General features: G+C 44.7%; 4 protein-coding genes across 14 annotated transcripts in view; 3 read left to right on the top strand and 1 right to left on the bottom strand.

The window, feature by feature from the left end:
* shprh (SNF2 histone linker PHD RING helicase) overlaps positions 1-16,562 on the bottom strand; it is a 22,295-nt gene extending 5,733 nt beyond the window's left edge. Inside the window, exons 1-23 of one of the 2 annotated variants that reach the window (XM_060051203.1) lie at positions 16,331-16,562; positions 15,267-15,872; positions 14,763-14,892; positions 14,276-14,509; positions 14,023-14,101; positions 13,492-13,642; positions 13,046-13,148; positions 12,446-12,705; positions 9,328-9,960; positions 8,220-8,471; positions 7,767-7,845; positions 6,784-6,947; positions 6,314-6,570; positions 5,300-5,421; positions 4,481-4,569; positions 4,052-4,144; positions 3,836-3,943; positions 3,381-3,523; positions 2,874-3,047; positions 2,715-2,777; positions 2,387-2,612; positions 1,849-1,986; positions 59-160 (exon numbers count right to left, since the gene is read on the bottom strand). In XM_060051203.1, coding sequence (XP_059907186.1) covers positions 59-160; positions 1,849-1,986; positions 2,387-2,612; positions 2,715-2,777; positions 2,874-3,047; positions 3,381-3,523; positions 3,836-3,943; positions 4,052-4,144; positions 4,481-4,569; positions 5,300-5,421; positions 6,314-6,570; positions 6,784-6,947; positions 7,767-7,845; positions 8,220-8,471; positions 9,328-9,960; positions 12,446-12,705; positions 13,046-13,148; positions 13,492-13,642; positions 14,023-14,101; positions 14,276-14,509; positions 14,763-14,892; positions 15,267-15,863 — 4,197 coding nt within the window. In that variant the 5' untranslated portion in view covers positions 15,864-15,872; positions 16,331-16,562. The remainder of the gene's footprint in view (positions 1-58; positions 161-1,848; positions 1,987-2,386; positions 2,613-2,714; positions 2,778-2,873; positions 3,048-3,380; positions 3,524-3,835; positions 3,944-4,051; positions 4,145-4,480; positions 4,570-5,299; positions 5,422-6,313; positions 6,571-6,783; positions 6,948-7,766; positions 7,846-8,219; positions 8,472-9,327; positions 9,961-12,445; positions 12,706-13,045; positions 13,149-13,491; positions 13,643-14,022; positions 14,102-14,275; positions 14,510-14,762; positions 14,893-15,266; positions 15,873-16,330) is intronic. The other variant, XM_060051202.1, reaches the window with a different exon arrangement.
* Positions 16,563-17,261: 699 nt separating this feature from the next.
* On the top strand, positions 17,262-21,192 carry LOC132457186 (peroxynitrite isomerase THAP4-like). 2 transcript variants are annotated; one of them, XM_060051268.1, is made up of 3 exons: positions 17,262-17,378; positions 17,874-18,027; positions 18,413-20,436. In XM_060051268.1, exons 1-3 carry the CDS (start codon positions 17,345-17,347, stop codon positions 18,540-18,542), a joined length of 318 nt encoding a protein of 105 aa, XP_059907251.1. In that variant the 5' UTR covers positions 17,262-17,344; the 3' UTR covers positions 18,543-20,436. The 2 variants fall into 2 exon arrangements, with proteins under 2 accessions (XP_059907251.1, XP_059907252.1); XM_060051269.1 differs by lacking the exons at positions 17,874-18,027; positions 18,413-20,436 and adding exons at positions 20,443-20,546; positions 20,833-21,192 and having other exon boundaries at positions 17,268-17,378.
* A 10,255-nt stretch (positions 21,193-31,447) lies between these two features.
* Positions 31,448-67,096, top strand: dtnbb (dystrobrevin, beta b). 6 transcript variants are annotated; one of them, XM_060051230.1, is made up of 21 exons: positions 31,448-31,777; positions 33,244-33,324; positions 33,634-33,675; positions 34,661-34,728; positions 35,627-35,707; positions 36,155-36,368; positions 39,996-40,081; positions 41,114-41,268; positions 42,504-42,609; positions 42,858-43,024; positions 43,725-43,852; positions 50,199-50,273; positions 54,107-54,197; positions 54,856-54,944; positions 56,112-56,225; positions 57,563-57,659; positions 59,647-59,667; positions 61,583-61,736; positions 61,894-61,983; positions 62,510-62,563; positions 63,107-67,096. In XM_060051230.1, exons 4-21 carry the CDS (start codon positions 34,662-34,664, stop codon positions 63,130-63,132), a joined length of 1,815 nt encoding a protein of 604 aa, XP_059907213.1. In that variant the 5' UTR covers positions 31,448-31,777; positions 33,244-33,324; positions 33,634-33,675; position 34,661; the 3' UTR covers positions 63,133-67,096. The 6 variants fall into 6 exon arrangements, with proteins under 6 accessions (XP_059907213.1, XP_059907217.1, XP_059907214.1 ...); XM_060051234.1 differs by lacking the exon at positions 34,661-34,728 and adding an exon at positions 34,550-34,623; XM_060051231.1 differs by lacking the exon at positions 33,244-33,324 and having other exon boundaries at positions 42,507-42,609.
* Positions 67,097-68,625: 1,529 nt separating this feature from the next.
* dnmt3ab (DNA (cytosine-5-)-methyltransferase 3 alpha b) overlaps positions 68,626-70,265 on the top strand; it is a 41,249-nt gene continuing 39,609 nt past the window's right edge. For 2 of the 4 annotated variants that reach the window (XM_060051220.1, XM_060051224.1), the window contains exons 1-2: positions 68,626-68,769; positions 70,096-70,265. The exon at positions 70,096-70,265 is cut by the window's right edge and continues 33 nt beyond it. In XM_060051220.1, the coding sequence (XP_059907203.1) occupies positions 70,224-70,265 (42 nt within the window). In that variant the 5' untranslated portion in view covers positions 68,626-68,769; positions 70,096-70,223. The remainder of the gene's footprint in view (positions 68,770-70,095) is intronic. The other 2 variants (XM_060051222.1, XM_060051221.1) reach the window with 2 other exon arrangements.

The following is a 70,265-nucleotide window of genomic DNA, read 5'->3' as shown; positions in this document are numbered from 1 at the left end:
CGCTGACACCAGGCATGGAAGAAGTGTGGGCCTGTGTTCAGTGAGGGACGGAGCCCACCTTCTCCAGGTTGTTGAGGTAGAGGAGCTGGCCCAGCTTCTTGTGGAGCTGGGACTGGGCCAGTGCACGGTCGTTCACCAGCTTCGCACGGTTCGTCTCCACCTGAAACCAAAGGTGAAACCTCGTATTAACACCATCGGGATTCACCAAATACATTTCATCTTATATCGCCTCCAAACAAAAAAAGCAAATCTCAGGAAATGTGGCATTGATGATTGATTGATTCCCTCAGACACCAGTTATTTATAGTTATAGTTATTTCACAATCTCCACATAGTCAACGTCCCCACACCGTAACGAATGAACGCTTTCGGTTTTGCCTGATCCACACAACACAGAGAACCTCCATTAGCCGTGCAAAACACACTCTGCGCTGCGGATGCATAAATTACACCCGAGAGAATGAAACTGTGCATAAATAATTCACAACCTCCCTGCAAAGGAAGGGCAAGGTGACGACTCAGACATCAGCTGTATGGAGTGAAAGCTTCAGCAACATAAAGGACTGGGCAAATCCTTTTGTTCCTATTGGTGGAGAAGCATGCTGTTGTATACCATGTTGTATGTGTTATTCTAGAATGTAAGCCTAAAGACTACGACAGTGTGGAGAGTCAGAGTCAAAGGACCTAAAGGTCCTGAGACACTGGATCACTGTTCCAGACGGGCTCTCTATAAGAGTAATAAATCATAATCATAAGCCTGTCGGTGGGGCAAAAAGTCATAAAAAAATTAGAGAATGTATTGTTCTCTCTCTCCATATTCATCTCTCACCCTGTCTCTTTCTCAGTCATTCTCTCCGTCTCTCTCTCAGTGCCTCTCGGTCTCTGCTTCCCTCTTTCAGTGTCTCTTTCTCTCTCTCCCCCTCTCTTTCGCAGTGTCTCTCCCAGCCTCTCTCTCTCTTTCTCTCCCCCCCCTCTCTTTCGCAGTGTCTCTCTCTCAGCCTCTCTTTCACAGTGTCTCTCCCCCAGCCTCTCTCCCTCTCCCCCCTCTCTTTCACAGTGTCTCTCTCCCAGCCTCTCTCTCTCCCCCCCTCTCTTTCGCAGTGTCTCTCTCCCAGCCTCTCTCTCTCTCTCTCTCTCTCCCCCTCTCTTTCGCAGTGTCTCTCTCTCAGCCTCTCTTTCAGTGTCTCTCTCCCAGCCTCTCTCTCTCTCTCTCCCCCCTCTCTTTCACAGTGTCTCTCTCCCAGCCTCTCTCTCTCTCCCCCCCTCTCTTTCGCAGTGTCTCTCTCCCAGCCTCTCTCTCTCTCCCCCCCCCTCTTTCGCAGTGTCTCTCTCTCAGCCTCTCTCTCCCCCCTCTCTTTCGCAGTGTCTCTCTCCCAGCCTCTCTCTCTCTCTCCCCCCTCTCTTTCGCAGTGTCTCTCTCAGCCTCTTTCACAGTGTCTCTCTCTCAGCCTCTCTCTCACCCTCTCTCTCACAGTGTCTCTCTCCCAGCCTCTCTCTCTCTCCCCCTCTCTATCGCAGTGTCTCTCTCTCTCTCTCTCTCTCCCCCTCTCTTTCAGTGTCTCTCTCCCAGCCTCTCTCTCCCCCCCTCTCTTTCGCAGTGTCTCTCTCCCAGCCTCTCTCTCTCTCTCTCCCCCCCCCTCTCTTTCGCAGTCTCTCTCTCTCTCTCTCTCTCTCTCTCCCCCTCTCTTTCACAGTGTCTCTCTCTCAGCCTCTCTCTCCCCCCCTCTCTTTTGCAGTGTCTCTCTCCCAGCCTCTCTCTCTCTCTCCCCCTCTCTTTCACAGTGTCTCTCTCTCAGCCTCTCTCTCCCCCCCTCTCTTTTGCAGTGTCTCTCTCTCAGCCTCTCTCACCTCATGTGGTTCTATGATGTGGAGGACCTTGGGTTTGGGCTCTTCGGGGAGCCGTACACGGAGCCGCTCCGTGGCCATGCCCAGCTCGTCGATAGCCGACACGTTGTTCCGCAGAACCATCCAGTACTCATGCAGAACCTGGAGACGGACCGTGGATTACACTACAGTATCAGAAATAGATCCACCATAGATTCAGAAAGATTACACTATGGATACAAAAAGATGACACTATCGATTTAGAAATAGATCCAATAGATTCAGAAGAAACCCACTATCGATTAAAAAATAATACACTATCGATTCAGAAATAGATCCAATATAGAGATCCACTATCAATTCAGAAAAATGTCACTATAGATGCAGAAAAAGATCTAGTATAGATTCAGAAAGATTACACTATATATTCGGAAATAGAGTCCAGAACTGATTCAAAAATAGATTAGACAAAATACTCGTTAAGAGGGATGTTTTTTTAAAGCCAAATTTCCAATGCCGAAAATAGACCTTCTGAATTTCATCAAGAAGGAGGAATGCACACCTTGTACTCCTTCTTCCAGTTCTCAAACAGCTCCATGAAGGTGTTCCCCTCCTCCACCAGCAGGGGGTCCATGCGCCGGGCCTTGGCGAAGGTGAGCACCGCCTTCAGGGTGCGCTCCGTCTCGCTGGCGGCCCACAGGCCCCGGCTGGTGGTGGGGAGCCGGTCGTCCACCAGACCCTCCTCATCCTCGATCATCTCCTCGAAGAAGGCCTTCTGACCTTTGACCCTGTTGGAGGGGAGCGGTGACGACGTCGGTCGGTGAGTGGATTGGGATTGGAGCCGTGTTTTTTTATTCAGAGTTTTGAATTTTGGAGAATAATCTTCTTACGTGTGAGAGAACAGCTTGGATTCATAGTTTGTGAATAGCTCGTCTGCTTTGCAGAAGACACAACTGCAGTGAGGAATAGAATGAATACAAAATCATACACCCTGGATATTTGCGCTCATCAAATTAAATCTATGCTACTGTATCACTCCACGCTCGTACTTGTTGAGTGGCAGGCGTACGGGCCTCAGGTGACAAATGGTGGCCTCTTCTATGACCTCCTTGGAGGCGGGACCTTCCAGCTTCTTCACAGCCTCCTGCACCGTCTTCTGTGACCTCATCAGCTCGTCTGTCTGCGTGCACAGAATCAGCTGCAGGCCACGCCCATCCCGGAACCTCAACACATAGGATAAAGGGTTTATGACCCGCAGTTCAGGCATGTACCCATACAGTGTGTAAAGTGGAGATTAATGCACACTCCTTCACTCACTAACTCACTCCCTCGGTCTCTATTTTGTTTTTGATACCTCTGTCTATATCCGTCTGTCTTACTCTATCTGTCTCTCTCTGTACCCATTTCTCTCAACCTGTCTCTCTCTATATACCCAAATATATATCTCTCCACCCAGTTCTCAGTCTTGCTCTGTTCTTTCTCTCTCCCTCATATCTGCTATGATCCCAACTGTATAAAAATACCAAAACAACAGGGTACAAAATGTCCGCCCTCACTTGTCGGCCATGGTGAACTTGTTGGGCTGCTGCTTGTAGCTGCTGGAGAGCTCGTTGTGGACCCGAGACACCAGGTCCTCGTCTATGGAGTTCTGGATCGCATTCTGGAGGACGTCCATCCACCACGGGGAGCGCAGGTTCACCTTCAAAATAAAAGACACATCATTTGACATTGAAACAAACAACCAACCAAAATGAACTAAAATAAGCTCCTATTTTTTCTTTCTTCATAATGGATGGATAGCATTTTAACCAAAACATACTTAATTGATTCACGTAAAGGTTTACATTATTAACATAAAATCACACACATTCCATAATGTTATTAAAATAACAAGCTTTTAAAAAAGACGAAGATAATACTTCTCCAAAAGACTCATACACACAAAATCTCACATTAATAACACTCCAATTTAGCCCAAACTTTGGCATGTTGCAATGTAAAGCGGTCCCACCTTGCGTTTGAGCTCGCTGACTTTGTGCAGCACGGGCCGGAGGGCCTGCTGCGCGTCCGAAACCTCAGCGTTGTATTTGGTCATGTAGTGCTGCCGGAGATGCTCTGCCTGTACACATTTAGATTTCCAACAATCCATAATAAATTACAATGTTACTGTGTGTTATTGATGTCAGGAATAGGGATATGAGTAAGGGAGTCCTATGAATAAAATGACCTCTTCACTCAGGCGGTCGTCTCTGAGAGTAGGAGGTATCCCAGCATGCTTTGCACTCAGCAGTTCCATCAGATTGTGGGTGGCGTGGAGCCTCTGAGCGGTGAGAGAAGTGAGCAGACACAGGTCATTTATTTCTTACAATCACATCGTCCAGTGTTCATCCTCTTTTTGCTGTGTCGAGGAGTGTCATAGGTGTTTAATTCGAATGCAGAGAAAGACTAAAGGATATTGGAAAAACAGAAGGTACATACTTTTTGTGACTCACAACGGAACGGTAGCAGAACACAAAAAAAGTTTTTTTTCTCTTTTCTTAACTTAAAGATCCTTTAATTTGATAAAAAACAAAACAACCTCCATCTAATCCAAACCTCTTAGTCCTTAATTGGCATAACCTTTGATATGTAAAACCAGGCGGCCCGGAGAGGGTACCTGCAAGGAGTCTGTTTTCAGCCGGTCTTTGTGTTCCTCTGACGAACGCAACACTTCTCTGTACATCTCCACCGCCTCCACAAACTCATCTGCACAAAAACACACAGAGTCTCATTAGGGCCTTCGTCCCCCATGAGCAACACTTATATAAGAGGACAAGATTTAAGACCAAACACCTCGTGGTCCTCAAGAACACGGCTATAGGGGCCACTTGAAACACCCCAGTTCAAGCGTGGTGGGGGAGCTGAAAGGAGAGTGTGTGTGTTTGTGTGTGAGAGGGGCTGGGGATGGGGTATGAGATCATGGAGGCTGCTTTGTGTGCATCTGTGTGTGTGCCTGTGTCTGTGTGAGAATGGAGTTTCCGTGGGAAAGCGTGATTCAGGAGGACTGTCCTGAGCGGGCTTTGGGGTCGGTGGTGTGTACCACTGACAATGTGTGTGTACACTTCTGATTATGATGATGTGTGTATACCTCTGATGATGTGTGTATACCTCTGATAATGTGTGTATACCTCTGATAATGTGTGTATACCTCTGATAATGTGTGTATACCTCTGATAATGTGTGTATACCTCTGATAATGTGTGTGTGTGTACCTCTTATGAGGTGTGTGTGTGTGTGTGTGTGTGTGTGTACCTCTTATGAGGTGTGTGTGTGTGTGTACCTCTTATGAGGTGTGTGTGTGTGTGTGTGTGTGTGTGTGTGTGTACCTCTTATGAGGTGTGTGTGTGTGTGTGTGTGTGTGTGTGTGTGTGTGTGTGTGTGTGTGTGTGTGTGTGTGTGTGTGTGTGTGTGTGTGTGTGTGTGTGTGTGTGTGTACCTCGGATGATATGAATGCCCGCCAGCCCGTTGAAAGCACACACCAACTGTCGGTGAGCCTCCTCACACTCCACTCGACACTTCTTCTGCAGGGACTTTAGAAGCTCCTCCATCGTCATGGTGCTGGACAAACACACGCACACACACACTGTATTGCAATCAAGATGATTAAATAAACGCCATGTCCCCTGGCTGAGTACCCAGGAAAAGCCAGCTAGCGTCCTGATACTCTGAGGCAGCACATTAGCCAACGCAGCTGCCGCACAACAACACAACAGTTATCTTTTCTTCGAGAAGCTTCCCGGTCAGCATTTATTACCATGACAATAAAATAGAATGGTCCTTTTGGTACTATCAATGTTTATCCTCATAAACAACATCCAGCTACATCTGCATTTTAAATATCTCCTCAAGGATCCTTTTAAACTGTATGGTACGGTCAATGCATTTATTCATAAATCTGCTTTTAATATTTATTAATATTTCCAGTAAACATTCACTTATATCGATAAGTACTTCGATACTTCGATACAAGTAAATCTGGGAATAAACCCAGCATGTGAAGTAAATATCAATAATTTCAGTGTTCACATCCTCATCATTCATCATCTTTCTTCCTTCTAATTTTAAAGATAAAACAGTTGTTTCAGAAACCCTTGTTTCAGGATGAATCGATAAAATGCAATACAGCACAAATATATTTATATATTTCTTAAGTAACTTTAATTGTGTAAAGCAATGTGGATAGCTTTCCATCTGCAATTTTTAAATACCCCGTGCAGCGTGTGAACAAAGGGTCCAGCGATGCATCCTTGAAACTTCTCGGAATTCTCAAACACAAAGACGTGAAAAGGGCGCGAATTTCAGAGTGTTCTCAACATTGGAACAGTGCTTGGTGGCGTTCGATGCCGTGGCGTCTTCAAAAGGGCGGCTGTTGAGCACTCTTCCTTCACATCGGGAAACAGCCTGAATATGCCCAGCTAGCGTTTTAGAGCAAAGATGGCCGCTACAGTACCTCTTCTGCAGGGGAAGGAACTCCCCACGGACGGCCTGCGGGTGGCAGCAGGCCTGCCGGAGCCTCAGCAGCGGGTAGAGGATGGTGGTGACTGTGCGGCGGTCCAGGCTGCCCAGCTTCAGGCTCCAGTCAGAGATCTTGCGGAGCTGCGCCAGGGCGTCCTGGGAGCAGACGTCGTGCTGCCGGTGGTAGAAGTGGCCCTCCACGGGGGAGAAGCGCAGCCAGTGCACCTCCTCCGTCTGAGGGGGGATCTGGATCTGGTGGGTGGGTCACATGGTCAACAGAGCTGAAGACCACCATCGTTTACCAGATACTGGCCCCTTCGTAAATCTTTAACTTCACAATTAATAATACACTTAAAAAACTGAAAGAACAATCTGCCTTGTAGCAGAGTTAGTAGATTAGTTCCAATATGTAGACCACTCTCTTGTATACCTAGAACTAGTACAATTTGTTGACAACTCACATACCTGGTCAATAACGTCCTTTTTAGCCGATCGCCATAACAGTTGAGCGATCACGCTGTACAGGGGCTCCGTGTTGCCGCGGAGATAGGGGCGGTACAACAGATGGTCCCACCAGTGTTTCACCCAGTAGGGGTCGACGCCGAGGAAAAGCACGAGACCGTAGAGATCTTTATGACGACAAAAAGTTTAAACAACAACAACAAAAAGTTTACAGGGTATCCAAACTTAAATATCTAACCACAGCAACAGCCCAACCTATGGTTGAATGCGGGTTACTGCAACTGCGCAAATAAGGTCCACAATTAGTAACATCCCCAATGCTGTTGTTGGTTTGACGAGTGACATTCTCACCGATGACTAATACTAGACCATTATTCAAGTCCTCAAAGCTATTGAGTGCCGTGTTCTTTTTTGAAAAAGTCTGCCGAGTCAGGATCGCTTTAACTCACTTTATTTGGTAAAGGTTTGGACTAGTCTCTATGAAGCAAAAGGAGGGGAATTGTATTACGCACGTGTGATACACTTAGTAGGGCATCAGATAGATGCGTCACCTGGAGCATTCTGCCCCCTGGGCTATGTGTTGTTACTTTAATACTGGGCAGGCGTGGACTCAGTTATGTGCTCTGATTGGCTAAGCATGGTGCTGAACTCCCGCCCCCTGGATACCCGTATGTGTCTTTATGCTGTCCCTTGCGGCCATGTGTTGGCACGGCAACTTGATTTGTGGCTATGTGCGGGAATTACACTTGTTTTTGTGGCCTTGAGCACCTGGGTCTCTCGAACATCTTGACCGCTCGTAACTCTAGAATTGACACATGATGATGGCCTCCTGTATGAGCTGGACGCCTCCCTAGGCTCAGGATCCCTCCTTAGCGTGAGAAAGAAGCCTCTTTAATTGGCAAGGGCATATGTGGCCTGTTTGTATGAATGTGTGAATTATGTTACATGAGAGACGTTATATTTTCATGGCGGTAACTGTTACTTACCCTCTAAGCCTCTCTGGACTGGAGTTCCACTGACACACCAGCGGTTGACCGATGCAAGACGCAACGCCATTTCTGCTGCCTAGCGACACACAAGACGTGGCGGTGAGCACATCAGCATTGGAAGGTGGCTATGAGGTAAAGGCTATAGCCAAAGCAATGGAAGAACAATCGGAGAAGAAACTATCACAGCAACCGCTTTAAATTTGCATTAGCATAACGGCTGTGAATCTGATGCCAGTAAAAAAGAAAAGGAGAGTTTATGGCAGTTAAAAAATCTAAAAGACTCACTTAAAGAAATATTAAAGCCAGGAAAACTTTTACAACATTGGTAGTTATATTCCCTAATAGTGAAATAGTAATAATATTAATTTCTCAACATCAGAAGGACAATACAACTCAAACAAACACACAAACTGAAACAGTGAAATAACTCCTCCCCCGACCCCCCCTCACTTTGGCGGTGGTACATTCCACTGTCTGGGCCTCGTCCAGGCAGATGCGCCACCACTCCACGGCCACCAGGGGGCTGGGCACGGCCATGTAGCGCTTCTGGTTGCGGAAGCGCCGACCGTCCTTGCTGTTGCTGTGTGGGATGTCCACGTAGTTGAGCTCCGAGCGCAGCACGTCGTAGGTGGTGATGACCACGTCCTGCTCCGCTAGCATGCGGGGTTGGATGAAGCCGTGCCGCTTCACGCCCTGGTACACCTGGGGCCACAAGAGAAGGTCAGAAATAACAACAAAGGTTCAAAAAGTTGGCTGACCAATGGAAATAACAAAACTACAAAAGCAAAGACTTGGACACAGGATCAATAATTATAAATGTATTATTTATACACTTATGTTTGTCTGACCTGTAATGCTCTTAAGATATAAAGACAACATATAAAACTAGAAACTGCATCTCCTGAAGTAAATGAGAGTGCAAGTGCAAAATTGTTTGGTTTTGGAAATATTTTTTAGTAAAGCCAGATAGTTTACATAAAGAAATGTTAAATGGTTTAAATCTAGTGAAGGGATATGAACCGATTCTAAATTGAGTCAACAATGTAAAATTGCACACCATTCAAATAATGTAAAATGGTTGGAAACAAATAAAGTGAAGAGTTAAACAAATAGCTAAAGTGATAAAGTTTTAATACATTTGAGATAAACTACTGAGCTGTTAAAGCTGATAAAGTTTGAAATTGTTCAAGCAAGTCAGTGTGTGGTGGTGTGGTGTGGTGGACTTGCTAAATGTTTGAACGAAGGGTACCGGCTAGTAACCTTATATCAGAGAATGTGTCAGAGAATCACCCCTTTGACTTCCATTGTAAAAAATAATATTTAAAAAGTAGATAATCTTAAAAAAATCTAATTTTGTAAGAAGGACAATAGTTGAGAGCCGCACGCAGCACTCACCCAATAAAAAACAGAGATCCGGATATTCAAAAAGCCTGACCATGCTTTAACCTCTAGAGGACAGCCAACTCAATTTAGAAGACTGGCATGTGCATGCACACTTTAAAATAAATCAGAAACCAAAACACAGATCTACATAACAAGCCTCAACTGTTCCTCTCACCAGCACGCGCAGCGAGGAGGAGCTGATGTGGCGCTTGATTTCCTCCACCCACTGGTGGCAGATTGAGCTGGGGGAGATGATGAGGGTTGCGCCGGTGGGGACGGGCGTCATGGCGACCAGGCAGTGGGGGCAGTAGAAGGGCGTGGTCTCCCGGCTCTCCTCCTTGTAGTTGACGCACTGGGCGTGCTGCCACAGCTGGCAGTTCATACACTGCACCCGGGCCTTGTAGTCCACGAGCCCCAGCTCACCGCAGATGCACTCGAAGCGGTATGCTGGCGTGTTGAACGGCGTGAGGGATGCCCGGGTCGCAGGCGTCTCCACCTGTGGGACGGGGTGTGTGCGTTCCTCCTGCAGATGGGCGGTTTCTCCCCGGGTCGCCACTTTGCGTCCGTCGCGGTGAGGTGACGTTACCCGTGTTTGATTCACCGCCATCTGAGAGGATAGCAATGCCTGGGAGCTGTCCACGAGTGGGCCGTCGTCTGATTGTTCGGCGCGCTCCAGCCGCGGCGTGGCGTCCTCGGACCACTGGGGTTCCAGGTCTTCTCCCGGGGACGCCGGCGAGACGTAGTCCACCTTCTCCTCCGCTCGCCGCTGGGAGGTCCTCCTGGGCGGGGCTTCTTTGTTTTTGGAAGGCTGACCAAAGAAATACCATGAGAGAAGAGAAAGAAGGACACAGGTGAGCCAGGGTAGGGTAGTAGCTAGGGTGTTCAAGTCCCAGCCGAAAGGTACTGGGTTCAATCCCCAACATACACAGACCAAACCTGTAGGTATACTGGAGCGAGAAGACGCCCTATCCAATAACTGCTCCTTAAAGGGACTCTTACCTTTGTTGCATTTTTACACTTTTTTTGGATAAGGTTAAATTGGTATTAATAAGGTAATAACACTCTAATATGCAAGACAGACCCACCAGGAGTAAAAACAAACAATTATTTTACTCTCATAATATTTAGTGAAAACTTCAACCAATAAAATTCTTCGGACCGAATGACCTTATTGACCGACAGACCTGTCTGTTTGCTGCATGGATATATATAAGGTTTTCCGTCTGCTTCTTGTGGCGCATTCGGGCCCGCGTCATCAAGGCGCGTCCTCAACTAGAGGGTTTGTTTTGATTCCACGGCAGACAGTAGCGAGTAGCGACTGACGATGGCAGACCAAAGTGGTCCACGGCGTACTGAAACTGCACCATTCAGTCCGATTAGGGGACTCATCTCGGACTCGGACTCACAGAGTTACCCTCCCCTGGAGCCTCAGGAAGACCTCCAGACTGTTGGCCACCAACTGCACCATTCAGTCCGACAAGGGGACCCGATTCGGCCTCAGAAGCCAAGTGGTCCCGCTCCCCTGGATGATTCTCAGGACCTCCAGACCGTTGGCAACCAACCGCACCACTCAGTCCGATTAGGGGACCCGTTTCGGACTCAGACGCGAAGTTGTCCCGCTACTCTGGAGCTCCAGGAAGACCTCCAGACCGTTGGCAACCAACCGCCACACTCAGTCCGATTACGGGACCCATTTCGGACTCGGACGCGACGTTGTCCCGCTACTCTGGAGCTCCAGGAAGACCTCCAGACCGTTGGCAACCAACCGCCACACTCAGTCCGATTACGGGACCCATTTCGGACTCAGACGCGACGTTGTCCCGCTACTCTGGAGCTCCAGGAAGACCTCCAGACCGTTGGCAACCAACCGCCACACTCAGTCCGATTACGGGACCCATTTCGGGCTCAGACGCGACGTTGTCCCGCTAATCTGGAGCTCCAGGATGGTAGATATTATATGACCCCTGGGAGTCTAAACATAACCCATGGGAGTCTAAACATAATCCATGGGAGTCTAGAACTTTTGTACTGTAGCGACCCTGGGACAGTTAAATACTTTGTGTGTTATGTTTTACATTATATTTCGTTGTCCGTTATGCCAGTTGTTCTATGTGCATGTAATGTTCTTCTTGTCAATCAGCGTGGGGGCGAATCATTAGGTCAGCTGGGGGAGGGCCTTGGAAGAACAGGAGGGTGGGGGCCTGCACGCGAGTGAGACCGTGTTGGGGGTTGCCGGGGTAACCGGGGTTTGTTTTGTGTCGGTTTTCTGCCGTTGGTTGCAATCATGGACATAATAAAGGATGGACCACGGACTGGAAAATGGCCGCCCATTCATTCCTATACAAACTGCTCAGTGGCGCGGGGTAACATCGTAACATACAGGAGCGATTGGCTTCCGCGTTATGCGGCCAAGACACGTGGGCTAGTCCGTGACGTACCGGATGCAGAAATATAGAACTGATACCGTAATGCACCGCTTCTTGGTCTTTGGATCTTTTGAATAAATGGATCAATACATGATGAATCACAATGATCGCAAGCAGAGGACCGTGAGAGTTATTGAGCAGCAGATGAACCGGTCCAAAAATCGGACACGTTAACGGAGCACTGAACTAGGCCCTCTCGGATGCCATTTGTTTCACTAGGACTCCTTTCAGCAGCACACCAGCGAGATAACGGCTAATAAAACGCTTGAGGTGGCGTTTTGAAATGAAAAAACGTACATTTTTTTAGGACATGGCATGAAGGTAATTATGAGCCTTTGGTTGATATCCAGACATTTTTTGCGGAGACACAATCCTCTTCCCCACTTGTATTGGAGTGGACGGCGATATCTACTTCTGGGCCGCATGAAATGACGGACCCCCGTCCACAGCCAGCTTAAACAGCTGCAATACCAGGCTTGGCCTCTGAGCACGGGTGGATTGCGGAAGTATATGCCTATCCTGGGGGCCTGGTTGCAATGTTACGGGTTTCAGTGACCTGGTTTTGGTTCATTAAAACTACCTTCAACTACTAATGACTCGACATCATTATGTCACCGGCGAGGTCGTTACAGTACTCTAAAAAATAACGCTTAGTTTTGTAAATAACGCTTAGGGGGTGGGGCATTGGAGGAAGGCGGGATGATTTGAATGTGCTGTAATTCTCAAATGCAACAAAGGTGAGAGTCCCTTTAATGGTACATCTGCATTCACTTCAAGTAGGAGGATAAAAGTGTCCGCTCAATAATAAAAAGTGAATAAATAGCAACTTTAGGAAACAAGCAAAGTTGGACCGAAATTGAGACTTACAGACTTTGTCGGCGTGGCAACCGTGGTCTTCTTCTCCTTGTACTTCTTCCCCAGCCGGAAGGATCCGGCTAGGCCTCGACCCTTGACCCTGTCCACCAGGCCTTCGTCGATCAGCTTGACCAGCGCTCGCCGTATGTGGTTGCGGTTCTTCAGGAGGTCGTAGCCGTATGTGGAGCGGACGTAGGTGAAAATGCCGTTGGTCGACGCCCCCTTGCCAGAGCGCATTTCCTTGATGGCGGTGAGCAGCATAACGCGCACAGCTGACGGACAGAATGCCGAGGTCAAAGGTCAAATCAAGTGACTAATGGCCTGTATCCAAAATATAGTTTGAGTACATGTCAAATGCCTACAGTGACATACTGTGATTAGAAATCGTCGTTATTGTCGTTTTCATCTGCAGGACTGCATTCATAGGTTTGTCATCATTATACAAAGTTTCTAGATATTTGAGTCTACTGCACTATCCTGCCAACTATTTGAGGTCTAGTTTTTGTCAGATTTTAGCCTGGTGCCTTAGCTTATACCACTATATAGAAGAGTGGAAGGGATCCACATAAAGAACAGCCATGGCTATCAAGATGGATTGATCCAGTTACTTACTGGGGTAGGAGATCCTGACTTTTGGTAGAGCTTCTGATTTGCAGTGGATGACTTCCTCCTTCTCCAGCTGTGGTGGAGGTACGAAGTAATTCACAGACTTCCCCTAATAAAACACATAGATGGGAAATCAATATATAGTTGCATATCAATATACATAAATGACATGAATTCATTAAGCATTTAAAAATAAGAACAAAAAATAATAGATTAATTCATTATTTCTCCAAAATAAAAAGTGACAAAATATATATATATATATATATATATATATATATGCATAATTTCAAGACTAAGTAAACCCAGATTTGGCAGGGCAACTTCTACCTTTCGAGGAGTTAGGACAAGAATTTTTTGAGACCCAAACCAAACTGTTTTTAACTGTGACATCAAAAGGTGATTTTCGGGGAGCAGAGAGAGGTGAGTGTGTGTTCTGGAGGGTCTCTCACCAGGGGTAGGGTGAGGGTGTCGGGCTCCAGGCCCTGCCGGCTGTGGCACAGGATCAGGGCCAGGACCTCCACGGTCTTCCCCAGGCCCATCTCGTCTGCCAGGATCCCCCCCGGCCACTGAGGCCCCGCCAGCGGGAACTCCCGCATCAGACTGTGGACAGAGAGACGGTCATTCAGTGTCAGTATGAGGAGGACTGTAACGGAGGACCCCATTTGGGTCCGAGGATAAGTTGGGCACCTCTATCAAAATTTCATAGATGCATTAAAAAAGACAATTACATAACTTTTGAAACGTGATTTTCTTTTACCGGTACTATTTATGAAATTGTCTTGACTTTCTAAAACATACTTTGCTTGAAACTTTCCAAAAAATAAACAGATAATCCATTTAGGTCATAGCTAGCTTTAATCGAAATGAACATATCATGATACACATAACAATGCTCATCGCAAGGTTTGAAGCGAATCGTGTGTATCGTCTAGCTAGTTATTCCATAAATGATGTCATTGAATAGACGATGTTGGACTCACCAGCCAGTGAAGGGGTTGTAGTACAATTTCTTCCCGCACAAAGTGACCACCTCACGCCAGAGAAAGTGTAGCGATGGTTCTGTGGAGAAAGTGTGAGATGAATCCAGATAATGAAAACCATGAGCACTTTTTAATTAGAATGATATGATGTTGGCCTTGTATAAATGGGTCTGTTGAATGGCCGCGGGTAACGGTGTCTGCTAGCGTCTAGGGGGCTCCGTAGCTCCGTACCTCCCGGCCTGCAGGACCCTACCTTTGGGGGAGCTGAGCCTGTATCGCTCCCTCCTCAGCATCCAGTTGACAGCCTGGCTCTGATAGGGTCTCAGCACGGGGATGAGGGCCGTGTGCTGGACGTCGTACAGGGGCTTCTGGTCTCCCCGCTGCTGCTCCTGGCGCTGGTGGAGGTGCCTGACGTAGTCGTAGAGCTCCTCCACGTTCTGACGCTCCAGGTCGGTGTCGCAGTCCACCTCCTCCGTCTCCACCACTTCTGAAGAAAGAGAAAAAAAAAGAGAGAGAGAATTAAAGAAAGAGAGAAAGGAGAGAAGGAGAGAAGGAGAGGGAGGGGGAAAGAGAGAAAGGAGAAAAAGGGAGAAAGAGAGAGAGTTAAGAGTGGGGGTGTTGTTGACCTCAAGCAACTGCATGCCCTTGAGTGTAAGCCAAACACTGGCCTGCTTATTGGCAAGGATTGTGCAGGAATGGTGGAAATGGGGGAGTAATTTGTCGGGTATTTGTTTTCTTACCTGGTATAATGAAGTCATAGAAATACTCCATTAGCTTTTGCATTAGCTGGTTAGCCTTCTTTAGCCTAGAATTCCCCTCGCCCAGGAACTCTGGCTTGCTTATCCCCGCCTCCAGCAGGTATATCCCCACCTACAGTGTGAAACAGTTGGTCAAGTGGCAAAGATAGAAATACTTTACACACAACAAAAATATAAACAGACAACTTGGTTGATAGTAGACACCCAACCATCTTCTGGACACCTGTAAAGACTTTACTGACTGTGTCCAAGGGATGTGTAAACATTCTTCTCTGGCCAGACGTGTCATTATCAGCATACAACAGTTAAATCGAAGATGATGCTTCTATTCTATTTATTTAATTATTATATATGTTTAATTATTTTATGACATTATATCGTTATTTTCTTTAACATCATCAATACATATTTATGTATCCAGTGTGTGACCTAGAGTCCTGCTCATTGACAACCATTGTAGCGGTTTGTATTCTGAGGTGAATGTACCTGGATGGCCTCTCCTTTGGTTTGGTGACAGAGCTGTACCACCCCTCTCTTCTGCAGCCACTCGATGTCCTCCAGCTGGACACTACCATGGCTGTGCTCTTGGGTACACACAATCTCCCCCTCCTGCTCCTCCTCTGGGGTTTTCCCCGGCTCCCCAGAGCTCTCCTCGTGGCTCGAGTAACGGAGAAACACCCGCTGTCCATTCCTGCGCAGGGTAAACGCTCCGTGCTGCCGGTCAGGATCAAGGACCCTAGCAGGTTTGAGGCTGAACTCGCCTATCAGCGACTTCCAGGCGGGAGCCAGCGTCGAAGTAGGAAGCACCGAGAGCGACAGAGAGGCCGACAATAAAGCGACCGTTGTGTCCGAGGACGTCCCATGGAGCTCCTCCTCTCCCTCCCCTCGTTCTGGGGCGGATCCGCCGGGGGTAAGGAGAGCACACACTGGGGGTGCGGGTGTTGCTGAGCAGCTTGGCATCGGGTCGTCCGTCTGGAGGACTTCACCTTCCCTCTGGCGATCCTCAAGCATGTTCCAGTTTAGCTTCTTCTTGGCCTCGTCGTCCACCCTGACCGGGGGAGCGCGTTTTCTCCTGCTGCTCATTCTGAAATACTACAAGATAATATGAGAACAACATGAATGTCAGCTAGTACACATTTAGTATATTCAGTTAAATCGTACAGGTTGTAAAAAGTTCGTGAATATGGTGTATGGATGTTTTTTAAGGTTTCAGTCTTATGTGGGTTACAGCAATAGAGCAAAATATAAATGTCCAGAATGGGGACTATGCTGTGCTGACGCCGTCTTTTTTAGTTGTCCACTTTGGTCAGTGCTGGATGACAGTTAATATTACATTCAACAATTGCAAGCGCAATAACAACGTTAAGGTATTCTCTTAGGCTATAACTCGTTAAGTGAAAACACATGTTATCCTAGAAGATAAAGTTGTGGTGATCAGCCATGTAACAAATAACGCAACTATTATACTAATGCATTATGTAATTTGAGCAGAGCAGTATGGGCTCAAAGCGACCCATCGCTGGAACAAAAACACAATCGAAGCTCCGTACCTCTGTGCGTCTTCAACCACACACTCTCGGAACAATCAGCCGTCCGTTTATAAGCAAATATTCAGTAATTCCTGCAGAAACTGCAGACCTGCAGCATCCTACTCGGAGTGTTTTTGTACGCCATTTTTAAAAAGCGGAAGTGACGCAGTGGTCCAGAGACGTTTCTTTCTTTGCAGCATGAAGATTCATAATATCATCCGGAAGCGCACACAGCTTTTGGCCGTGATGTTATCCTTAAAGGGATACTTCACCCATTCAGAACCGGCGATCTATCATTATAAAATCGCTAGAGTGGCGAAGTCACACCCTTTCCGGTAGAGCCCATGGGACCTGAGATCGAAAAGTATGAACGGGTTTCAATGGAGAGAAAGTAATTATCTTCTGGTCCCAGTCTTTATATGCCCCGGATTACACATATGTTGTTTTTGGATTTAAACGATATTTTTTCATGTCAAGAGTTTGACAGTTTTTTGTGCAATTGTTCAGTTAAAGGCTGTAGAGAAAACACAACGAGTAAGACTGCACGTCTCGTATTTGACGTCACGCAACCTGCTTGGACAAGACCGACAATCTCCCCATGCAATCTCCCCATCAGCATAACTGAAACTCTCCACATGCCCCAATTTATAATGGTTTTCACCTCTTTGTGAAGTGGAGCAGAGAGATCGCCATGTCTGTACCGGAGTTCCAAGTGCGGGCGATGACGTATATCATTCGCGTCAACAGCAGCGAAGTCATGGCTGTAGTTCACAAAGCGGCCTAAAAAAAAAACTAACATCCAACTTCTTTGCGCATTTTTTAAGTTTTCTTTGCATGAAAAATTATCAATAAAATCCACAAACAACATATGTGTTATCCAAGGAATAAAAAGATTGGGACCAGAAGATAATTACTTTCTCTCCATTGAAACCCATTCATATTTTTCGATTTCACTCCAGTCTCAAACACGGAAGTATTTGATTTTCATTTATATTCTGAATCTGCATCAGTGCTCCCGACAGGTCCACCTTATCGATGGCGTCATTGGCGTGCCCGTTCTACCAGTCCGGTAAGAAGCCCAGTTATAAGCTACAATTCAACAGCAAGACCTTTATTTCTTATGCGCAGAAAGTAGGTCCTTTATGCACAGAAAGTAGGTGTTCGACGCCGTACACCATGGACCGTTTTATTTGCGCTGCCTGCAACACCCGAATTATTTGAAAGGTTGTCGTATGAGATAAATACTGACTAAAATGCTATTGGCTGCCTTCTTATACAGTCAATTCGTTTGTCTTTACTGGGGCCATTCTGTAAATCTTTACCAGGAGTGATGTGGTGTGTGTGTGTGTGTGTGTATATATATATATTTTAGAAACCATATGTCTACGTAAGGGTCTCATTTAAATCCATGCGTTCAACAATGTTGGCAGCACCCAGGTGCTGCCTGCTTTTGTCCTCAGCTTCAAATACTGCCCCCTTGTGGACATTTAGCAAGCGTACATTTGGTCAACCTTTACCTCGCGGTGTGCGTGTTATAATTCTGTTTTGTGTTTTCCAACATCAGCTAAATTAAACGAAGCCATCTCTCCTCTGGATTGGCTCCTGGGTAACTGGGAATCAGTCGAGCCCGGAGAGGGGTCCTTCCCCAGCCTGAAAGAATTCCGCTACACGGAGGACCTTCACTTTGCCCAAATGGGAGAGCCCATCATCAGCTTTATGTGCGTGCGTTTTGTGGGCATTCAAAAACAATGCAGTACTGCATTTTCATAGGTGTCAATTTAGGACCTGCACGGCTGTTCAACATGACACTAATTATGTCACTGTAACTTTTATGTACCAAGTCACGTGGTCAATGTTTGATCTCTTCACACAAGGTCTAGCTATGATTGGCCCTGGTAGATCAAAATGGCAGACCGATAATTAATGCAATGAGAAACGCCTGCGGTTGTCCTATGATGACCCTTTTTCAATTGAATGATCCTTCGTTCCATCTCTGGACTTGTGAAGGCACAAATTACTCCATTGTAGTGTCACCCTGTGGCAGGGGAGTGGTGGGTGTTTATAGATGTTGGTCGAGGATTCTGTGGCGCCTGTGTTTCGCAGGTTCAATGCCTCCGATGCGGAGACGAAGAAGATACTTCACAGGGAGTGTGGCTTCATCCGAATGCAGACCGGCACCAACCGAGTGGCGTTCATCATCGCACAGAACTCTGGTACTTCACAACGTTCCTGATTCAGAATAATAGGCTGACATGCAATAGAGCAGAACACGTCAACATCACATGGAGGGAGCTTGACACCCATCCAACGGGTTCTGAGTTTAACCCAAATATGTGTAGCCTCTCTTTTGAAAAGATGCATGCATCTGACTTTCCTTTGTCTGTAGTTTGGGCTTAAAGGTGTGAGGGTGATTAGCCATTAAAAGCTGCTTGAAAATCTGCCTTTTCCTGGGTTTTAGTGGCATCACAAGTGGGCGTGTCTGCCTAGATGTATGATGGTTAGGCAACATTTGCTACAGTCTACATGGTAGGCTGGCGGGACTGATCTATCCAGCACTAATCTAGGTGGACACTCCAACTCGGGATGTCACTAAAGCACAGGAAAGGGCAGATTTTCAAGCAGCTCGTAAGGGCCATTCACACTCACACCAGGTGGCAGAATATCACCCCCTTTAATCAAAAGTCTCTGATATAAGATGTGACGGCCCACTTGGTGACTGTATCTACATGCCTGATAGCTTTCAAGTCCCCCGCCGTAACGACATGTCTGCAAAGAAAAAAATCAGGTTTGCGTGATCTGACACTAACCTAGATTTGAAAGCGCGCTCACACAAAAAGCGACGGATGACGCGACTCCATACAAAGTCAACGTATAGACGCCTGTCGTCTGGAACGCATCTATACGTTGACTTTGTATGAAGTCGCCCCGTCGCTTTTGGTGTGAACTCGGCTTGAGAGGCGCTTTCCCTATACTCTCTCTCCCATTCACTCTAGCACTCAATCGACGGGGGAATTTGTGTTTTGGGACGGGTCAGAATATTCGTTTTTCGAGGGTCAAGATTCCCTTCAAATATAAAGTTTTTCACAAGCCATAACTTTGTTTCCCTGGAACCGCCTGAGGGGCAGGCAGTTCAATTCATTTTTCACAATTTACCAGCTCTCCTTTTGAAGACCGAATCACCGCGCCATTCGTTTCAATGGGGTTCGCGATGGTCTATACTTTCAACATAAAGTGTACATATTTCGGGGGCTTATTTTCCCGATAATGACCGGCGTTCTGTAGGCCTACAACATTATCCATTACATATATCATACAAGTCCTGACCAACATAACGGTTGTGCGTGAGGGACATACGAACGAACGCTTACCACTTTTGTAAATGCCATATATAGGCCTACAGTATGCTCGGATTGTATGATAGGAATAGATCTATTCCGATTAGAAATCGGATCAGAAATGTCCATGTAAACGCGGAGGACTGTCGGCAAGCGCTTCCGAACCTGGCGTGATCTCATTGCCTCACTATCATTCGCTCAGTGAACTGGCTGCTGCTGCTGCGGCTGAGTGCGAGCTGTGGAGCACACCCACTGACTAGCCTCTGCGTGCAAGGAGTATGGCTGAGAGTTGGAGCGGCTCGCTGCACAGACACGGACGTTATTTTAATAAATATCGATACTAAAAAAATCTGCGAATCGTTTTTTTGCGTGAGGGTATCGTGATACTTTCTAGTATCGGTATACAGTACAAACAATAAGTACGCCAGTATGCGATTAGTTAAAAGCGGGGATTGTTTACTGAACAGGCCTACTAGGCCAAGGATCCTAAGAGCTCTGGTGCCCTATACAAAGATGCTACTGTATTATAGGCTTATATTGGGTTTGTTAATTTCATGTCTTAAATGTTGTCCATTTATTTCCACAAAATGATCTATCACTTAAGGGTCTATTTATCAAATGTTCTCCCAGGGGAGCATACCCCTGGATCCCGCTTGACTATTATGTTGATCAGGGCATATATCTGCCTATAGGGGCCCGCTAACCTCCCAGGGAAAAAAGTTCAGGCTCAGGATTTTCTTCTTTCACCCCTGTATCTATTTTGTACATGATTCAGCTGAGACTCTGGACTGTGTGCAGGACTGGTGGAGGTTGAGGAGGGCGAGCTGGTGGGAAAGCAGCTGAGCCTACACAGCAAAGCTCTGGCCAGGCCATCTTTTGCCAAGGAGCCCCACGTCAAGGAGGTATGGCTGCAGTGTGGACTATCTCTAACGAGCCATCATTCTTTTTTCTTAATGTTCAATGTATTAAGCACCTTGTATTGCAATTTTTCACAAAATTCACTACATAAAGTTTGATTTTTATCTTGCCATTAGGGTTGCATTAATTATATTGCTGAACCATCTAGCTGCTCACCTTTCCCTTGGTATAGCGAAAATGCTTTGATTAATTGACTGTACGTTGTTATTTTGTGACGGGCTGGTCGGCATACATTTTTTTAAAATGTGTATCCTTTATTTTTTTTCTCAGGTTTCCAGAGTGTTCCAGCTCCAACCAGACGGGAAGCTGGAGCAAACGCTTTCCATGTCAACGGACAAGCAGCCAATGACGCAGCACCTGCATATCACCTACAGTCGCTTGCCTTGAAGCAGATTGGATTCAATAAGAAGACCACCTTCTGTTGGTGCTACAAATATAATGGCCTGGTCTGCAATTTATGTGGCCGGAAATGGAACTTCATGCAACTGTATTTCTACCTCAAAACGTTTCTTTGCACATTTGGGTATGGGTCAACACCAGAGATTAAGGAAACATTTCATGCACTATTGGATTATTTGTTTATGGATGGTTTGTTTGTGTTCTTTGCATTCAAATAAATGATTAGCTCAACACTGGTGTATATGGAGCAGTTTTCTACTTGGGACACAAATGCTATCATGAAGTGTTTTACGAAGTGGCTGAACTCTATGCATGTGGCTCTGGAGCTTGTTTAAAATGGGATCTTAACCTTTCTCAAGGGAGGTTAAAGGCACCCAGTGCAACTTTATGTAAACATTCAATTTCTAGTCTTTTTTTTACACGTAAGTTTCAATAACTCCATACCATTACATATCGACATTCAAGGAGCAAAGATGAGACGTTGTGTGGTGAGAACTGATAGAAAATCGTAAACAACAACAATCGCCGGTGGGGAGAAGCCATTTTTCCATTGACTGGAAGCCTGCTTTATTTATTGTAGGTTACAAAAAATAAAGAAAATGGCGGCATTGTTATCGATTTTGTATCAGTTCTCACCACACAACGACGTCTCATCTTTGCTGCTTAAATGTCGGTATGTAATGGTATGGAGTTATTGAAACTTACTACGTGTAAAAAAGACTAGAAATTGAATGTTTATTTTTAAGCCTCGAAAGTTGCACTGGGTGCCTTTAATAATGCCCATTTGACAGTCCAATGGATTATGAAATACAATAAGAAGTTGGCATACCAAGTAAAAATGCCCTCGGAGCACCGACTTCCAAGGACCGGCTTAAAGGCCTACGTGCAGGTTAACCGGAAGTTTTGATTAATGGGTACATGAAGCACTAAAAATAAGTATCATTTATAAAAAGTCTCCAATAGTGTTTAAAGTCCAGTTTTGGGCACTAACGGGTCTTTTCTAACGTCATACGGAAATGACGTCACGTTGGGGAGTCGTTGAAGGTAGCCTCAGCCTAGAACTATGGCGTCTAAGAGGTGGCAAGAACCACAAATAAAATGATGGCCAAAGCTATAATTTCGAACCTGTCAGACGAGAGGGCGAATGAGGAATTGCCGAGAACTGATGGCGGTCAAAGCCAATTAAATGCATGGTCAGAGGAGAATGAGTGGAGAGTTGCTATCATTTAGCAACGCAGCAACGAGCGCTGGAGCTAGTCAATGAACAGCAGTGCATACAATAACGACACTTTATTTTTACAGTGAATAGCACCGAGTGAAAGTCAACGTTTTCTTTATATCTAGTGACAGCGATTATGTCGTAAGTACCGGTAAACTTAGTCAGAAGATCTAGAAATAGAAGGCATAATGCTAGCTATGGGCTAACTTAGCCTATCAGACAGCAATCGGCGGACTTGCAAATGAGTGCCTGCAAGTATAACCGATCGTGGTGTGACATTATTTAACCATCAATCTACCGCAAATACGACCAGACAGATGTACATTGAACACATACACAAAGCACACCGTCCAACCCTGCGGATACTGACAGACAGCCCACAACAAGCCAAACATCACCACGGCGGGTCTGCTCTCACCCTCGCACGCCCATACACAATCACTCCAACTTATCCAACTCCAAGGCCAGGCTGCTTCACTAAGACCACAACTAACCACAACGCCTTCCTAACCATGCAGTACGCTGAAGCCGAAAAGGACACACGCAGTCGCATACACTCGCATACACTCTTATGCAAAACAATCCGTTTCTTATCAACATTCAGTCACTGCAAAGATTTAAAGACTAGCCTCTTACCATAAGTTAGAATGGACCCAAAGTATGTGATTGATACAGTCTGGTTCGGCTTTCGCTTGCTATCCGTTTTTAGTATGACTTTCTTGAGTTAGGCGCACATGGCTAATTTGCATACATTTACATTTAGGGCATTTAGCAGGCGCTTTTATCCAAAGCGACTTACAATAAGTACATTTGTCATAAGAAGTGCAACGATATATCGCTGGCGGTACAGTAAGGATGTTCATAGAACCAACCAAGTGCAAGTACAACAATCGCTAGGCTAACCAATTCCCTGTGTTACAGCAATGATGGCAGCTACTGCAGTTGCCACACAGTTAAGTACTATAATACAATACAACACAATACAATACAATGTTGCTACACAACATTGCTACACAGTTAAGTACTATAATACAATACAATACAATGTACAATGGTGGCCAGAAGGGGGAGGGTGGCTATGCAGAGTCGAGGTGGACTCAGGTGAGTCTTGAGCCTTTTTCGGAAGATAGTGAGCAACTCTGCGGTCCTGAGAATGGCAGGGAGCTCGTTCCACCACTAAGGTCCCAAAACCGAGAAGAGTTGTGATTTTGCTGATCGACCTTTGCTAGCTCTTAGCGATGGCGGTACCAGACGTCAAGCTGAGGTAGTTGAGCGGAGGGATCGAGCTGGGGTGTGCGGCTTTATCAATGCTTGGAGGTAGGCAGGGGCAGTTCCATCGACTGCCTTGTATGCCAGTACCATCGTTTTAAATTTGATGCGAGCTACTACGGGGAGCCAGTGGAGGTCCCGGAAGAGGGGAGTCACATGGGAGAACATCGGTAGGTTGAACACGAGGCGTGCTGCCGCAATCTGGATGCGCTGCAAGGGTTTAATCGCAGAGGCAGGAAGTCCAGCCAGGAGTGAGTTGCAGTAGTCGAGGCGGGAGATGACCAGTGATTGGACTAGAAGCTGAGCTGCTTCCCTTGTGAGGAAGGGCCGGATTCTGCGGATGTTGTAAAGTGCAAATCTGCAGTATCGGGCCACCGCAGTGATGTTTGCGGTGCAGCATAACTGATTGTCCAATACCACACCAAGGTTTCTGGCAGTAGGAGAAGGAGATACAGTGATGTTCTCAACAGTGACCAGTAAGTCCATGTGTGGGCTATCTTTCCCTGGGATTAGGAGGAGCTCGGTTTTGTTGAGGTTAAGCCTCAGGTGATGGGCAGTTGTACAGGTGCTGACGTCCGCCAGACATTCCGATATGCGTGTTGCAATCAGGGCATTATCAGATGAGGGAAAGGGAGAAAAAGCTGAGTGTCGTCAGCATACCAGTGATAGGAAAAGCCGTGTGATGTAATTACAGAGCCCAGAGATCTGGTATAGAGGGAGAACAGAAGAGGCCCCAGAACAGAGCCCTGAGGGCTGAGGGACACCAGTTTCAAGCGTGCAAGGTTTGGACAAGGAGCCATTCCATGTTACTTGATAGGTGCGATTCGTCAGGTAGGATGTGAACCAGGAAAGAGCAGAGTCTCTGTCAGGGCCAGGAAGTGAAGGGTCATGAGGGACCCGTAGGCTGAAATCGAGTCTGCCTTCTTGACTGCCGATTGGCAGTTCCAGATAGGGCTGCACAATATGCCGAATTTCTATCGCAATGACGATATTGGCGTCTCACGATGACACGTAGTGTTCTCGCGATTATTTTTTTAATAATGCATCCGCAAAAAAAAGAAAAACAAAAGAAACGAGCCCCGCCCATGCAGTATACCTCTACCTCCGCTGCAAAGCAAACTGAGCCATCCTGCATACAGCGGCACGAGGCCTGAAAAGGTGTGGGGGGGGGCGTGGCCTCGCGGCAATTTGCCGCTGAGCACAGTGTCTGGCTCCTAACACTAGGGGGTGGTAGAAATTCTTTTTTTTTTCAATGAATAATCGTGGTAAATAATCGTGATATCAATATTGATCAAAAAAATCGTGATAATCATTTTGGCAATAATCGTGCAGCCCTAGTTCCAGAGTCCTCCCATCACCTCAAGGTCAGTGTAAGAAAGGGTAAGTGGATGGCACAAATTAGACGGGTTACTGCGCCGAGCAGAGGAGTTATGGTAACGCCGTCTACGGGTGGAAATCCTGACAATGATTGAATTACGACACATAGCTACAATAGGGCAGGTGGCCTCCCCGGGCTTCCTCGAGGGACTCCCGCAGAGAGACTCCCTTTGCTTCCCGGGACCTGACGCTAACAATAGCTAGCCCTTAAATGGGCAAGGTAGCTCAGGCAGTCTTAGCTCCGCCCAGCTATCACGCCTTTTGTTTCACCTTAAGTGACAGAAACAAGACAGAGTGGCCTCTTAACTGATCACTCTGCTAAATAGGCAGACTAAATAGGCCTAAATCACACAGTAGTAACAGATGGAAAGTTAGAACAAGCAATTGTAATTTTAAACCCTAGGAATCTTAGTTACCAAACTCACCTACAGCCAAATATGAGACAACCATCTTGTAAGACAAAATGTATTATACAGCATACGCGCACAGGATTGGCTGGCTCCGCAAGGCAAATAGTACAACATACTTAATTATCTTTCTATCTATCTATCTATCTATCAACACATGGGTCTAGTTTTAATGTGATGTATTTTGTGTGTGTCCAGTCAGACTTGTTGTCTCCCTTGTTCTGTTGGGCGGCAGTAGCTCAGGAGGTAGAGCGGGTTGGCTGGTAACCTGAAGGTTGCTGGTTCGATCCCCAGCTTCTCCTAGCTGAGTGTCGAGGTGTCCTTGACAAGGTACCTAACCCTGACTGATGTCGTGATGTCGAGATGTCTTCCTTCCCTCTTCGACAGCTGCAGCTGCTGCTGGAACAGAGACTTCCAACTTTCCAGCAGTAGCGCCCCAAGGCCAGATATGCGCCCAGCGGGAAAAACTGATGATGATGATGTGTCCTTGTAGGGTATACTGTGTGAGCCGAATCACCTAAATGAATTCCCGACGTGTAGTTTGGTATTAATAAAGACTTGACTAGGCTATTTATCTATCTAGGCTATTAGTCAACAATTATTCGCCGAAGTGAATAGTGGGGAATAGCCCCCGAGACCGAAGGTTATTTTGTCAGCTGACATTTTGTGATGAAAACAATATGAGTTTGAGATGTCCATCATGGGATATTGCCCAATATCCCGAGATAGCGAACCAAACAAATTGCGCCATCTTAGGAGGTTCACGTGCAGCATATACTAACTATATATAATATATCTATGTATTTGTATCTGTTTAATCTGCTGAACACTCTCTTACTAGTCTCTACTCTCATGGGTATCAATGCGGCTTTGGTCCGTGGCCGTGTTCCAATACCCGTACTTCCATGGGTACACTTAAAGGAAAGTGTCCTTCGATCCACACTTCACGATTAGCCCGTTTTGAGTACGACATCCGGGTCCTTGAAGTATACTTCTTTTCGCCGGATCTGAATTGGAACGTACTACGTACTCAAAATTTGGCTAGTAAGTACGGATAGTACGGGTATTGGAACACGGCACCGGTCTACGAAGAGCCTAGGCACTTCCTATACGTCCCATTGTACCGATCTTGGTTGTAGTTCCATCCGACATCCACTGGGGGTGATTGCGGGCGAGTCCAGATTGAATGGGAGTCTATGGGGCTAGACGGCTAAATATATCTCTTTCACCTGCTTGTCGTTGAAATATCGCAAATTTTATTGTAGATTCCGCAAGTTCAATATAGATTATAGTTCAAAAGTCAAATCAATGAGTACTTATGTCCTTTCGATTTCTTACAGTTTGGGCTGTTGTTGGCCGTACACGCTAGCATTCTGCTAATGAATGCTGATTGGTCAGGGACGGACTTGCGACTGTTTACGACCGGGGACCCCTCTTGATGGCATCTGAAGCTGAAGCGCAATCGGAGGACTTTCCGTCAAAGTTCATTTTTGCGTACTGACACTGTTTATATTTTCCTGCAGGCACTTTTATTTTTTATATAGTTATGTATGGTGAAAGTACATGGGTATAAATGGAATTTCTTCCTTTTCTTGTGTTCAATGTTCAATGTGTTATATAGATGGTACGGTATGACCGCCTTAAATAATACAGTCAATGTCCCGCTCAATATCATTTAATCTGTCATTGTCTATTTTTCGAAAATAAAGATAGTTTAAAAACAAAAAGCCTCGTAAATGTGCCATGATAAACTGCTCCAACAGTGGAAACGGATTGTCCTTTTTTTTTTTTCTGAATAAAGAAACGTTCTTGCTTGCTTCTGTATGTATGGTCCTGTGAATGCATTTCTATGCATTCACTGATCTTTACAGATGGGTTTGCTTTAAGCCATTGAATTTAATTTCTCTGCCCTGCAACACATTATGCTACACATGTTAGTTAAATGAGAAATATGGTCTAGGTCACATTGAAATAGTAATTATACAAACATTACACCAACATTGCAACAGGCAAGTTTATTCAAACATCACACTAACAAGAACACAATAAGAACAGTAACTAATAGTAAATAAACCAAAAAAATAGAAATGATTAAACAACACTGAACATACTGAACAGAGGCAGGGAAAAAGGACATGGGAAGAAGACTTGTCCGTTGTCACAGCATCAAGGTCCAACTGTAGAGATCAAGAAAGGAAGACGCATGAGGAGGAGTACAACAAAACACTGTGCTCTCTAGGAGATTGTTGACTGATGTAAACTAAGTTTATGCAGTCTTACAATTATGATTCTTTCAAATCCAGGTTTCTATTTCAGCAGAAAGATAGATAATCAGCCGACAGCCAGCAGCCAGCCAGCTGATAGCACTATATAAATCAATAGCGATGTCGTTACTAAAAAAGCTTTATCATCGGCACTAGTGAGGATTAAAAAAAAACACTCTGTAAGTAACATATATATGTAAAACATTCGCGTATTTCATTTTTTTACATTAGCTCACTAAAACCCTCTGTAACTCGTGTATTAAGCAAAAGCCTTACCTCCAACAGCTGGTGTTATCGTTGCGGATGCCACGAGAAAAGGGAATGATGCGGAAGCGCCGAAGTGATTTAGAAACTGCCGTAAAGCAGTACCTCTGACAGTATGACAATGTGTGACGTCATCGCATTTTTTTAACCTTAAAAACCTTAAAAAAAAAGACCTTAAAAAATGCAATATTCAGCTGAATTTATTATCTTAGCCCCACCTTTTGAACGCAACTTTCAAATTACTTGACAAAAAATTACATCGCGAAAAAAGTGGATTCTGAGGGTAAAACCCCATAGGCTCCCATTCATTCTGGACTCGCCTGCGAGCGCCCCTCGTGGACAGAGATTATTGCTGCAACCAGTCCAGAAAAACGGAACTAACCAGCGAGTGCCCATTCTCCTCATATTAGACATTCTCTGGTACTACGTACTCAAAATTTGGCTGGTAAGTACGGATAGTACGGGTATTGGAACACGGCACGTGTCTCCCCTACGTTACGTCATGCAATGCATTCTGGGGGAAATGAGAATCAATAGCAAACCGTTAAAATAGTACCTACTTTTTCGTATTACATTCCGTTTTGTGATACCTAACAACATCAAATACAATAAATAACAGTTTAAATCTTAAATACCAACAAGCAAATTGCACAAATTTGTTGGAAAATAAACCCTGCAACAGGGCCTTTAAGTGAGCCCATAGAACGCAAATGTGGTTCCGGAAGTAAAAATTCCATTTATAGTCTCCGTACCATGCAATGGTGTATATGCTCCTGCAGAAGCCACAAGTTAAAGACAAACGTCAAGGTTTAAGAAAAACACATTTTGTTCGATGTATTTGAAACCACTACACTTCCCATAATCCTAAAGTGTAACACGACTGATTGGTAGAGCTCGCTGTTGCCAAAAAACGTTTATGGCACCCGCGGAAGTCAACTGCTGCCACTGAACTCGGCTTACCACAGCAATGATTTCCCTTTGATTAGTGGAAAGTTAAAGTTGTAAGAAATGTAGAGGAAATTAGCTGGACATGTTAAAATATGTTGAAATTGAATATATGATCAAAGTAAAAATATTTTTGGTAGTATAAAACCTGGGAATATATAATGTTGAATGAATACAAGATTGAATTCACATATTATTAGTATTAAGAGTAATATGGAGTCAGTTTCCTGCCATAATTCAAACCTGAAAAAAAAAGTTTCAAAGGCTTGTAAGTCTGGGTTTGAAAACTCAACACCTTGTAAAAGGGGGTTTTGCAACACTGAAAAAAGAGATTATAACCTGAAAAAAAATAAAACTAAAATTCAAACATCTGTAAACATGATTTTGTGTTCTATTTTATCTTCTTCATCATTTTCACCAACACATTTTCAAAGTTCAAACAATTTCACCAGCGCATTTGCAGAGTTTCAAATCTGGCACTGTTCTAACGGTGTATTTCTATGGAGTCAGTTTCCTGCCATAATTCAAACCTGAAAAAAAAAGTTTCAAAGGTTTGTAAGTCTCTGGGTTTGAAAACTCAACACCTTGTAATAAAGGTTTTGCAACACTGAAAAAAGAGATTATAACCTGAAAAAAACTAAAACTAAAATTCAAACATCTGTAAACATGATTTTGTGTTCTATTTTATCTTCTTCATCATTTTCACCAACACATTTTCAAAGTTCAAACAATTTCACCAGCGCATTTGCAGAGTTTCAAATCTGGCACTGTTCTAACAGTGTATTTCTATGGAGTCAGTTTCCTGCCATAATTCAAACCTGAAAAAAAAAGTTTCAAAGGCTTGTAAGTCTCTGGGTTTGAAAACTCAACACCTTGTAATAAAGGTTTTGCAACACTGAAAAAAGAGATTATAACCTGAAAAAAACTAAAACTAAAATTCAAACATCTGTAAACATGATTTTGTGTTCTATTTTATCTTCTTCATCATTTTCACCAACACATTTTCAAAGTTCAAACAATTTCACCAGCGCATTTGCAGAGTTTCAAATCTGGCACTGTTCTAACAGTGTATTTCATTGTTGCCCGGTTTTGAAACCTTGTAAATGAGATTCTGCAAACAGGTGTTCATACATTGAGAAATACGTTTTGAAAGGTTGAATATTTAGTTTTAAAAACTTGTAAAGGTGTAAGTTTACGACATTACAACGTATTTTTTCAGAACTGACTTTTCAGCACTGACTTTTCAGAGATTTGACCACACAGGCGCAAGCTTTGAGTCACGTGAATATTGGCAGTGTTCTGACGCCACTCGTTTTGAAACTCCTGACAGTCGAATCTGAAAACGTTCCTGGGGGCGGGACCATTTAGCTCTAAACCTATTGGTTGCTCTCGGCTGACGTACATTCCAATCACATGTGCCGTTCACTGGGCTGTGCGTGATTGACAGTGCTCTGCCGATGACACAAATAACAAGCGACTTTCGCGGTTGATTTTGATTTCCATTTTCTGGAACCATGGCTGTTTCCCAAAGTGAAGGCTGCAGCCTTGCTAGGACGCGTCCTTGCTAGTCGCGTCCTATGGAGATGAGACTCTGGTTCCAGAAAATGGAAATCAAAATCAACCGCGAAATCAACCCGTTGTTATTCGTGTCATCGGCAGAGCACTGTCAATCACGAACAGCCCGGTGAACGGCACATGTGATTGGAATGTACGTCAGCCGAGAGCAACCAATAGGTTTAGAGCTAAATGGTCCCGCCCCCAGGAACGTTTTCAGATTCGACTGTCAGGAGTTTCAAAACGAGTGGTGTCAGAACACTGCCAATATTCACGTGACTCAAAGCTTGCGCTCAAATCTCTGAAAAGTCATTGCTGAAAAGTCAGTTCTGAAAAAATACGTTGCAATGTCGTAAACGTACACCTTTACAAGTTTTTAAAACTAAATATTCAACCTTTCAAAACCTATTTCTCAATGTATGAACACCTGTTTGCAGAATCCCATTTACAAGGTTTCAAAACCGGGCAACAATGAAATACACCGTTAGAACAGTGCCAGATTTGAAACTCTGCAAATGTGCTGGTGAAATTGTTTGAACTTTGAAAATGTGTTCGTGAAAATGATGAAGAAGATAAAATAGAACACAAAATCATGTTTACAGATGTTTGAATTTTTTTTATTTTTTTTTTCAGGTTATAATTTCAGTGTTGCAAAACCTTTTTTACAAGGTGTTGAGTTTTCAAACCCAGACTTACAAGCCTTTGAAACTTTTTTTTTCAGGTTTGAATTATGGCAGGAAACTGACTCCATAGAGTAACATCATGCGGGACTGCAGTCAGGAACAAAGGAACGTACCATGTCGATGACAACGCTATACCGTATATGAAACACTACACACACGCTCAGAATATATGACAACTTGTATTAACAATAAACAATATAATGACAAAAGGCAGGTATCCGGGAGGCAAGACTTCTGAACTGTAGAGCCGCCCACTGCACAGTGTGACGTCACACTATTACTGATGTAAAGTTTGAGGCAAACGAACTGTTTCACTCAATAGGTGCGTTCTCGGTGGGCGAGAATACACTCCTGGCTCGGACTTGCATATATCACCCCTATTTATAGTGCTTTCTCTATGGCACTGTGGCGTGAGCTACGCCTTTAACGGTCGTGCATGCGCACTGCATTCGCACTACACACGCTAGTGATGTGTCGCGCGCTTGGCGTCTCGGTGCGTGCTCGCGCTCTGCCGTCCTCTGCCGTCGGGTCCTCGGTGGTGATGCTGCGCGCCGAGCGTCGCTCTGCGCTCCTACGTCTTTATCTGCTGCCACAACCGCAGCAGTGGTCCAGGTTGACTCTGATGAAACGGGGGGCAGAGAGCTGAAACGCCATGACGGAGGATCGTACTCGTTCCCTACCGTTTGTACAGCAGTGACGTCGCCGGTTGAACGTGTAATATATCCAAAGGTGAGAGAGTGCGGATATCTTCTGATTCACCCTGGACCACAAATCCTCTCCATCTGATGCTGCTGACGGTGTGATGCTGTAACGCAGCCTGCGTGCTTTCCTTCGGTAAGGCCATCTATGCATTGTGTTTTCTCTCTCTGTCAGCTTTGAGAAATTAGAAAACGAACGGCGTGAAATTAACGTCCGCTCCATATAGTTCCTCTCCCTGTTTCTTAGCATCACGACACACTTTTCCCATTGCGGATATAATGTGGATAGCCGGACAAATCAACAACATGGCCGCGTTGGTCGTTATGTTGGTTTTTTATCCAATATTGCACTGCTCCATCATGACATAATGTAATACGGCGTCCACCTATGGACACGAGTCGTGTGGAGCCGCTGCAGCAGAGTCCCTCTGTTGACACGCGTCTGAAGGATGTGGTCATCACTTCCAAAGGTGCGGTTATAGTTCAGGGCAAATACTCTTGGCCTGTCATGAGAGAGGAACGGTTTGTTTCTTGATTTCCCGATAGTGTGTGTATGATTTGGACATGTATTGCTGCTCGATCACTTGGTTTGCTGGCCTTCATTTAGAGCGCATACCTCATAATATGGTGCCCAGCAGCATGTCAGGAGCAATGGAGAGTGTTATAATATGTCATGCACCAACTGCCATTGGCACTTTTCTTTCACGGCATTCATCCCTTTTCAATGAAATTCCTACTCATTCAGAATCCAGCGCTTCCTACGTGTGAACCGCTGGCTCGTAGTTCATAACGGAGTATTCACAACGAGCCATTGTGTTATATTGACGTCTAATTTTTCTGTTCTTTCAATGCGTTTGACTATTTTCCCAAATACTAGAGCGGGCCTCCATTGACCCCAGACTACTTGGTGGCCCTTAAAAGATTAAGACCAAGATTTGACATTCATATTTAGCATAACTACACACACCAATTCAAGTGGTTAGAAACAAATAATGTGAACTCTGTTCTTTGGGGAACCATGCACAGTCTGCATGTATGTCCTTATTGTTCTGGCAGACCATCAGCTTGAAAGAATCTATATATGGCCTTATGACACAAGGGCAATAAACTTTCCATAGATTTCCTCTCCTATTCCAGATGGTCAATGGGGACATAACTCTCTTGCTGTGTCTTTAATGGCTCTCTGGTTGTAAAGGCCCCTCCTGCACATTGAGGGCCATTTTAAAGTTTTAAATCGGATAACAAAATAAAAAGATCAGGTCACACTCTTTGCTATAAAGTGTAGAAGAAACCATCACTTTTACAGCAGCCACTAATAGGCAAGGGGGTCAGAGTTGGTGTGGTACCCTTGGGCCAGTCCAACCTTGGCTCTGTGTTGCTCACGCTCAGCTGGTCATCGCATTTTTGCATCCTCCGCATTTCTCCCCCTTCCAACCCAAAGATGTCCTGCTGTAAACACGCCATGTGATTCAGAACCCAGGGGGATCTGGTGGCCATCCTGGGGTCCCAAGTTTCACCCTCGCATTCTGTTTTCGAACTAGCACACCCTAGGATGGGAAAGGAGCATTAAAAGCACCATCTACTATTTTTGTAATTTCACAGGAAAGGCGCTTTTATCCAAAGTGACCTACGGACAATTAAATTGCATGTTATTAGAGAGCAGAACCGGAACTTCAGATAAGGGTGAGTGGGTGTTGATTATTTGGTGGCGTATATAAAGTTGGTTTAGGGTTAGAGTTAGAATGTAAATCTAAGCCTTGAAGGTAATGGTTTATTTTGTTTTCAGTGACCTTTGCCGCTTGTTATAATGATGAAAATTAAATGGCATGTTAACTCTGTTCACATGATCTCTATATTCAACAATTACTCCTCTCTCTCTCTCTCTCTCTCTCTCTCTCTCTCTCTCTCTCTCTCTCTCTCTCTCTCTCTCTCTCTCTCTCTCTCTCTCTCTCTCTCTCTCTCTCTCTCTCGCACTATTCCTGATCTCTCTAGGGTCGAAATTTGGTGTTTCACATTGTTTGAATTCAGCAGCAGGTAAATACCGGTACTGTCCGAGAAAAAAATGTCAATAGCACTTTTCTACCCCGTGGCCACTCAAAGCTCTTTACAATTATTGCCTAACATTCATAAACACTTACACAGCGACGGCAAAGTCAACGATGCAAGGCAACAGCCAGCCTGCACGAGCAGTTCAGTTTATGTGTCTCGCTCAGGGACTCCTCAATACTTGGAGGAGCTAGGAGGAGCTGGGGAATGATCTAGTGACCTTATGGTTGCCCAACAACCTGCTCTACCCCCTGAGCCAATGCCTCCCACAACGATAATCCCATTGTCATTCCAAAGGAAATTAATGATTAGTATTTTGGAATAATTTGATACATGATTGAGCATAAACTTAAATGAACAAATACTGGTTACTGTACTATTATGTAGAATGACAACATCATGATAGAAACAATTTCTCCAAAATAAACCCAAAAACAAACATTGACATTGAAAACCAGGGCAATTGTTTTCTATGCACATGCATTCACCATGCACATGTACTTATGTTCATGTGTAATACAGCCTCTTTCAAATCCTTCTCTAAACCAGCGGTTCCCTAATGTTTTAGTTATCTGAGGCTGGACCCACAACATATGTTTACCGCAAAATAAGCAATATGCCTTTATTTCCATGTCTTGTGATTAATTATATGTATCTACATGTACTTTATTGGTGAACAATAACACAGAGATAATTAACGTTTCTCGATGTATGTTCTGCATCGATTAAGCTTTACCCATATTCAGCTTTCAAATGACAATGCATGTTGGTGGGCTTATTCATATATATATATATATATATATATATATATATATATATACATATAGGGTTAAAAAAAAGTATTGTGACCATCTTGCCTCAGGCTGCCAGGTCTCCTGCTGTGAGCGCCTTAGGGGTCACAACCTACCGCTGAATCCCGCTGGGCTGAACTGTAAGGTAAGACTGAGTGTCACTTATGTTTGATGTGCGGCAGGATGATCGAGGAGGGCAGCAAACGGAGCAAGGCCATGGTGGAGAAGAGACAGCTCTTCATGGAGATGAGTGAGTGAGCTCCACACACGCACAGAATGAGAGTGAGTGAGAGTGAGTGAGTGAGTGAGTGAGTGAGTGAGTGAGTGAGAGAGAGAGAGAGAGAGAGAGAGAGAGAGAGAGAGAGAGAGAGAGAGAGAGAGAGAGAGAGAGAGAGAGAGAGAGAGAGAGAGAGAGAGAAAGAGAGAGAGAGAGAGAGAGAGAGAGAGAAAGAGAAAGAGAAAGAGAAAGAGAAAGAGAAAGAGAAAGAGGGCGAGAGCGAATAGGTAATAGATTCCAACACAATTTCATGACAGTTTACATTTTCCTATATTTCCGTCTTTGTTAAATATGTTTCGCAGAATAAACTTGCCATTTCTAAATTGTTATTCTACGATATTCTTTCACATATATTCTTGAATGTCTCATTTAACTTTGTATGTGTGTTGGCACTGTTAATGTACGTTTGCCATGCCAATAGAGCCCTTTGAATTGAATTGAAAGAAAGAGACAGAGTGAGAGGGAGACGGAGAAAGAGAGACCTTGCGTCTATTCACCGCCGGCTATGGATTACGCAACTCTCTCGCTGGATCTTCATCACAGAGGAGATGCAAAGTCCCTAGTGTAGAACATTATAGCGGTTCCCACATAGCTACGCTTCTATGGGCTGTACGTCACATTGAAGGTCCTCTCAGATCCAATACCAGTACCATGTGTAACTGTTGCACTTCTTTAAGTTTTAATTTGTGGCATGAGAGTTGGATGTCACCTTTGTGTATCGATAACTCTGTCATCAATCACTTTAAGTGATATCGAGAAGATGAAACCCTGTTTTGGCGGATGATCAAATCAAAGATGTGTTGTTTAGTTTCATGAGTGTGACGTTGCTGCCTGTTCAACGCACCATTCTGTTGGTTTGTTGTTCCGTCAGGAGCTCAGAACTTTGATGTCATCAGACTATCGACGTACCGGACTGCCTGCAAGCTCCGCTTCGTGCAGAAGAGATGCAACCGTAAGTGCATATGGTCAGCCTTGTGTCTTGCCTCCTGACACCTCCTCCTAACCAGCAGTCGTCAGGGTAACCGATAAAGTCGCATTCTTTGCTTAGCGCTTGAGTGGTTTAGCGTTTACTATTAAGGAGAAGCTTTGATCCAAAGTGAGACACATAATTCCGTCACAGCAATTCCCAATTTTACATTTGTGTCTCTTTTTATCCCTCGGTTTAGGGTCAGGGTTAACCCTAACCCTCACCTTTTTAAGTGACCGTGTGTTTCCTGTGCTTCTCAAACTATAATAAAGAATATTTCTTATCTTTTTAAGAGGAACGTACTTTGCTGGAGGACGCTTAGACAATTGTGGACATTGGGGTTCAAACCCAGAACCTAGATTTGTGGGTGATTGATCACCACACAATCCTCTGTGTGCTTTATGTGTGTGTGTACCCCCCTCTCCCCCACAGTGCATCTGGTGGACGTGTGGAACATGATCGAAGCCTTCCGTGACAACGGGCTCAACACGCTGGACCACAACGCGGAGATCAACGTGTCGCGGCTGGAGACCATCCTGTCTTCCATCTACTACCAGCTGAACAAGAGGCTGCCCACCACCCACCAGATCAACGTGGAGCAGTCCATCGGGCTGCTGCTCAACTTCATGGTGGCCATGTATGACAGGTAGGGTCCAATGGAACTAACCAGAGTGACTGGTGTCCTTTTTGGAGCCAACGTCACTCTCAATGCCTCATGGGAACCGTCATGTGCCAGAGTACCGTTTTATACGTGTGCTGCGAAAAAGTTGTGGTTTACCCCAATTCAATGTCTGCAAATCCGGGAAAAGTCGGATGTGTTGGTGGTGGTGTTGATGGTGGTGGTGGTGGAGTAGGCCGGTAAATGCTCATTGGTGCTGTGTCGCAGATTGGAAGTGAACTTCAGGGAGATACTGCCAGGGGACTTCAAGTTTGAAACCTCACAACCAACGCCTTAAGAATGCTGTTACTGTCGACTGGCCGAATGGCTGCAGTTGTGTATCGGTGTTTATCTTCCAGTCCCGGGGTTGCCGGTTCCACTGTGTTGTTCAACGTAGGCTTGAGCCATCGAGCTGACCCAGGAGATCCCCACTGGGGCGGGGGGGTTCCTCTAGGGCTGCACCAATTAGTCGTTTCATCCATTCGAAAATGCACAAAAATTGAATTTCTCATGATTGATTCATTTGTCGTTTATCGAGTACAAGTAAGGAATTAATGCTGCTTAATGTTGAAGTTCAATTCAAAACGTTGTTTAAAGCCTCATTGCAAAAGGAATAGTTGGGTTTTTCTGATAAACCAAAGATAAACCAAACATATTTAAGTCATAACTTTGGAATGGAATGTGATGACATTTTCCAATATTTATGACATTTTATAGACGCCTCGATTAATCCATTCATTGAAGAAATAATTGATGGATTAATCAACTATGAAAATAGTTATTAGTTGCAGGCCTCTGTTTCCTTAGCAATCCACTTGGGGGAAATTAAGCTTGATTAAAACTTTGGTGTTTTTAAGCAAGTTAAGCTTGCTTAAAAAGCGGTGGTTTGGAGAACTGGTCAGGCTTGGTGAGTGAGGCTCAGCCCCAAGGCCTCAGTGCCACTCCAGATCCAGAGGAAAACAAGCTGCGCTTTCATTAGCGTTGATATGTTATAACCTTGGTAATCCTACCCACCACATATGCAAAAATCCTATCCTCTTCCTAGTCTATGTGGAGGTTAACATAAGACACATGCAGACATACAATGCATAATGCATGACCTCTGCCTTGACAGAGCTCACTTTAATGTATGACCTTGAATGTGCCATTGTCAGTCATGCACATTTATAGTACCAAAAAAGACATTGCTCACCGCTTAAACTGTGACATTACTCTTTCTCATTAGTTTCTATGTTTGCTGCATGGTGAAGACGTGTTAATGTGTCATATCTCTCCTTGTAGCCTGACACTAAACAATACACACTCCTGTGCATCCCTTTTTCATTATCAACGGTGTCTCTCCACTTTCTTAAATATAGGGTTAGGGTTAGGGTTAGGTATTGGACAACTCCTCTTGTACTCCTCCACGTTTCAATTATTCCACGGTAACACTGAGTCTCTGTTATGCTATAGATTCTACAGGTATTAAAAGATAATAGGGAGGAAATCGCCATCTGTAATGGCAGTTAGTGTTATCCTGTCGGCCCTCACCGAGTCAGACGTCCTCAAAAGAACAGAAGAGATTTTCAGTTGAAAACAGCTCTCTTCCACTGATGACAATACAATGTGTTTAAACTGTATAAAGTAGGCCATAACTATGGAAGCATATATGTAGCAAAATTCAAATGGCAATGCAATTTGCAATTCATAAGTTGTTCACATTATGCAATTGACAATACATTTTGCAATTTAATAATGTAATTTGAAAATTATATTATTCAATGTGTATTTATATATGCAAAGTGACAATGAAATCGTCAATTCAATTTGAAAAAGTTATAGCAATAAGAATAGAATAACATTTTGTCACATTTTTTGAGTGCCTTTATTCAAATGGAAAAAAAGTTATAGTGCGCCTGTGATTGCAAAGCACTTCGCCACGCTCCGCGTGTTGTGAAATTCAAATGACATTTAAATCCGCCAAATGCTTTGCAAAGGATTTTGCAAAGCGTATTGCAAAAGATTTTGCAAAAGATTTAGCAAAACGTATCAGCTAATCGCGTCAGGGCGGGAACTACGTTACTTCCTCGTCAGCCCATCCAGTAAAGGCTGGTTTATACTCCTCCGTAAAGTGCTGTGCGTAGACACACCCTCTCCGTAGCTTACGTGCGCATTCAATACAAAATCATTTCCGGAATCACTTTGCACCTAATTTACTTTGCACCTTATTTATTTGCACCTTGTTTACTTTGCACATTAAGGACCAATAAAACACCAAATAAGATTTGAAAAGCTTTTGAAGTTTATTCACAACACTATTAAAATTGTTAGTAGTACTAGTAATCATATAAAATCAATCGGGCTGCGAATTGCCCCCTTCGAGAGGTCTCCGTAGTTACGGAGTAGGATGCCGGATTAAAGAGTCGGAGAAGTATACCCCTGTCGTCTATCCTATCTCCCAGAGCACGCACTCTATCAACTGCATCTGTGTCTTCAACACGATTGTTCTCCACATCATCTGCCAAACTTCATGCGCGTAGCCACAATCTCCTCCATTGCTGACACATACGAACATAAACAAGGAAATTCAGAGGAAGTGACTAGGTCCCGCCCAGACGCGATTTGCTGATATGCTTTGCAAAATCTTTTGCAAAATCTTTTGCATTACGCTTTGCAAATTATTTTACAAAGCATTTTGCAGATTGAAATGTAATTGGAATTTCACAACACAGGGAGCGTGGCAAAGTGTATTGTAATCCCGGGGTGCTATAGCTTTTCCATTTGAATAAAGGCACTCAAAAAATGTGCCAAAATGTTATTCTATTTTTATTGTTAAAACTTTTTGCAATGTAATTGAGGATCTAATTGTCAATCTGCATATATAAATACACTTTGAGTAACATCATTTTAAAATTACATCATTAAACAGCACAATGAATTGTCAATTGCATAATGTAATGACTTATTGAATTACAAATTGCATTGCCTTACATGTATGCTTCCATACTTAAGAGTAAACCGGTGCTGTGTTGAGGTGGAATTAAGTAGGATTTATGTTGTAAAATAGCCAATGAGCGCACTATGTGGTATGATTTGTGAATGCCATCTAATTTTGTACCTTAATCCTCTTTGTTTTGGCTTCCTTTTTCTCATTAGCTTGCTGAGTGATGTTGTAAATAAGTCTGATTCTATTAATATGGACATTACCAGTGTATCGAGAATATTTTTTTTACATTCTAATTAGGCCAGTAATGGCAAGCTCATTGTTATTTGGGGAAAACAGCAAAGAGCATAGAGTCTGAAGTTTTGGTTGAAGCAGTTATTCTCCAACTGGTTTGAATACCATTTTCTCTGCCGATTCAAACCTGAAAGAGATCCATAATCTCAGTGTGTTTGCCAGCAAGGTCAAGAAAAACGCACACGCGCACACACACGCCATGAATAAAACAAATTACATTGGTAGCAATTTAGTTCCCTGCACTAATGGCATGGTTGCAAGTTAATGACATTAAATCATTACATTCGATTATGGTTTAATGTCCTTCCTAAAACCAAATCCAAAATGTCTATCTGGTCATCTATCTCTGTATCATCGTTGTGCTGCAGTGCAGTCAATCTCCCTGTTCTCTGTTGTAGTGAAGGCCATGGCAAGCTGACCGTGTTCTCCATGAAAGCCATGCTAGCAACCATGTGTGGAGGGAAGATCGTGGACAAGCTGCGCTGTAAGTACATGTGTGATGAAGGTCAAGATTATTCTTGGTCCAGGGAGAGCAAACCTCCTGTGGCCGTTTGCCAGCAGCTGTAGTGGCGAAAAACGGACACATGGGGGCAATGCTGGGACAAATATACACCGTTTTATTCTACTATATTTACTAACTTTATTTCCTTTTTTTTTTTTTTTTTTTTTGATTTACTACCCTTTGTCTGCCAAATGAATGCCAACATTTGGTAGAAGACTGCCTCTGTCTTTTAAATTAATACATCAAATTGTATTGTATGTTTTCATCTTCCCCAATATATAAATTATCTATAGATTTAGATTATATATTTTCTGTAAAGCAATACAATGATTGCTATTTATAAATAGCCAACCTCAATACATTTTGAGTGTAAATTAATTCAGACGAGTACTGCTTCAAATCGAGTGATGCGACTAAATCCTTCCCGTGGCCATTTGATTTTCCTTTTTGTGCACACATAAGCACTTTGTCATTCCACAGATGAGTGACTTTTAATTAGACTATATCAAGCTATTGACTTGGAAGCTGTGATGATTGTCGCTGCCACGGTTGTTTTGTTAAGCTATTTTTTTATGTTTACTTTTTTATGGCTATACGTTTTTCCAATTGATAATCTGTTTTTATCTTTTGGGGTTTGGCTTTTTGTATTTAATACGAGTGGGTTGAGGTGAGTCAAAGGAGTCAAACGACATTCAAACAAACTGAATCGGAGGGAGCCTGCTCCATTGTTGTGGTCAATTAAAACGCTTGAGCACGTAATGATTTCTCTCTCTCTCTCTCCCTCCCACTCTCTTTTTGCCCCTCCCCCTTCCCTCTCTCCTGTTCACTCCCCCTCTTTCTCTCTTGTTCTCCCTCTCCCCCTATATCTCTCTCCCCCCTACACACACACACACACACACACACACACACACACACACACACACACACACACACACACACACACACACACACACACACACACACACACACACACACACACACACACACACACACACACACACACACCTCTCTCAGACAACTTCTCCCAGATCTCCGACTCTAACGGAGTGATGATCTTCGCTAAGTTCGACCAGTTCCTGCGGGAGGTGCTGAAGCTGCCCACGGCTGTCTTTGAGGGCCCCTCCTTCGGCTACACCGACCACTCTGTGCGCACCTGCTTCCCCCAGCAGGTACGCAGCGGAGGGGAGACAACACGGACACAGCAACATCAACACAACCACCTCCACACGCACCACAACCCAAACCACTACGACCACCACCACCACCACCACCAACACCACCACCAAGACCACCACCACCACCACCACCAAGACCACCAACACCTCCACCACCACCACCACCCCCACCAACACCACCAACACCACCACAAACACCACCACCCCCACCACCAACACCACCACCACCACCAACATCACCACAAACACCACCAGCACCACCAGCACCACCACCAGCACCACCACCACCAACACCACCACCAACACCTCCCCTCCTTGTTTTCAGTCAGACCGTACGTCATGCATTAGGACTCTAAGACGGACATGGCCACAAAATCACTGCCAGAAATCCAGAGCAAAGATGACTTTTACTGCACGTGTGCGCATGATTCCTCTGCTTGGTAGAGCAATAATCTGGCCTACGAGGAGGGAATCTCTCGTTGAGCACATAAAGGGAAGCAGCACGCGATGCATGCTCCCGTTTTTCTGCTCATGCGGGTGTTTTTTTTTTTTTCTTTCTTTTCTTTTCGCCACTTAGGGGCGGAGCCAGCCGTGGCCATTGTATCCATAAATGTGATTGGCCACATGTTGCCGGGCAAATCCAAACACCTCTTGAAGTGCTTGGACGATTTCCTGGGGTACATCAAGCAAGTTCACAGTTGACCAAGAGTCTGCCTAAGGGCCAATGTCACAGACCATGCTTTGGAAAACTATAAGTTGTGTTACACCTCAGACAGCTGACAATGATTAACTCAACATATTAATATGAATAGAATCCGGATCAACAGGCACAGTGAACCATGGCCTATGCCAACAGATCAGGAAATATAAACGTGAAGATAAACGTTGCTCAGGAAATAAAATTGAGTTATTGTCAATTCAATGTGCTTGAATTGATGCAGTTTTTAATGAATTACAGGAAACGACTGTATTTATAAGCATTGCCTGGTGTCAGCTGCTGATGTACAGTAGTTATTAAGCATGATGATTAGACATTATCTAATGAAGTCTAATAAATCAGTTCTGTCGCAGTAGCTGCCAAAGAGTATCTCTGGTTGGATTTAATCCACTATTACTGTACTTATTGGCGCCAGATGTGGCGTTCCATAGCAGAAGGGATCTTATGCTGAGCAGGCCGCTGCTATTGGTGGATCCTGACTGGATGCACACATGTTTGTGTTTGTCTCTAGAAGAAGATCTTGCTGAACACGTTTTTGGATATTTTGATGGCCGATCCTCCACCTCAGTGTCTTGTTTGGCTTCCACTAATGCACCGACTCGCTAATGTTGAAAACGGTAAGATATTGTATTCAATAGTTGTTTCTTTATTTTTTGTAATCGTTTTAATATGAACGTTTACCTACTAGTCTAGCTAACTACATCCTCTCTATCTGTCTATAATTTTTTCTGTCACTGTCAATAGAAGTTGCACTTTTTACGTGCATATATATGTCATGTTTTAATCTTCTTGTTTAATCCTAATGCTTTTTGAATTTAACAAAATCTATTTTCTTTCTAATTGGCGGTCCCCTGCGTCACTCCAGTCTTCCATCCAGTAGAATGCTCATATTGTCGCAGCGAGAGCATGATGGGCTTCCGCTACCGCTGCCAGCAGTGCCACGGCTACCAGCTCTGCCAGAGCTGCTTCTGGCGTGGCCATGCCAACGGCCCCCATAGCAACCAGCACCAGATGAAGGAGCACTCGTCCTGGGTACGGCAGCCACTCCAACTGACTACTACTTTAACTGCTGCCTTCACCACTGTCGGCCCTTCTCCACGTTGTCTCTGGACTCCCGAGAGGGGTCCAGCCCTGAGAGTGTAGAACACACGGCCATGCTCATTTATAACTCTTTTGAAGAGGGAGTCAGAGGGACTTTACAGGCTTTGGATGATTTCAGCTAAATGTAATTGTATTCACTTAATTTCTAGGGTCCTTAAATTCAATCCCTATGCTGTGAATTAAATGAAGGGCGCTATGTGCATCGAATCCCAAATCCCATTCCCTCCCGGTCTATGCCCCCTGATAACAGTGTCACGAGGCCGGGGGACCAGAATGAATGCGTAACACTATATCATAATATTTATTCAAATATATACATCACATATGCCAGAGTATGATAACACGGAGCAGAGAGGGCAGATATGTGGTCTCAGAGTCTCAAAGTAGTTCAGTTAAATTGGGGAAGTCTCAATAACAGGTATTCCATACTCTCAAATGAATCAAGTTTATATAAACAAAATATCCAACAATATGAAACCAAGAAAAAAAGTGTATGTTTATATATATATAAATATTTTGTGTTTGGTTTAATTTTGCTGTCTGGTGTTCATGGTGTCCAGACGGTACTGTGCGTGAACCCACAGGCCTACCAGCCTGGCCTAGCGTCTCTCCTCTGCTGTGTTCTCTGCAGAAGTCTCCAGCCAAGAAGCTGAGCCACGCCATCAGCAAATCCCTGGGCTGCGTCCCCATGGGCGAGGCGCCGCACCCCCTCTTCCCAGAGCAGGCGGAGCGGCCGCAGGAGACACACACACACAACGTGTAAGTCCAGCCCCCCGCACATCCCTAGTCTGGATCCAGTCATCACATAAGGAAAGTGTTGCCGAACCGGCCGGTTAAACTGTGGGGTCTTGTCGTTTAAATGGTAAATGGACAGCATTTAAACAGTGCTTTCCTAACCAGTGGCCCCTCGCAGAGCTTTACAACATTGCCTAACATTCCCCCATTCACACACACATTCACACACCTACGGCGGTGTCAACCAAGCAAGGCGACAGCCAGCTGGTCAGGAGCAGTGAGGGTGAGGTGTCTTACTCAGGGACACCTTGACACCGCCGGGGATCGTACTAGCATCCTTCCGGTTACCAGCCAACCGGCTCTACCTCCTGAGTCACATGCCGCCCAGTATTCACGATTGACCCTGTCGGAGCAATACTCCCCCATCCCCGTTGAGCGCATTATTGTTATTTGTTTGTTTGTTGTAGTTTGTTGTGGTTGTTGTGTGTATGCTGATAAGCTCGGGCGAGTGTGTTTGGCTACGCCGGCTTCCATCGTTCTGTTCCAATGGCAACGGACGATGCTGTAAATCCCTGAAAAAGACTAATCTTGGTGTCTGTGTGGAATGTGTTACGTTCACGCAGAGAACTTGGCCGTTCCTAGTGTCATCCAAAACATTCATGTTTAACGAACATCGCCTCTGAATAGTACGACTCCAATCTGATCACATTTGCGAAGACCCACCTGCAGTACACCCGTGTTACACCTGTGAAGTCCCTTTCAAAACAAGGAAGACACTTGTTAAGAAATCGCATCTCGCTCTTTTTTCTCCTTGCGCGTTTCATAGCATAGCCTGTTTCAGCTTCCTTCCTCAAGTCCCCACCGAGATGGACGAGCCCGTGCCTTAACCACGGGCTCTGGGCGCTGGACGAAGCGCTCTGTAATTGATAGGCAGTGACATCGGGGGGCTGGAGGCTGAGCTCAGCCAGCGCCAAGAGAAATAGACAGAGCATAAACACATTGGCATCATTTTCCATTTTGCTGCTTGACTGATATCATCCCCTTCTGGAGTGAAGCCCTGAGCGGCCGTCCCCACAGACGGCAGCAGGATCCCTCTCTCTGGTCCTCCACTGCTTCTCATTGTTTCATTAGATAGAACAGCTGATGGAGAAGGAGAAGGAGGGGATAGAGGGGCAATGAGGAAAGGATAGCTCTCTCTCTCTCTCTCTCTCTCTCTCTCTCTCTCTCTCTCTCTCTCTCTCTCTCTCTCTCTCTCTCTCTCTCTCTCTCTCTCTCTCTCTCTCTCCTCTCCCTCTGTCCCCTTCTCTATCTCACTCTTTTTCTCTTTCTATCTCTCTCTCTCTCTCTCTCTCTCTCTCTCTCTCTGTCTCTGTCTCTGTCTCTGTCTCTGTCTCTGTCTCTGTCTCTGTCTCTGTCTCCTTCTCTATCTCGCTCTTTTTCTCTTTCTCTCTCTCTCTATCTCGCTCTCGCCATCTTTCTCTCTCATGTCATGCATTTCGGTTGAGGCGAAAACAATTTACATACATTTACAATTCATTACATAGACCAACAATTATTATAATTTTTTGTAAATCCTTTCTGAAGGATGAGGATGATTGGATACGCCCTGGGCATCGAGGCTGTGTACCATGAAATTGTGTTACATAAGGGGATTCATCTTGATTTACAGAACGTTTGGGGCCTAAACGATATCAAAGTGTCTCCACAGGGCCCTCGACCCTACACCACTAATCCATATCCTTATATAATATGAATCTGCTCTGAGTCAAACTCCTTGAGAGCCAGGGCAGATCTGTATGATGGTTATTATTTTGTAGCCTTATGCTACAAAAGTCTTTTGTCTGAAACGATTGAAGATGTTTGACACTATTTATTTTCCCGAGATGCTACGTTCTTTGAGACAGTTGCTTCGCGGTGGATGAGCTGTGTAGTGCTTTAGTGAAGCCAAAGTTGTTATTTGAGTTTGTTATCCAGGGCAAATCCCACAGCAATGTTGAATCGTGCCCCCTACATAATCTTCAAGATTATGTTTTATGTATTTTAATAGATTTTCCAGTTGGAAGTTGTATTGAAGGGAAAATGAAAGTGCAGATAACGTAAAATCATGTTGCTTTTGAGGGATGCTATTTCAAGGTTGACGTGATGTCTGTGCTCCTTGACTTTTTGAGGTTATCAAGACGAGCATTGGCATCCGAGAAGTCCCTCTGTGGCGTCTGGCTGCTTCTGTACTGATATGAGGATGTTACTCCACAACAAACACTTCCATCTGTCATGGCAGTGACGCAGCCCCTCCGCCGCCTTCCTCTTGATCGGGTTATCTGAGAGCGGGGGCGTAATCTCACCGAGCTCCACAAAGTTCATCAACAAACTCATACATTAATACGTAATAGATCCGGAATCTTTCACTGGCCTTTTAGTCCGTTCATACTGGAATGTTGATTCCAGTTATTTCAGACATTTTCTTCGAGCATTTCCTTCTTATAGCAGGCTATGTAATCTAGACTGTTCTATCAACTTCAACTGGCTGTGCAACCGTGTCACACCAACTAGCGCGGCTTTGGATGATTAGGTTGGGTCGCTGTGGAAGGGGATTCTTGTAGTGTCGATCATAAGACTCTTGAAAGCAATGAGAGGTTTGAGAAAGAAATAGCTTTCTCAGGTATTACCAGGTGTGGAAACAACCATAAACCAACAAACTGCTTATTTCCCTAGTTTGTACTGTAGACGTAATATGTGTTGCAGTACCACCCTGTGTTTCCATGGGCAGGGTAGAAGCCTTGTTTTCATGATCGAGATAATGTTGGAGAGATAGACTCATAAAGATATAGCGGCTGTCCACAATAAAAGAGTGTGTGTATGCATGTGTGGGGGTCTATATATATATATACATATATGTGTGTGTCTATATGAATGTGTGTGTCAGTCAGCCCCCCCTCCAGATAGAAAGACAATGGCAGAGTAAGGGCAGGGCGTCAGGTTTGATCAGAGGTAGTGGCTCTCAGATGTCCTCCACAAGGAAGGCCTCGCTGTCCTGGCGGTGTACTGAAATATCCCCTCACCTCCGAGACGAGGGGACACCGTAACGCATGCACATGTTTGAAAAAAAACGGTTTCCATTTTTGTTTCAGCCGTCTGTTCATTTAGCAGCGAGAGGCAAAAGAGCATCTTGCTCAAGGTTGCCTACAGGCTAGACTGTGCACAACAGGATTCAAACCAAAACCTTCAGTTTAGTGACTATCTTGACTCTTTTGGTCAATAACAGTGTTATTTTGTTTTAATACTAACCTCCAGAACATCACGAGGGTTGGGAGGGGGAGGGGGTTTGGGAGGGGGTTGGTGGGGTTGGGAGGAGGAACGGGGGAGGGTCGGGATGGGGGGGGGGGGGGGGGGGGTTAGGAGGGGGAGGGGGAGGAGGGGGGGTTAGGAGGAGGAGGGTGGGGTTGGGAGGAGGAGGAGGGTGGGGTTGGGAGGAGGAGGAGGGTGGGGTTGGGAAGAGGAGGAGGAGGGTGGGGTTGGGAGGAGGAGGAAGGTGGGAGGCCGGGGGGGTATTGACAAGGAGAGTGCACAGAGAGGTCAGCGGAGGGAACGGGGGGGGGGGGGGGGGGGGGGTTTGGGGATTCTTTCTTTAGCCCAGCGGCCGAATAATGACCGGCAGACGGTGTCGGCGTCAGGGAGGCACGGCGCCCGGTCCCGTCCCCCCGTCCCTCTCGGCTCACGCACCATTAACAGTACGCTTTGTCCTGCGCCGCGCCGTAGTGTCATGAGGCTTTAGCGCAATGCAGGGCTTTGGATGTCGGAGTCACAACCTGCTTTATGTTAAACCGCTGGCTGTCTGACCTCGGGGGGGGTGGTTACTGCCTAGCTGTGGTTAGCTGTACTGCTAGTGTTGTAGCAGGGACAGAGGGGCACAGAGAGAGAGGGAGAGGGTCCTAGAGTGCTGTAGTACAGTGTGTGTGCGTGAGAGAGAGAGGGGGAGAGACACAGAGAGAGAAAGTGAGTATGTGTGTGTTTGTGGGAGACTGAGAGAGAGTGTTAGTGAGACTAAGAGAGATACAAAGAGAGACTGCTTGTGAGAGAGATTGTTCAGAAGAGAGAGAGTGACCTAAGTCAATGAGAGAGTTAAAAGCGAGTGAGCGACACACAGAGAGACTGAGAGAGATGGATGTGACCTCCAGAGGAAGATGGCTAGGTCTTTAAACAAGATATTTATAAACAGTGTATGCTAATGCTAATGCTAAGTCTCCTGAGTTTCAGTGGGTGCATTAAGAATCATTGGCGGATTATTTATAGATCTGAGGTGATCGTATTATGTAACCTCGCTCAGGTGTGCCTGTGAGGTCAGCAGCAGCAACAGGATGTGTTCATGTCATCACTTAAAGGGAACACAGCTGTTTTTACCTTCCATACAGCCGTGAGGAGAGATCGCCATTAAATGTTTCTGTGTGACATTTAAACCCATTGTGTGTGTGTTGGTTTGTGTATGTGTATGTATGTGTATGTGTGTGTGTGTGTGTGCTTATGTGTGTATCATGTCTGTGTGTATGAATTGTCAATGGACCATAACTGACAGAGAGACAGAGAGACAGAGGGACAGAGAGAGAGAGAGAGAGAGAGAGAGAGAGAGAGAGAGAGAGAGAGAGAGAGAGAGAGACCAGACACAGAGAGAGAGAGAGAGAGAGAGAGAGAGAGAGAGCGAGACCCACCGTGTAAGAGAGCAAGCGCGACAGCTCGTGAGCAAGAGAGAGCAAGGCTCTCCGCGTTGTCGTCACTGCGGTCACGTGACCACAGTGAGTTTCCTTGGAGACTGGCGGCGGCGGCAGTAGTGGGGAGCGTAGAGATGCTCCACTGCTCAGTGCAGTCTGGGCTTCTGGAAACAGCCGAGCGCTGCCTGGCTGGTTGGCTGTGTTGATCCAGGGCGGTCGCCGTCCACCCACACAGGAGGTAGGTCCTCTCTCGTCTGTCTTGCTCTGCCGCCTCGAGGCTGAATTTACAACGGCTTCTCTTACCGCCGGAATGGAGACAGGCAGGACAGTCAGAGCTCAGATGGGGACGGTGGGGTGGTGGAGGAGTGCTTTTAGTGCCGTAAGGGATGTACTGTTGTGTTGGGTTTGGTTTATATCACTTAACATGGGAAACAATTTGATTAGATTAGATAAGATTAGATGGGGTTCTGTAGTTGACCCCGAGGGGACGTTTGGTTGGGCAGCAGGACTAAAGCAATAACTACACTAAACTTAATGTCATCGCAGGTGTGCGATACTGGGGAGAGCCGTGGCAGGGAGTGGATGAGATGATGTGCGTTTCTCACTGTTTTGCTGTGATGTTACTCATTATGCGTGTGCTGTGTGGGGAATTATGCAAATGCCTACCGTTGTTAGTGTCTCCGTGTACCGTGTTGTATTTATATTGTACTATAATTTAAAAGAGAAACCCGGGAATTAAGAATGAGTGATAAGGCATGAAGCCCCATCACAAGCCATACCGAGCTCGCCTGCTTGATTTCGTTATGCCGACTCTTGAGGGAATATCTCCAAAGGTCTGATAGAAAAGGCTAACCTGACGGGATGTTTTAATAGGAGCCAGAGAGAGACGTGCACAACAGACACTCAATTAGATTTTGGTTAATCTGGGAAATCCACTTGCTCATTTTCAAGCAGTTTCAAAGTTAGTGTGTTGATTTTTTTCGGTGTATCTGCTTTTCAAAATGAAACAGTCCGTGACAGTGGAGTGAGTATGTTGAAATGTTGAAAATATAGAAGCATTACTATGTTTCACCAAAAAACCTGAGTGTGCAATGTGAAAGGAAGATAGAACGACATAAAAAATGAAGGAAGTAATGAAAGAAAGAAAGAAGGAATGAAAGAAAGAAAGAAGAAGCGAACGAAAGAAAGAAGGAAGGAAGGAAAGAAGGAAGTAAAGAAGGAATGCATCTCAGTAGCCTCTCGTTCATGAACATTGATGAAACCTAAGATGCACAGACACTTCGATCGACCAATCAGAGGTGGCGCCAGGACACGTGACACCTCTCATTGGTGGAGGTACACACCAACCCCACCTAGCAGGACCCTGCAGGTTTTGTTTACTTTAGTAAATTACCTGCTGCAATGGCACCGGCCTCCCCTCTAATTAGATTGGCTTGTCTGCAGGGCTTAGCTGTGCTAATTTTAATAGGGTTCAAGTCTTTAAAGTCGGTTATTGATTTTACTCACACCCCTAGAAAAACGATTACATCTGCTGGAACAAATTCTTGAAAAGAAAGTGGTGGTGATCATGTGATTTGTGATTATCGTCTTCCTCTTGATTATGATTCACTCATGGTCGCCTCAAATCAGTGGCCTTTAAAGACATATCTGTCATCTTGTGTTTTTAGTCAGCCGAAGAGTGCCGCCCACAACATGAACGACACACTGATCATGTCCACCGGGGCGCCGACCCCCACCAAGAGGTGAGTACCCTAGCCATGGTAAAGGTCTGCTTCAACTCACCGCATCTTTATTGTCTAATGCCTTTGTCTCAAAGGCAATGTGATAAAGAAGGTCACGGCTCAGACCATAGACCAACAACACCAACCTGAGGTTTAACCCCTCGAGCGAGGGAATGAACTCCCTATGAACCTGGTGGGAGAAAGGAGGAAACGCATAGCAATCAGCATCAAACCCTGACTACCAGGGACTTCCCTGTTGTTGGTATAACTGCTGAAGGATATAGCACAGAGTACTATGACAGGCTCCACACACGTCAGATTGTGTTGTCACTGCTCAAGTTGCATCATATGACAGTCGGTGAGAATGTTGTAAATGTCTGGTCTCTCTTCAGTCGGAACATCAACTGAAGGCAAAAACGAGATGAGACAAATTTAATTTGTTTTCCACACGCTCCTACATCTGTGTGTTGACGCTGGCGTGGGCGTGTTCATGGAGGAGGATTCGTTACGCATGTCGAGCGGCATCAGCGGCGCCTTCTCAGAGGGTTGACGAGCACGCCACACGGCGCTCGGAAGGCTTAGCGTGTCAACAGCTAGTACGGTCCTTGAACAAGACGCCTTAACCCCGACCTGGTCATCGATGACGTGTATCTCAGAAAGATTCAACTCTCAGTGTGGAAGAGTATTCAAAGGGACTAAAGGGGAATAAAAGCCTCTTCATCGTTTTTACGACAAAATACACAAATAGCTAGTCAAGTCCCCTGCAGCTGAATTTATTGGAACAATTATTATCATTATGAATCTATGCACAATGGCTAATAAACCGGCTAACTGCTCAGTGTCGAGTTCAGTGATCTGTTGTATGTTCAGTTGAAATATGGCCTTTTTGGGGCTGGACTATGTCTACCAGGACTTCATCTGCCCTGTCTTTTCACCCGAGTGCATCGGGAACAGTTTCTGCTGTCAGCTGTTCCTCTAGATATATTTTTTCGGCATACAAAGACGCTCCAAAGCACTGCTGAGACACTCAACAGGAATGGTAATGAGTTTTTAGAGACACTTTAGAGCAAGAATGTTGTTATTATTTTCAAGATGGGGTGTAAGTTAGTTTCTGAACTTATTGCTGGGGGAAATTGAGTACGACAAGGAACTGCTGTCTCCTCTTCCATAATAATGAGGCAATTGTGTGAAACTGTTGTTCTCATATATCAGTTAAACCGCCTTACTCAACACTTATATTATTAACCCTTATATTATACTTTCTTGATTCTACCTTATATGAAAAGTTACTACTTTCATATCCGACATAAAACGAGACGGCAATTTTTTTAAATGTGATAAATTACTCTTTTCACATCACGGAGGCCAGGGTTTTGAGGACCTGTGTAATGTTGACCATTGAGGCGGGCTGTGTTGCCTTTTCGAGGGTGAGCGAGGCCAGGGGTTTTGGGACCTCTGCGTAATGTTGACCGTTGAGGCGGTGTGTGTTGTCCGTACGGACCGCTGAAGGGCAAGCATGTACCACACATGCTTCTCCATAAAGTCAATAGTTCTTCAACGAAGGGAAAAAGGCATCTGTTTTAGAGAGCGAGTTTGAAGAAGTTACCTTCAGCGCCACCTTTAAGTCTGTCTCGTGCCGACGACATGCACCCCACCTGCCCTCCGTCGAGGGTCTCTCTGTGTGTGTGTTTGCACGTGTGAGTGTGTGCTGTGTTTGTGTATCTATATTTAGGGCAGGAATGGTGCTTTAAGCCCCCTGTTGGCTCTGTTTCAAAGCAGCTCTGGCATCACGTCTGCAGCCGTCGGCGGGGCCGTTTGATCAGCTGAGGCGTCTTGTCCTGGTCTGGCAGCGCTGCCAGTCTGTGGATAAAACAGCCCCCCCCGCACACGCACACGCGCACACACACACACACACACACACACACACACACACACACACACAGACACACACACACACACACACACGCACACACACACACACACACACACACACACACTGTCACATTGAGTTTGTAAACATGAGCGTGTCGGTATACGTCCTCGCGTTTGCCTCAGTGGCTGTGCTGCTGTCGAGGTGACTTCATAAGTCCTGAGACGCAGAGGAGGAGAGAGTTGCTGAATAATGCAGATTTGTCGGTCCTCCTCGCGGCTCCGACCGACCTGAACGTCATTCCCCATGAAACATGTCACAGCTCCTTTATTTGGGACCCAGACAAGAAAAAAATGACATTTCTTTAAGGTTTGTCTCCTTCCTAAGACCAGCGGTTGTGCCGACGCGGCGTCTGTCGCGTCCGGCCGTCGGCCCGGGCGCTGAAGACTCCGGCCGGCTGGGGGTCGACCAAGGACAGGCTGACATCCCGCAATCTGCTCCCTGTTAGTCATGCAGGGCCCGGGCTGTCAGGGGATTTAAGACCCCGTCATCACCATAGTCCTAATCACGGGCTGTCGTCTGAGCTTGACGACTTTCCAATTTAAAGCCGAGAAACTTTGAGGGTGAAATATGGCCTTTTATTTGTGCGTGGGCGTGATTGCACGGTAGTAGGCCGAGATGCCAACGAACGCCCGGAGGGGGGACTATTTTTGAGGTGTAAACATGGTTGTTTATGTTTTCTTGTTGTTGTTGGTCTGGTTAATGGCTTAGTCACTCATTCAAGCTACGCACAGAGCTAACTGGCTATGTGAATATGTGGAATATGTGAATGCAGAGTAGATGACTCAGCGAGAATTATTAAATGCAGAGCACACCATTGCTGAATCAGACGGGCTAATGCGGTGCTTGACGGAGGTGTCATATCAGGGTAACTGTAGCGTAGCGGCTAATGTTGACTCAGGTTTATTTCTACCTCACTGTTTTTACCTCACTGTTCAAATCTCTTCATTTCACAAAAGTGTGGCAAATTAGCCTCCGTATAGACACTACGATCGGATAGTTCTTCTCAGATTGATGTTGAGTACATTATATCTGTCCCTAACAAATCAACCATAAAGTAAACACATAAACAAAACACCTTTATTGTGTTTTTTGTGATATATGAGACATTGTCTTTTATGAGACATATTTTTTTGTGATGAGTGAGGGTGTAGTCCTACATTTACACTGTGTTAGCATTAGCATTAGTAATGGGTTCAATTGTCTTTTACCCAGCACTTCCATAATGATGATAGTGTGTATTAGAGTGGAAGACTGGTGGACACAGAGTGAGCCTGCTGTCTCCCCCCCCCCACCACACTTCGGACCGCGCTCCCAGACAGTCGCCATACGCGTGCTGTCATCTGGTCCTGGACGGTTTGCCAAGCCGCTCCTCCCCTCTCCCCGGCCCGACCAGCCTCTGCAGGCCCACTGGAGGCCTTCTGGCACAGCCACTAATGCATCTGGTCTGCTGTATCCTCCATTGTGTCTGGTCGTTCTTACAGCAGAATCACGCTCTCCACGCACCCGCCATCTATCACGCTCATTGTTAGGATTTCTGCCATTTAGGAGGTCAAATATTTTTGTGGGATAACAGCAATGTTACAAATTTGACCGTTCCCAAAGCACTTTCCATTTAAGATTAGGGTAATGGATGTCTCTCTCTCTCTCTCTCTCTCTTTCTCTCTCTCTCTCTCTCTCTCTCTCTCTCTCTCTCTCTCTCTCTTTCTCTCTCTCTTTCTCTCTCTCTCTCTCTCTCTCTTTCTCTCTCTCTCTCTCTCTCTCTCTCTCTCTCTCCTCTCTCTCTCTCTCTCTCTCTCTCTCTCTCTCTCTGTCTCTCTCTCCCTCTCTCTCTCTCTCTCTCTCTCTCTCTCTCTCTCTCCTCTCTCTCTCTCTCTCTCTCTCTCTCTCTCTCTCTCTCTCTCTCTCTCTCTCTCTCTCTCAGTGTTCTGGAGAGCCCCAGCAGGCTGGACGAAGAGCACCGTCTCATCGCGCGCTACGCCGCCCGTCTCGCTGCCGAGGCGGGGAACTCTACGGTGAGGGAGCCGTCATCTGTCTCAGACTGGTCAGGCTACTCTAGTCGGGGTCAGGGTCTGAACACGACTAGAGTAGTGGTCAAGCTCCTCTGGTCGTGGTCAGGGTCTGAACACGACTAGAGTAGTGGTCAAGCTCCTCTAGTCGTGATCAGGGTCTGAACACGACTAGAGTAGCGGTCAAGCTCCTCTAGTCGTGGTCAGGGTCTGACCACGACTAGAGTAGGCAGGCCCATCTAGTAGGGGTCAGGGTCTTTGTCTCTCAGTTGGAGCCCTACGTCCTCAGCCCAACGCGGGTGTTGGGCTGAGGGAATCTCCTAATCACCCCTTCCTGCTTCTGACTGAGGGAAGGTTGCTTTGGATAAAAGTGTCTTGAATTACTGAATTAAAGCAGATATTTCCAGGTGGTTTCCATGACAGTATCTGGACAAAGTACAATGTGTTTAGTGTCAGCGCCCGGCTGCATGACAAGATAATCAGCCTTACCCAGTAGAAATTGTCACTGTGGGGAACGTAAACAATAGCACAAGCTAGAGTACAGCGAGCTGCTCCAAACAAAAGGGAAGCTGAAGAACACTGCCAAGTCATACTCAGGTGTACTGGTTTGACAGTGTTATGGCCCGGTACTGTTAATCCCAATATGATAACTCTGGTGTTCCAGCAACAATGTCCTCCCACGGATCTGAGCTTCAACTTCGACGCCAACAAACAGCAGAGACAGCTGATCGCCGAACTGGAGCACAAGAACAGGTGAGACACTGACTGACTCACTGTTCGAATAGCTGACTAAACTGACTTCCTGACTGATTACACTTACTGACTGACTGACTAAACAAACAAACTAACTGACTTATTGACTCACTGACAAAATCTGTCACTCCCTCCAGCCACTTCTCTTCCCCGCTTTCAGTTGAAATTATTTTCCAAACACAACCCGCCCGTCACGAAGCGTCATGGCACCCAGAGATGGACCAGCCTGACAGCTTGGAGATGGATACCGATACACAGCGTCAAATAGAATGCTGGCTTCTGCCATTTCAATGTGATGCTTTTTGAGTTGTTTGGGGATTTCTATTTTGACGGTCAGAGTTAAAGAGATTTTAGAAGTAACAAACCCAGCGGCGGGCTTCAGTCTGGCAGTGGGCTCCTGGATAACAATAATATCCTTGCCTCCTCTACTCACCTCACCCCTCAGCTCTCTCTCTATATCTCTCTCTCTCAGTGTCAGTACCGGCAAGAGGAGTGATCTATAAATACACTGCATTCACTATTCAGAAAGAAACATAGCAGAGGCCGGAAGACAGGTCTTAATATAACACATGTCTTCCTGCAGGCACTGAGGTCAGATCCAATGCGAGGATACGCTCAGAGAGGATGATATACCGTGTGACGAGATACAAGATGGCAAGATATCTTAAGACAAGATACGATACGATGAGAGAAAAGGAGAGAAGATAGGATCATAAGTCTAGATATCATAAGATAATTTTATCAATAAGATGAACACAAATAGAAAATGTCGGCCAGCGCATAACCCTCTTTGTTAACAAAAATCTTACTACAAAACTCCCAAAAGCCCTCCCACTCACGCCCCCCCAGCCAATGCGGGCGATGCTATATCGCATCATCCAAAGATAGAATGGACAGAACACTTACTATCTGGGAGGGGCTCAATCATACAAATTGCAACTTTATGGTAAGATAAGATGTATTAATATTATCCATGTTGAGATTTGTTAAGGCAAAATATGTTACGTTTTGATATGATGAGACATGATAAGGTGAGGTATGATGCAATAAGGCCAGAACAAGGACAGAATGAATGCTAGAAGTCAGGGTGAGGAGTTCTGTGAGACTGTGAGGCGCGGGGGGCGGTCTGTGTCAGCCCCCTGATGACCGGGGTTCACTCCTCTCCAGGGAGATTCTCCAGGAGATCCAGCGCCTGCGTCTGGAACACGAGCAGGCATCTCAGCCCACCCCTGAGAAGGCCCAGCAGAACCCCACCCTGCTGGCCGAGCTACGGCTACTCAGGTACGCCAAAACAATCCCACCTTCACCATCACCTTCCTCTGGGGACAGTCCAACAGATGAGGATTTTAACCTGATAATGACGCCTCATAAACAATTTCAATGATGATTTGAGAATCTGTGTATGTGAGCCAAACCTAGGCAGATACATGGACTATGTGACGTCTTGCAGGGTGACCCAAGTAAGCGGTTCCCTGGTGAATATTACCAATAATCTATTACCAAAGATCAATATGAGAATAATTCCTGTATATCCTGATGCAAAAATCGATTTTCCCCAACTAAATAGTGCATCCTATACTATATATATTTCTACACAAAGGATAAGAGAGTACAAGATCGTTTTACTGGTGAATACATTACAAATGTTATTCCAAAACCTCTTAAAATGTAAACGATGATTCAGCAGATATATATGCACCATCATCCTTTAACATGATGGTGAAAACGGTGGATTAACTTTCTAAAGCAACCCTCAGGGAGACTCGCTGAGTCCTGCTGCACTCCTCTGAGTGATAATACATTTAGATAGGCTTGCTGGATAGAATATCTGCATTCCACCAAGTCAGGGATGGAATTCCAACAGCTTAGACGCGATAGCGGTCAACCTAAAGATTTATGGCAACATAATCTGTGAATGGAGCCAGGTTGTTTATTATGATGGAGAGAAATGTTTTGGGTCCGGTGTTGGTTTTCTCTGGCCTCTGGGCATGGAAGAATGTGTGGAGATAGATAGTCTGGACGTAGCAGCTGGTTCTGAGTGTGTTGGACAACATGCCCGGCAGACAAGCACGAGCACTCTGGCTCTGTGCATCTTGAATTAGTCACAATGTAGTACAGCATGTGGACACTAGAGGGCGGTGATCTGCATAACGTTCCACCTCCTATCGTTTGACTATTGGTAGCGTTTGGATATCATTTTGCTATATCATTTGAAAATTGATCAAAGAATTAATATGTTTTCATCTTAGTAAATTCAAAATCATTAATTTATGAGGTGAAGGATAAACATGATTGTGTCAAAGTAGATAGCGGATCATTTGTTTGTCGTCACAATATTGTTGGGTAAATTGTGATTAATAAGCGTTCCTCTTTTTATTTTAGAAAACGGTCCGTCAGATCATCAGGTAGCTTCATACACCGTAGAACATGAACATAGAACCTAGGCCATAGAACCGTTTAACCCAGAGCATAGAACAACAACCTAGAAAGCGGTACATTGGACCATAAACAACACAGAACATAGAATACATCACATAGAATATACATAACATGCAACACTGCTCGTGGAGCGTAACACCAACGCCGGAGGCGTCCTGACGTACCGTTGTGTCGTCCAGACACAGGAAGGACGAGCTGGAGCGCCGCATGTCGGCCCTGCAGGAGAGCCGGCGTGAGCTGATGGTGCAGCTGGAGGGGCTGATGAGGCTGCTGAAGGTACCGCGCCACCAAACCCACCATGTTCTGATCCCCCCCATGCTGGGTCGGATTATTATCAGGGGTCCAAACAGCGAAGTGGTTTGGTCCCCTATTGTTCCTGTACCGTTAATTTTTCCCTCAAATTCTGTAAAAGTCATACTGCAGCCCATACCGTAAGTCGAAAACTCTTGATATTTTCAGGTATGGTTACCAATAAGCCCCACTACCCATGAACCCACATTTTTGGTACTGCACCCAAAGGTGGCGCTATTGTAAATCATGAATTAGGTTTATTTCTCCTCACCAGATTGACCTGGACTCAAAATTCTTTCATCATATTAATAGTAGAATCAGTTGCATCATTATTGCATCCCTAAAACAATTTCATAGAAAATCCAAACATGATAAAAAGATTCACAGGCTACAAAAATAATCAAAGATTTACCAAAATCGCCACATAAAATCTTTCGAACAAGCCTCACAAAAGTTACCAAACAGATTTTTTTTTATTTAGTTCTATTTCAGAAATATTGGCCAATAAATTTGGAACAGTTAGCCCATTTTTCTTACATGGCCATTTTGTTATTGTATAAAAAATCATACAACTATCATTACGTGGATACCCATACCTCCCACACCCATAAACCCAAATTGTGGTACTGCACCCAAAGGAGGTGCTATTTAAAGAGATCATGAATTAGCCTTATTTCTCCCTAATCTCTAAAATCAGATGCATCTTTTCACCCAGGTGTTCTGCTCTAATTTATTTTTACTTTTCCCACAATTTCATAGAAAGGTCAAACGTCCACAATCTCAGCCCATTTTTCCTATATGACCATTTTGTTATTGTATAACTACCCTACGACTATCATTAGTTGGATAGATTCAAGATTCAAGATGCTTTAATTATCCCGAGGGAAATTACTATACCATTAACAGTGCAAATTTTCAGATCTGTAATCTTTAAGAAATGTGTGCTTGGAGTTTTCTTGATGTTGTGTGCTTATCAATTGACATTTTCAACATGTGAATGAGGCTACAGTACAGTTTTGTCAGTGGCTCAAAGCGATAATGCCTTGGTGATGCCTTGGTACCTACTGGTGAATCTTAGGTTGAGAGATTAGAGCATTATGAACAAGCTGAACATGACATTCGGCCATTGCTCTGCAGCACACTCACCTGAAAGCCGAGGCACAGTATGGCATTAAGGGGAACATCTTTCCTTCATAATTATGTCATATTTGTATATCTTCCATATCTATCTTCCATTAGTTTGTTCTTGACCTTTAATTTTGCTCGGACCCCGTTAATCACCGCTTGGGTTATATTTATTATTATGATTTATACATATATAATTATTATTTTTTACTTTAATTCGACCATTCAAGTCTGGTTGAGATTAACACCTCTGTTCTACGAGTTGACCGATCTGCGTCTAAAGACACGAACAACATGACAAAGGAATTTAACACAATCATACTTTTCATGTCAGTGATCTAGACGCCTCCACGCTCCTGACATCTACGCAAATATTCCATCTGAAATATGAATAGAGTCCATTTTAGTTCATGCTTCAGAAGGAAAGCGCAGAGTACCCCTCTCCTGTGTCCAAGGTGTCTTCGTCGATTTGTGTTAGGGGAGGTTGATCTCGGTCTAGGGTTAGATGGGCTAATGTCCTGACGCTGGCCGGTGAAGCCCATTGAGGCCGCAACTGGGATCAAGGACTATACAAATAAAATGGACCTGAATTCACTCAACCCCAACACCCGACCTACCCTCCCCCGAATCGATCTAATCAACCTACTCTACCACTCTGAAAGCTTTCAGCTCCCTGCAGGTTCTATCGATGTCAGCTCCTAGAACTCCCTCGCCCGTACTGTGCATGTCATGGACATTAATCCCTTCTTCTTTTTGGGGCCAGCGTTCAGTCTCTCAATCTCTGGCTCTCTTCTCCTCTCTTTCCCTCCTCCCTTCCCCTCAATCCGCACCTTGCTGGCTGCTGCAGGACGAGGAGCAGAAACAGACCGTAAGTGAGACACTCCCCCCCCCCCCCCCCCTATTCATGACCAACTCAAGCGCCTCTCGATCCTAATTCTAAGCCCCCGCTTGGAGAGGATTCAGGAACGTTTAATATGATCTTTAAGCCTCTGTCCTTAAATAAGAGCACATAGCGGCCATACTGCAGCTCCAGTGAGTTTAACCCTTTGATGATGTTTGACGGTGATGATGATGATGAGCAGTATGATGATAGTGATTATGGTGCTGATGATTATGGTGATGATGATGATTGTGGTGATGATAGTGATGATGGTGGTGGTGATGATAGTGATGGTGGTGATGATAGTGATGATGGTGATGATGATAGATAGATAGATAGATAGATAGACACTTTATTGATCCCTTGGGAATGCTCCTTCAGGGAAATTCAAAATTCCAGCAGCGGTAGTACAGACAAGACACATAAACAAGCAAGGAAAACACAAGCTAAAATGCAACAAGACATTGTATAAATAAATACATTTTAAAAAGAAGAAGCAGCAGCAGATGTTAGCAGCAATTATTATATCTTATTTGTGTTAATAAATAAATCAAATAAAAAAATGATGACGATGATAATGGTAGGTACTGCAGCTGCATTGCTCCTATACCCACCCCACTCGGTTGTTTCATAGGCAACATGGATATTCACTTAATAGGAGTACTTCAGACAAAAATAAATTAAAAAAAGACAAACCAGCCAATAAATACTAATCAGAGATGTTTCTCATTCTGGGGCTTCAGGGCGGCCTGTTCCCCTGTTCCCCTGTGAACGCCCTTCAATTCAGTCCAATAAGTGTGGCCCAGGTGTTCCATATCAGTATCTCATCACCTGATAACCAGATCAGCCAATGACAGCCTCTGCACACGTTAGCCTGTGTTTAACCTAAAGCGCACTCACAATGCTAACTAATCTACCAGTGGTGTTGTGGTTTTAAGGGCCAGTTGGTGTGAGGCAGAGCGCTACAGTCTGGCTACAGGAGGTATCTCAAACTGCATGGGGTCCTGGGGTGTCTGGGGGGAGGGGGCGGTGTGCTACTCACTGGCCCCCATGTCAGATCTCCTTTAATCAGTAGAAACCTCCTCTAGCCTCTAGCCCTCTACACAGAACCTCAGCCAAGGCCGAGGTTGGGCTAGCCATCTGCTGCCTGGCTCACTGCCATGTGGCATGGAACTTGCGCCATACACACACAAGGACAGAAAGAGAGTGGGGGACAGAGAGAAAGGAAAGAAAAGAAGGCGGAGTAGAGAGAGAATATGATGGAGAGAGCCATGTAGAAATGGAGAGATTGAAGGAGAAAAGGACAGACATTGAGAGAGAGAGAACACAGAACCTGAGAGTGAGAGGAAGAGAGAACGAGAGGAAGAGAGAACGAGAGAGAGAGGAAGAGAGAACGAGAGAGAGAGGAAGAGAGAGAGAGGAAGAGAGAACGAGAGAGAGAGGAAGAGAGAGTGAGAGGAAGAGAGAACGAGAGAGAGGAAGAGAGCGAGAGAAAGAGTGGTGTTGGGCGTGAGTGTCCTGGCCTCGCTGCAATAGGAAAGTAGTGAGGTTATGTTTTCCATATGTTAGCTTTAATGAAACTCTCCGTTGTGAAGCCTGTGAGGCAATACTTATCTACTACTGAGCTCCCCTACTAGATCCACTAGATGCATTTCCTACTGTTGGAGGGTTTTAAAATGGGACCTTCTTCACTTCTACCTGCGTTTGTGAAACAAACGCAATCTAGATTGTATTCTACGATACCGTAGTGTTGCTTTAATTTAGATGGTTTAATTCGAGAATGCCTTGTAGTGCTGCTTTAACTTAGATGGCTGAATTCAGGAATACATTTCAACACATACGATATGTATTAAAAAGGTGACTCTTTTTTCCCCCTCTTTCTCGTTGACCTCTCTGGTCTCAGTCGGGCGGCTCCCCCCATTCCTCCCCGAGCCACGGCGCCGGCTGCTCTATGCCCATGCCCATACGCTCCACGTCGGCGGGCTCCACGCCCACCCACACCCCCCAGGACTGCCTGGCCGGGGTGGGAGGAGACGTGCTGGAGGCCTTTGCTCAGGGTGAGCCTCACTCTGTGACCTTGTTCTCTCACACTGCTCTGAGTCCACCCACAAGCGCCAACACACTGGATTAAGAAATACAGATGTGTTCACTCCTGCAGTTATCACGTAAAGAAAAAATGCATATCAACAGAAAATGACCTCGCCCCCTCCCTAGGTGTGCCTAGAAACCTCCGGAATGACCTGCTTGTGGCTGCAGACTCAATCACAAACACAATGTCGTCGCTGGTGAAAGAGCTCCACTCAGGTCAGTCCCCGGCATCCTCTGTCAACCTCCATGTATTACCATCGTGGTGGGTTGGTCGTGTCCCTATCTAAATTGGTTTCTTCGTCTCTTTGTACTCTGGGATATCGATGTGTCCTCAGGATCCTTGATTACTGTTTTATTGGGGATTCTATTGCATTAATAAAGCAGAGGAAATGTGGATCCAACGCAATGTTTCGCTTTGGTTTTACTTTGACACCGGCGTCAGCGTGCCCACGATTGCCGCCCTCAGGGTATCGACTGTGACGGAAGCAGAGATTAACTCCCACAGTGGAACGGGATGAGTAGTGTTTCCAATGTTCAGCCTTCAGAATATGAGCTTCCAAAGCATCAGTTGTTTTTTTGCTGGCGCCATTTCAAGTCCCCAAACTCCAGTGGTCACTTCCACTGTGCTTCTCTCCTTTGTCTAACACCTTCCTCTCCTGTGAACGTTCTTCCCAGAGTGTGTGTGTACTGCTAAGGGGGATTTGATTGTGGACTGAGTTTCTCTGTGGTGTCGTCTTTACAGTGGATGACCTCGTGGAGGAGGAGGAGGCCAACATGAGGAACGGCAGGGAGAGAGGTAGGCAGCTAGCCCGCCCCTTGTTTAATTTAAAAGGGTCAAAGAGAAGTCTGCCACACAAATATCAGGGACAGTGTTGTAACACATCTTTTAACAGATTCCAGTCAAAACTGTCTTTAACTGCTAACCATAACAAACCACCACTCAGTCCCGTTGAGTAAAGTTGAACTTCTATAGCCAATGGTCAACCATTGGCTAGATTATTTATTAATTGATTTGTGTATAAAAAATAAGTTACGCCATTTGCGCATCACTAGAAGCTTGTCACCCGCACACAACTTGCGGTTGGTTGGCTTTACAACATTCAAAAAGAAAAATCGTACATTTAAATGTTTCTAGTGAGGCTGAGAATAATGAAAGCATACCATCCAATTTAGACTGCAATGAAAAAAAAGTAACCCAGAAACGCTGGTTTCTAGCCGTGTAATTGCATCATCTTTCACCATCAGTCATGCATGTTTTGTCGATATTTACGATCGGCTAGCTGCCGCTGGTTTCTCTTTCGCTGAAATTCTAAACACAATTTTATATCTTTGCATCCAGGCACAGGGAGGGTACAGAAGCACTGAGGACAGGAACAAAAATCTGAAGCTCCATCCACCAGTGGTCACCTGGTTAAGGCACGCAAACCCCCACCACACCACCACAACCACCTCCACCGCCAGTCTCCCGATGGCGTTAGCACGTAGAGTTATTGCATGCTGTACTCTACCAGGACTTCACTGTGTTGACACCACAGGTATCCCTGCAACTCGCCAGAGAGAAGAACAAAAAATGAAAAAATTTAGCGAGTGTATATTGTTGTGTGTACAAAACAAACAAACTGCTGTAATTTAACTGACCATTTTAATTCATGTCTGCTAAGGAATGGCTTTAATGTGCTTTCTCTTCCCCTGAACTTTCTCTCCTCGTCGAGGAAGGCCAATCTGTATTAAATAATACTGTCAACATGTGACTTAAGGGAACAAACCCTGCCAATAACCTCCCCCATCCTATAATGACAATTTCTATTTTCATGACACGTTGCCATTCATTGCTTTTGTACATTAGCTGTGGTATTATTTAGTTTTATTCATTTTGGTTTTTGTGCATGACACTCATTGGACACGGTGCCGTGTCACTCCAACTCTATGTGGGTTTATGTCAGCTTACCTGAGGCTTTTCGGAACAACAGCCAGCCTCGGGATTTCAAATTGCAAATTTATATTATCTGCTGTACAGCTGTGTTTGAGTTGATATGTCAGAGAGGCATATTCTGACATCTTATTTACTAAAGGATGAAATCATATATGGATTCTTAAAATGTCTAAATGCGATTACTATAAAACCGTGATGCATTCAGTTGGAAAAACATTGTTGCAATTACAAAACAGTAGGCAGGGAAATCTTTTTTCCCAAAGGAATCCAGGAAGCCTCTGTAAATCGCTGATCCATGCCAATATAAACAAAAGCAGAATGCTCAAGTCCGAAAACAATGGCAGCTTTCTTCTGTAATTGGTTTCAGTGGCAATAGTTCATCAAGTATTATATCTATGACCGGAAACCAAGTTTCAATAAAAGAGGTTTGAAACAGCGAATTCCACCCCCCATCCCCCAAAAAAAGAATAATCTCTTGAACTCGGATATAAGCTATCCTAGATGTAGAATATCTAGACCATACTGTCTATACATAATATATCTAGAATAGCGTGCCCCTATCACGCTCACTGAGTAGTTACAGACTGCTGTGTGCTCGCAAGCCATGCTTGAAAATACCATGGGCTGTTTTGTTAGCGCTAGCATAGAGTGGGGTTGGTATCTGAAAATACACTCACTTATTAGTTAATGTTTTGTCCCAGTAACTTATAGAACCAAGTACCAACCAACCTTGAAGGGCATTTTAACTTTTCCACAGCATGGTGCCTCCTTCCAAATCAACGGGCTAGCTTGAAAGTATGTACCTCAACAATGTTTAGCTAGCTAGAGTCAAAGGATTAGGGACTTTTGTTTTCAAATCACAGAATAGACACATAGTGAGTAGGTAAGGGAGGAAAAAGAAGTGAAGAAAGTATAAGTAAGTAGATTCAAAATGTAAGGATAGCATTATATAGATGTAGAAAAGGCTTTGGTGACAATAGTGTATGTGCAATGAACGTAGCCACTCAGGGACTGTAGATCTACTGTGTGTAACGTAATGGTGATGGTCATAAGAGACTGGCTAGAGTGAAATTATATTGGGAAGGTTTTTAAAACGGTTCAGTGTCAATCCAAAATCCAATCTGTCCATTTTCAAATCCCAGTGCAACTAGGGTAACAAATCCAGATTCCTAAACTTGGATGTATTAAGTACTGTTTTTCTTTTTCCCTTGGATTTAATTTTTTGCGCTTTAATGATTTCATATTATTTTAAGTTAGTGCTGCTTTACCGAATCCTATCCTCCTCCGAGTATATTTTGTTTTGTTTTGTTGTTCTCTGAAGTGTCCACAAAGGGATTGAGAATGTGAATGGCTTGAAGGAAACATATTCTCAAGCAATGGAATATTCAGACGGATAGTTTATTGTTTAGTCTATGTGTGTGTGTGTGTGTGTGTGTGTGTGTGTGTGTGTGTGTGTGTGTGTGTGTGTGTGTGTGTGTGTGTGTGTGTGTGTGTGTGTGTGTGTGTGTGTGTGTGTGTGTGTGTGCCTGGCATGGATAATGAATGATATCTGGCCACAATTATGAATCTATCCCACATTAAAAGGATATCTACTTGAATCAGAATGGCAATGGGCCTGTCTTTAGTTCTCCATAATTGATTTCTTGTTATGTTTTTTGCGTGCTAGATTGAGAGTTGCTGTTACTCTACTTTGAGACTGCATAATGTCTGGCTGTGACACACTACAGTGTGGAAAAATATTCGGAGCAATGTATTTGGCCCATGAGGGAAATAAAGACAGTTTGTTGGTTGCCTAGTCAAACATCAGCCTTCCACCAGATAAACTGCACTTAAGGAAACGGAGTGGAGAGGGAAATGTTGGCGGCGTACCAAATGCTTTGCAGCTAGATGTGTACACTATAAGCTAAATATAAACAAAGTATAAGGTCTGAACACACCTGTAACACTGTGTCAAGAAACCCAACAATGACAGCAAGAAAGTTGTTGTTTGCTGACGTGATGCTTTCCGTTCTGTTCTTCTTATCGCCACGTTAGTTGTCACACCGCTTCTGTCTTGTACGATCGCCGTGATTATATTCATCATTTCGTCAAAAATTGGAAGCCACGATGTTGCTCTTGCCATCGTGTCGCTCGCTGTTGGAGTATGATTGATTGACACTCATGTTTTTTAAAACTCTGTGAACACTTTGCAAGCAATACTGTTCCATCGGAGGCTCCGTCTGACCGTGAAGGTCAGAAATTAATTTCCGAAACCGAGTTAATAGAAAAGGGGCAAAAAAACTGAGAGAGAGAGCGAGAGGAGCGAATTCCTGTCTTCCCCTTTCACACTGGCCACTCATTGGAATGCAATGTCGAGCTGTGTTACTTTTTTGATTTACTTGTGCCTCTTTAGATGTTGTCTAAATGTTGATATGTGTGGCGTAACCATTCCGCAAATACCACGGCTTCTCCGGCTCCATTTGCAGAGGTTTTCGTCTGTGTCCTTGAAAATCTGACTTGATTTGTTGCTTTATGGGGGTGAAGGAGGGAGGAGAGGTTGAATGGGGATTGTGGGAATAGGGTGTTGGGGGAGGGAAGGGGAGGTCCAGGGACACACAATTGTGGAGCCTTTTTCCGTCTGTGCCAAAAATAGTTTGCAGAAGTGTGTTTTATCAATACCGTGTCTAAGAGTATATCCGCATTAGTGTGTGGTTATTTGTCGCCTATTAATTCACGGAACGGCCTGAAGCTAACCCATGTGTTTCAAAGGGTTCCACCTGTGTTAAAATAACCTCCAAGCTCTCATTCCCATAGCGAAGCATGAGAGCAGCGTTTCTTAAACTGAAAAATCACTGAACACTCTGATAAACTCTAGGCGAGCTGGAATAGCTAATTCCCAGATCAGAGTTTTCGGAATGAGCAATGTGGAAAGACAAAAAATTATTTCGTCTTTCGGGCCCGAGATAAAAAGGTTCAAGAAGCCCTACACTAGTATGTATGACCACTCTCTCTGCTACTACGGTGCAATACAGTCACCCACGTCACCACCACTACCACCAACGCAGCTGGCAAGAAGCAGGCAACACTGGATACTCTATGTACCAGATTCTGCATGATAGTACACATCTTACAAAGTACTCAGAGCCTGTGTTTAATGTATTGATTTGATTGATTGATTTGATTTGCAATGATGTGGAAAGGGACAAAAGCAGCTCTCCTGATGTTATTTATGTGTGTTTGTGTGTGTGTGTGTGTGAGTGTGTGGGTGTTTTTGTGTGTGGGTGTGTGTATGTGTGAGTGCATGTATGTGTGTTTCCTCGTGTTCATTTGAGAGAATCATAGTTTAATGTCACATGGCCACTGTCTTTTGTAAATACATAAATAAATTGTGAACTATATTAAAAGAGATTTAAAATATGGCCTGGTTTGTGTGTGATAATTAAGCCTTTTTTATCTCGTATAACTAACTGCATTTGCAATCTTTTTACTCTCAGAAAGATTGACAGTGATGTTTGTTTACATATTGCTATTATTTGCACCTGATTTTATAAATCTGCTGAACAATGACCTTCAGGAAAATTGATTGGAGGACATCTGCGCTACTGGATTGTTAAATGCTGGAAAACGTACATAAAATAGTTTGGGCTGTTCATATGTTACAGGATGAATTATAACCTAAGACAACTGCCTATACCAAGACTATAAAATATCCCTCAACTGATACATGTACAATTCTCCGGCCAATACACAATATTTACAGAGTAACAGGCTAGAGGAGGGGGGTGGTAGAACAAACCCAGTACTCTGGTATCATCTGTTGGTTGTGAGTGGTCCTTCTGCTGTCCTCATTTGAACCCTCGTTCCCGTTGACTCAAAACCAGGATCGCCCAGAGAGAGAGATTGTTGTTGCAGATCCCGCTATTTTTTGATGAATGATTTTTTTGCACATTTTCGTAATGTCCTATCCAAAATAAACGTAAAGGCACTGTAGCTCAGGCTAATCAACACTTTGATTTGCCACATGCAGCACGAGAAATGCTCTAGCAGTTTCAAAAACAATAATGTCACCGGCGCATAATGCTAAATTGTTTTACAATTAACTACGAAACAATTATTTAATCACAATTTCTACCAATATAATTTCCCTATGATCCTATACTTCCGACATAGAGGGGGTCATTGCCATGACATCACGACGCACAGACTCTTCTCCTTTCACATAGACCTATGCTCCCTGTGTCTCCCTCTGGTGGCGGTAGGGAGTACAGGCAACACAACAGGCCAACCAGTCAATTTGTTGTTTTCATGCTAGATATTAATTATATTATTATTATTATTTTGCCCTCTTAGCCACGGAGACGTTGACACAAATAACAGAGTCACGTAAGGTTATGATCTTCAATGATATTATTTTACAGGCTGGGACAAACGGAAACAGATGTGTTTGTTGAAAGTTATTTGATGATTGAAGTTGTGTTCAAAAGAGGCTAGATTTAAACAACGTTCATACAGTTTACCGTTGCAAATGAATGCTTGTAAATTTCTAGCTTTGATGAGGACTGTGTTAATTATATAGGCTTACACATTTCATTTAACGACAACACTTAAAGGAAGTTCGCATCTTTTTCACAAAATGTCTTTACCCAGCATTATTATTTTATTATTATTACACATATTACATATTTCCACTGTCTTAGTTTATAATTATTACTTACTTTATTTCATTTTATGATTATATTTATTATTGTGATGTATGATGCTACTTATTTTTTACTAACCTAATTAACTGTATCTTGTATTGTTGCTGCTATGTGGCTGATATAAGGATTAGAATTTTATTATTGTGTACAATAATATAATTATTGTAATTCGGATTCAATATGGACTACATTGAGGTGTGTAGAGGACTGCCTTTAGGACCGTGCGGACACCCAGTCCGACAGCCCGCAGGCCCAGGCTGCAGTGAGCGGAGCGTCGGTCTGGAGGAGCGCTGGCCGGCTGGGGAGGCGGAGGACGGGGAGAGAAGAGGAAGGAGGCTCCGGGAGTGCAGAGACACATAAAGGGTCTGGCCTGGGACTTGGCAAAAAAGGGTAACGAGCACCGTGATTCACACTTCATTTGAATCCGCAAGCCTCGATCATTTTGGGTTCGTCCAGGGGAGGGCTTCTCGCTCGGCAGGATACGCACCAGCCCTGAGAGCGGAAGACGTTTCGGTGCGAGGGGGAATAGCGATCAGGTTATGTTGTCGCTTTATTCGGTTATTAGACATCGCGATGTGCGCTTGAACCGGATTCACACCACAGAGAGCGGATCGGTGAAACAGAATAGACGCCTCATGAGAATAACGGGTTTTTATCCCTGTGCGTCCGTGGCCTGTAACAGAGGTACATCCCCGAGGGTCATCAGCACACTTCCTCTGCACACATAGAAAACAAAAAAAACAACGAAAACTTTACCATTTAACATGTTGGCTATTGAATAATTAATACCAGCTACTTCTATTTGCCTGAATGCATTGTAAACACCTGGATCATTCAGGCCAGATGCGCATGGAAATGGAACCGTGTGTGGCCTTAAAATGTATCTTATTATTATTATTATTATTATAAAGAATATAGGTGCTAGATGTTATAGGTGTTTTATTAACGGTTCCATCCATGAGGCAGGCATCAAACAAACGAGTCCAAACGATGGACCTCGGCTTCCTATGTTCAGGACATTCTAGCCCTCCGCTCCTGAGTGTGTTTTAACCAGAATGCCCGTTCTGACGGAGCGTAAGGAGCATATTGTCCAGTCTTCTGACGGGGGTGTGCAGCAGGCCTTATTTAAAGGTTCAGTTAGTTGCAATTTAATAATCACAGGCTATTTCCCCTATATGGTTGCACGATGCATTATTTATTTAATGTACAATTGTAATATATAGGCCTCACGTCAAATAAGCTCTTACCTCTTAAATACATCTACAGAGTCAAATGGCCTGGCCCCACAGGCGGCGAAAAGCCATATAGGGCTCTATAGGAGTCACGCCATGCAATGTGCTAAATCAATGTATCATGAAACTTAAACATCAATGTAATCAACAGTAGGCCGAGGCCTCTGCCGCTTGATCCACGTGCCTGTTGCACCCCGACCCTATTTCTAGTCTACATATGAGAAACGAAGATAAATGTGTATGTCTCTAAACTAACATACGTATATAATATATCAGGCACATCTTGTCGAAAAGCATTTAAAAAATAGATAAAAACATTGAGTTTTTTTAGGTCGTTTTTCACCACTTTAGACAATTCATAAACTGTCTATCACTCATGGACCAGGCTCGACCTATTACATGTAATGTTTTGCCCTCCATATTTCATCTGTTGCAATAAAACCCTAAAAATGCCTTTTGGCTTTTGTCTCCAATTGTTATCCAGGTAGACGTGTGGACAGAAAGAGGGATCATCTATCGTTTTTATTTTAGCGACACATTTTCAACGTACCCATTGACTTTGACCATAAGAGTGAGCGACAAGAACCAGAGCATCAGCAACCCACCACCACCATGCCGTCCACCTCCAGCTCGTCTGCCTTGCTCAAAGGCCCC

This window comes from Gadus macrocephalus, chromosome 5 (assembly GCF_031168955.1).
Source record: "Gadus macrocephalus chromosome 5, ASM3116895v1".
NCBI classification, from domain to species: domain Eukaryota; kingdom Metazoa; phylum Chordata; class Actinopteri; order Gadiformes; family Gadidae; genus Gadus; species Gadus macrocephalus.
Note: the sequence above shows the minus strand (reverse complement) of the source record. Positions and strands in the feature narration are given on the sequence as shown.

What these genes read in the sequence shown, in the direction of transcription:
- LOC132457186 (XM_060051268.1), top strand. Translation starts at nt 17,345, where the DNA reads ATGGCGTCATTGGCGTGCCCGTTCTACCAGTCCG. An exon ending in GTGCCCGTTCTACCAGTCCG is followed by an intron (nt 17,379 to 17,873) that starts GTAAGAAGCCCA and finishes TTCCAACATCAG; the next exon opens with CTAAATTAAACGAAGCCATC. An exon ending in GAGCCCATCATCAGCTTTAT is followed by an intron (nt 18,028 to 18,412) that starts GTGCGTGCGTTT and finishes TGTGTTTCGCAG; the next exon opens with GTTCAATGCCTCCGATGCGG.
- dtnbb (XM_060051229.1), top strand. Translation starts at nt 34,662, where the DNA reads ATGATCGAGGAGGGCAGCAAACGGAGCAAGGCCATGGTGGAGAAGAGA. An exon ending in GCACCTGCTTCCCCCAGCAG is followed by an intron (nt 41,269 to 42,503) that starts GTACGCAGCGGA and finishes GTTTGTCTCTAG; the next exon opens with AAGAAGATCTTGCTGAACAC. An exon ending in TGAAGGAGCACTCGTCCTGG is followed by an intron (nt 43,025 to 43,724) that starts GTACGGCAGCCA and finishes TGTTCTCTGCAG; the next exon opens with AAGTCTCCAGCCAAGAAGCT.